A 72,089-nucleotide genomic window follows, 5' to 3' on the forward strand; every position below is an offset into this window, starting at 1 on the left:
ATTTTCTAGAGTGAAAATTGTGCATAAAATCTTCTTGAATGATATTATAAAACACTGAATAATTGGAAATACATTTTTACTAAAACTCCTCCTATAGAAGAAAAATCTTTCTCCCCTAAGTTAATGTCAATATACTACACATTAAAAACCCAAAGTATATTTGTTTTTAAATGAGGAGTAGAAAAAAAAGCAGAACTTACTGCAGAAGAACAAACGTCATTAAAACGGTCACAGATAATAAGAGTGGGAACATGGAAAAGCAGCCAGTTTTCTTTCCAACTACAGCTCAAATGCATTCTAAAACCACTGAACTGAAAACATTTGGCATCCGTAGGAAGAGTGAAGTAGACAGAGCAGTGGGGTGCAAACAAATTCAAGTTAAGTCTGTCCGATCATACCCCCAAAAAACTAATTCTAGTTTGTTTCATTGCCAAACAATTTTGCGTGATGGAGTGACAAGGTTTTGTTGTGACGCATACAACTTATAGCAAGAGCTCACAGTATCCCAAGAAAAGAGCAGCTAAGACTAAGTAGTATTGATGACTCTGAGAAATGCAAAAGAAAATATTAAACTCTGTCCTTGTCCTGCACTTCCTCAAGAGTGACAGATTCTCAAGCTACGTGGCAGAAGCTCAGTGGATGAAAATAAAACTTCAGAAATCATTTTGCTCTCTGATCGAGTAATTTTCAGCTATGACTGCTTTGTTTAAAGAAAAATCAAATACAAACATCCAGCAAATTGAAGTGCAATATTACTGATTGACTTTGGATTAATGTCCAAACTAATTTCGATTTTCTAATTTTTTACATGTGTTATAAACCACTCAGGCTAAGTTCTTTTCAATTCCTTTTAGCAAAACAGAGCCAAACTCTGAAATGTCTGAGTTTCCTTTGGCATGCAAAGTTCATTATTTTTATAACAAACGTATTTTGAATGACAGTTTTTAACCCCCAATTTCTGAAATAAGAATGTGTTCTACTCAGCCAAGATAATAATGCTGCAAACTTGTTAATTCAGCAGTAAAGCTTCAGGAAACATTAATAACCTACTGACTGAAAAACCTGTTAGTTTTGCTTGTGGAATCGGCTCTCACAGCTTCTAGTTATTACGCTCTCAAGAGCCTGAGCAAGGCACTCCTATGTGATCATGATTCATCTTCATCAGTGTGAACAGTGTGACAAGATAAAAAATACAAGCTTGAAAAGGAAGCTGAATTTTCAGTGAAAAGTTTATCCTTGTTAAGCCTGCATTGGCATAATTTCAGATAAAGAACAGAACAATTTGTTTCTTTGCATACATAATTTAAGAACTGGCCTCTGTTGTAGCAGCCAGAGTGAATGCAAATGGCTCTGGCTGCAGATTTAAAGTTCTCTGACATCAATAACAGACTCTTACAAAACACAGATCTCACTTCCATGCAACTCTTAGGAGTTCAACTCTGCAAATCAGGCATTGCCTGTTTGTTTCAAACAGTGGTTTTGAAGTTCTTGGTCTAGATGCCAATATCACAAGATCCTTACTTACATGAAACTAAAATGGCACTAAATACGAAGGGTCACTGAGAGTTTACTTTTTGGTTTTTGTATTTTTTTGAAAAACAAAAACACATCTACATAATTTCAATAAATCTATAGTTTATTTTTATTTTCAATTTTTCCAAATAGTTGTTCATTTATTTATTAATCAATTTATTTATTTTTGGGTTTGTTTTGCTTTTGTTTTGTTTGAGACAGTGTCTCTCTGTGTAGCCTTGGCTGTTGTGGAACTCACACTGTAGACCAGGCAAGCCTTAAACTCACAGAGATCTCCTTGCCTCTGTCTCCCAAGTGCTGAGATTAGGGGTATAGATGACACTAGCTTCCTCAACACCTCACATTGGCAAAGACAGAACAAGAAGTTGGGGTGAACAAATCCTATGTGAACAAGTCCACAAAATATAGTTGTGCGTATTTTTAATGCAAAAGCAAATGTCATCCCCTTGGATTTATAAATATGCCTTTATACATCCATCATTCTGATAGAGAACAGTTCTCAGGTAATAAACTTACTATGGTAAGCCACATGTTAAATGAGAACAAAATTAGTCCTACCATTTTCCTCACCTCCACCACATTGGAGATGCTCTTCATATGTTGAGCAGTGCCTACCTGCAGTAAACACCGCTTCCCTGGTTCCTGTCAACTATTGTTCGGGGCTCAAAAGCTCACATATTTTTTAACACTTCAGATTTTTTTTTTTTACTTAGAGGGGTCATTCTATAACACCTTTCTGTTTGGGGCTGTTTTCAGTTACCTAACTGAGTGACAAGAATAAGTTTTGTGTGTTCTGCACACAACTTCGTTGACTGTGTATACACGTGTGTACATGTATCAAAAGCTTCTCCTACATCTTTGTTTTTAGTTTATTCAGAGTATATTTTCACAAACTAATCACTTCAACTTTAATGAGTTAAAAGTCAAATGTGTGCCCTTTTGCTTATGGCTAGTTCTTATTGAAAAAACCCTCTTTTCCAAGATAATAAATGTTTTCTGTCTTCCCTAAAATCAAGTTAAAGCATTTTACTTTGTCCTTCCATACTTTATGATTTTGAAGACAGGTTTCTTTTCTACATTATTATAATAATTTCCTAAGTATTTCGACAGAGCAATGGCAAAATCACATGGCAAGCCCTCACAGAAACGCATGGTCTTTGTACAGCTGACCACATACACTTAAGTAAGCTTTGTAAACGTCAAAAACTCCTAAATGCATTCTTCTTGTCTGAACCACTACAAGGTAACAACTGAGAATATTTATAACAATGCAGTCAAGCGCATCTGGTTTGGGATGCAACTCTGCAATCAGATATTAATTCACCTCGCACGAATCATCTGTTGTGCTTTGGCTATGGCTTGAGTGAGTGTCCTCACAGGCTCACATGCGACAACACATGGTCCTCGGGGTGGTAGTATCTGGGCAATAGAACCCTTATAATATGTGCTGAGTGGAAAGTAGTGAGGTTCTAGGGCACCAACTTCATATGTAATTAATACTAGTTTGTAACATCAATCAGTCCTGCCAAGGGTACATCAGTATTGAGACTGCCCCATACTCTTGGCTTTTCTACAAGTCTCCAGTTCCTTTTCTCCCTCTCCATGTGGTGATACTGTCAGGGAATATTATTATTGGGATATTGATGCCATGATGTTTAAGTTTTCTTGCCACAAGCATTGTGATTATAAAAAATGCCTTTTGATTGGCCATTATTCAGTGTTAGGTATTCTATTATAACAACACAAAAATGTGCTAATATGCTTCCTGAATATCTGAACTCAATTCTCCTTTCTAAATATTTGAAATAATGACAATAATTTCCTAGTATCATAATGAGAATTACATGAGTTTAATATATGTAATGTAATATATATATAATATAATATATAATATATTTTTTTTACAAATACATGTATTTGTAGTGTAATAAATCGGTAAAAAGAATAGAAATAAAAAAGAAATAAAAGAGTAAAATAGTAATAGGATTTACCTGCACAAATATTATAAGTACAATTATGATCAATCTTTGCACTACACTGTAAATATACTTTGTAATATACTATAAAATCATCACCAGTCGATCTAAGCTAATTCACTTTTCCAAGGTCACATTTGAAACTGAAGAGTGAGAACTGAAGCTTGGGCTTGCTTGACACCAAAATCTTTGCTCTATCCCCAGTGGACAACAGTTTGAGAAGACAGGATGGGGACTTGGGAGCCATGTGACTCCCTCTGTTAACGGTGAGAGAACACCATTAACAGAGAAAGCACACTCCAGTCTTTAAATCCCCAGGCCCTCATTCTTGCCACTGGCTGGGCTTCAAGGGTACCCATCCATTCAGTGAGAACAGTAGCCAACTCCAGCAGGAGGCCTCACCAGTGACTCTTCACCCAATTTACTTGAGTTGTGGCAGCAAGACATAGCTGAAAGTAGCACACGGGGCAGAAACATCGCTCGGCATCTGAGTAGGAAGTTTTTACTTATGCTGGAAATGAAGAAAGCCTGAACCATTGCGCCCCCGCCCCCGCGCGCGCACACACACGCAGTCTCTCTCTCTCTCTCTCTCTCTCTCTCTCTCTCTCTCTCTCTCTCTCTCTCTCTCTCTCTCTCTCTCTCTCTCTCTCTCTCTCTCTCAGCAGCTGGATGATAAGGGTCAAGCACTTAAGTTCCATGAATCACTCTCCATAAGCAAAATGTGAATCTGGCAAGAAAGTCTCTAGAAAAGGTGTCCGGGGTAGCAGAGAAAGAAAACAATTCACAAGTGATTTTGGAGGCATGTATGCAGAAGAAGATGGAGAAAAACTAAAATATTAAAAATATGTTAGTCATGCTTATGCAAAAGAGAGCATTTTGATGGATAATTATTGTATGTTTCATTAAAGGGAGTAAAACAGACAAAAAGAATAAAAGGTTAGGTTGTTGTGTCTGTTCCCTAGCCACACTCTCTGGGTAAAGTGACCATGAAGTTTTCATCTCCTTAGTGGCTGTATTGCTGCATCCTAATAGAATGGTGCCCAGTGTTGTGTGCCATCAAAGCTTCCCAATTCACTCTGTTCTGAGTCAACATAACCTCACACTGGTTGCCTTTGTCATGTCAGGAATGGAAACTGGAACACTCATACATCGTCTCCTTCAGGTTATTTTTCTCCATCCCTCCTTACATGTAATATTCATCGCAACAATATCATCCATAGAATAAATATTTTCTGGGATGACTGAGCCTGCAGACCGCAGCTGTGGTTTTCATGATCACATTATGCAGTGGACTCATCTCCAAGGCTACTGCATGATCTATGGCAGATTGCCGCCCTCCTTACATCTCACTGTCCCTGGTTGCCACTAAGGAGTTAATAATGCTTATCACAAATCTCCTGCAGGCAAGGTTAAAAGGCTCACTAGAAAAGACTGTAAATTAGATGGTTGCCCAAAGTATGCACTAGGGATGTAGAGCTTTGTGTTAGTCTCAAATAACACTATAACCTAATTCAGGCTGCTGACACCTCTGAACCATAGAACATACAAGCCAGGTCCTGAATCATGTCCACATGTGTAATTTTCATGAGATTTCTCTGCATAGAAATATCTGCATTAAAGCCAGCTCAATTAAGAGCAGAAAGAATAGTTAAGTTTTTTCTATATTTGGTGAAATTATGAATTGTAATCATAAAAATCAAATGATTTGTTTGAAAACCAGGGTTCACGGTAGTGATTTGAACAAAGTTCCACTAATCTGACATTCTAGCTCTTTGTATATGCCCCTAAACAGAGTTCCATTAATCTGTCATTCTAGCTCTTTGTATATGTCCCTACTCAAAGGAGTCACATTCTACACAGGAGGAAGCCCAAGGAGAGGAAGGGGTGTGGTTACAGGAAGAACGTCACAGTTACTTTCTCATTGCCTTGATGAAAGCCTCTAAAGAGAGAAATGATGTTTAGTCTTATAGTCCCAGAAAGAGAGATGGAGTTCACCATTGTAGGGAAGTCCACCATTTCAGGAGGTAGGGAGGCCACGGTAGCAGGAACAGGCAGCTGGCTAATTACTCATCCACACTCAGACAGCAGAAATCAAGAAGTGTAGCTGGGCTATAAAGCCTCATACATTCTTACCAAACAATGATACCCACTGAGGGCTAAGTATGGGAGATGTTTCACATTCAACTCATAACAAATAAAGTGTACTCAGTTATTAAAGGTTGCCTTGTGTATTAGTCAGAGGTTTCTTGAAAATTAAAACCAACAGCATGTGCTCAAGAGAGAGAAAGGAGGGAAGTGGGGAGAAAAGAGAGATAGGGATTAAGGAGTTTTCTTTCAAAGAAAGGCCATTACAAAGGCTCCAAGTTCAAAATTTGGAACATGGACCATTAGGGAAAGATGACATTGTGGTTCCTGTACCATAACCATCTGCTGGAGAGTTACTCATGCTAAGGGAGGTGAGTCTTTCTCTATTATGACCTTGACTGAGGGAAGGAATTCCCAGCCTATATTGAAGGTGAGGGATGGGGGCATGGCAGACTGCTGTAATCACAGTCTACCAATTTAAATGGCAATCACATCCACAAAACACTCTCACAGACACATCAGGAGTCATGTTTCAGCGTCAATTTTAGCACCACAGCTCAGTCACGTGGGTATATAGAGTTAACCATTATACTTTTTATTTATGTATCCGTACTTCTGTTTCATCCCTTGGTTTGAGAAAGTAAGGGTACAAGCATATCAAACTGCCTTTGCATGCTTACGGTCTTGTTTGCTCCTGAACCCCAAATACGTGCTCATTTAATGTGTACCAAACTGAAATACTTGGGGCCTTCCTTAACTTTATTTCCCTAGGCTATGATACAGTATGAATTTAAGAATGTGCCCAGAGAAATGTGTCACTTAGTGAAAGCTATTTGTCACAGACTGAAGAGCATCTTCCAAAATTCACATGGTTCAATGGAATTGCAGTTAAAGAGATGTACTCTAAAGAGGGAATTAAAATGAAATGAAAGCACATCTGTACTAGCTCAACTCATTTCACTGAAACAAGATACTCTTTCCTCAAGTTTTCAAGCCTAAGACATGAGTTACCTGGGCCAATATTAGAAAACTAAATAACTAAACAAGGTTGATGCATGCAATTCTGCCACCTGTCTGAACCTGTGAAATTCTAGGTAAGGTTTTCTTCGTCCCAAAATAATGAATGAAATCGGTGTCCTGTGTGTGGTATTTCAGAATGTAAAGAGCACTCCGAGTAAATCAGCCATTCACATCTCAGTCTGAATTTGTTTTTTCCTACTTCCACAAATCACTGAGATTGACCAATCTGAAAATGAAAGGAAGAAAACAAATTATGTAAAAGCAAATGAATTCAGGAAGCTGTAGAGAAGAATTTACTGAGATACAGGCATTTCTTCTAAAATATGTGTAGGTCTGGCCTTACTATCTTATACATCCTGGAGAAATATCAGGGGTAACAGTCTTCAAAGAAATGAATATTCCTGACCATTATGCTTTTTACTTTTGAAATGAAACCAGTAGAAACCAGTGCCCTCCATGTTACTATTTTTCTGAGCATTATCCTTCCCCTAAAATTAAGCTTGTCCTGGTCAGTCTCTTTGATGTCTATAATGTTCTTTAAAATGTGGGACTAGTGAGATGATTCAGTTTTGCTCTTGAAGAGGACCCATGTTCCATTCCCAGCAACCACATCAGGAGCCTCACAATTGTCTAGGACCTCAGCTCCAAGGAATATGATGCCCTCTTCCTGTCCTGAAGAAACACGAACTCAATGCACATACCTTTCCACATATATGCACACATAATTATATTAAAACTTATATATATATATATGTATATATATATATATTCCTATTTTCCTCAACCACCTTAACCATCTTCTAAATTCTAGCCATCCCTGAAAATACAAATGAAAAGTACAAAAGACCCTTTTCAAAGTCTTCCTTAATGAATCCTAGTGAAAAATCCTCATCCTCTTTAACCTCTCTGTCCCTCACATTTACACGACTCTTGAAATATATACTGAAAGTTAATTGTCTTTCTGAGTATTAGCCTTAATCCACTGATTAAATTGGGTCTTTTACATCAGGGAAAATTTTAACTGTGGACAACATAAAACACTGACTGCACGTCACAGTAAATCTCCAAAAATCACTGCACAGCTTGATGAGTTGGGCTTTAAGTCATTAAGTAAGAGTCCAGTTCACTTCAGAGCATCTGTGCTTGTTCTTTAAGACTAAACTTCATGCTTATAATAATGTTCCGTATGTGACTACATGTCTCATGGAGTATTCCATAAGTATGTTTGTGAGGAAACAAAGTACCGGAAGAAGTCTAGCAGATATGGAACTGCCTTTGCTTTTAAAGATTCAATTTATTTTCATTCTGTGTGTGTGAATGTCTGCTGTCTTAGTCAATGTTCTATTTCTGTGGTGAGACACCATGACCATGGCAACTCTTACAAAGGAGAACATTAAATTGGAGCTGGCTTACGGGTTTAATCCATTATCATCATGGTGGGAAGCATGGCAGCACACAGGCAGACATGGTGCTGGACAAGTTGCTATATCTGCATCAGCAGACATCAGAAAGAGAGGGAAATACTGGCCCTGACTTGAACATTAGAAACTTCAAAGTCCACCCCTAGTGACACTTCCTCTAACAAGGCCACACCTATTCCTACAAAGCCACACCTATCCCTACAAGGCCACACCTCCTATTGTGATTCTCCCTATGAGCCTATAGGACCCATTTTCATTCAAACCACCACATTTGCCTTAATGTATACATCTGCAGCATTCGCTTGACTGGTACCTACAGAGGCCAGAAGATGAAATCAGACACCCTAGAACTGGAGTTACAGAAGGTAACCGCAGTGTGGGTACTGGGAACTGAACCTGGGTCCTCTGTAGGAGCAGCAAGGGCTCTTAACCATCTCTCCAGCCCCTGAAACTTCCTTTTCATCTACACACATTTCTACCCCTGCAAGAGATAAGTATGAATAGGCAGGGCTCTCTGAGGACAAGCCAATCACTTATTCATAAAAATTCCTTATTTCTATTAGTGCTGCTTGCCTAGAGGTGTTCTTGAAATAAAGCTACTGAGCAGTGGGGTAGGAATGTTGGGCAATAGACAGAGTTCATTAGGAGGATTAAGCATCCGTCTGTGAAGATGGTTCGCTGGGCACTGATTACCAAGTTGTCTCAGCTAAGGAATACAAGACACTTAGACAGGACAAGTTACATAAATTGGGTTAATTGCTTACAGATAGGCAACAACAGGCAATAGAAGCCTAGAATTTACCACAGGACTACAGGAATGAAAGAATGTTCCCAGGCTACAGAAATGAAGATGAAATCTGGAATGCATGAGTCCTGCTTCTGCCACAGTAAAAAATACTCCAAGTATTCCACCCTCATTTACCACCTGAGGTGTTTGACTCAATGGGAGAGAAAACTATGACAAACTTTATTCCTAGTAAGGGAATATGAAAGGAGTATTATCTTGACAAGCTCCTCTCTATCTCCAGATTCTGCATTCTCAGCTCATTCTATAGTCTCTCTTGAGAAGTACAAGAAAAAAAATGGAGTGGATAAGGGTTAGTTCATTACAAAGATACCCTGAAATCTGTCATGTTCTGTCGTCCTAGAACCCATAGTTAAGGCTCTCAGACATTAATGAGAAGTGATAGAAAACCATTATGAATGCGACTCAACCTTCCATAACTCACCCCCAATCTATCTTTCTAGTCAAAAAAAATATGCTATAATGAATAGTTTAAAAGGGGTATTTTCAATCCATGTGGAAGGCAGCATCTAAAATAATCACATTAAAGTGATCCCTGTCTCTGCTGTTGCATGCTGTGCGAGAGTTAGATCTATTGACTTGTTCTAATAAATAGAACACAGCAAAACTAAGGTATATAAAAAATGTGACTTTTTCTGGTCTGTATTCTGTCTCTGGTCCTTTTTGTTCCCTTGTTTTGATGAAGCAAGCTGTCATGTATAGGCCTCCCTGTAACAAGGCAAGAACCTGGACCACTGTGAGGAGCATAAAGCTTTAGAGCCACAGGCTAAGAGGAACTGGGCATTCCAGATATCACAAGAGAACTTGAAAGCAGGTTCTCCTACCCCACATCCATTGGAGACTTACAATGAATGTAGCCCTGGCTGCCACCTTGGTCACAGGCTCTGGGATAGCTGGAACCAAGAGAGCTATACAAAGTAGTACCCAGATTTCTATTCCACAGAAACATAGATAATGTATGTTTGATATTTAACTAAGTCATAGGATAATATTTTTATGCAAATAACTTAATATAATCAAAATATTGGGAAAGGGAGCTGGAGAGATGACTTAGCAGTTAAGAGCAATTATTGCTCTTGCAGAAGATCCAGGTTCAATAGCACAGTGGTTTGTAACTATCTGGTTCCTGGGGATCTAACCCCTCTTCTGACTTCCATGGGCACCAGGCCCACATGTGGTGTATATACACATGGAGAGAGACAAAATATTCATATAAAATAAAGATAAATTTTTGAAATGTTGGGAAAGGATTTTATGAGGAGTTCTTTTGTGCATTTATCACAGATTATAAAAATATTAATAAGGAACTAGAAATGAATATTAGCAAAGACAAGAAATAGTAAGAAAATAATAATTATAAAATATAGTACACAGTAGGATTTTCAGTCTAATTCAAACTCTAAATATCCTTAACCGTGGATGGTCAAGGGATACTGTCTATAATGTTTCCTAACCTGAATTTTCCCTGACTTAAAATTACAATATAAGTTCATTCTACATTTGCTCTCTAAGCTAACAGACCCTGCCTTATAAAAATTTAAAAATGCAGCTCTTTCAAATTGTGAAGCTGATTCTGTTCAGTGCTTCTTTTTTTCTCTGCTTTGGGTTCCTTTGTCACACTGCAGGGCCAACTTCTAACTGCCATTCCAGCAGAGTGGCTTTTGTATGTCACTTCCTCTTCTTTTTCCATAGCTGTGTCAGATTTCAAGCCAACGGAAAAGAACCAGCATGCAATTCTTTTAAATACAGCAAAGCAAAAGTCCATTCACATGTATTCACATTTCAGTAAGGCAGTTTCTACATTCAACGCATTTGTTTAAAAACAAAGATTTAGACTCCTGATTCCATTGCTTGTTAATAAAGAAACAAAGCACAGAAAAGAGCACAAGCTACTATGACAGAAACTTGAACACATTTTAGCAGCTGTAACTGATACATCTTTTCCATCATTTTTAAGACTGTTTGTCAATCTTCAGAACCAACTTCACTGGATCGGAATCACCTAGGAGACATACACTGGGCATGACTTTGAGGGAGTTTGCCAAGACATATAAGTGAGGAAGACAGATCCACACTAAATGTGGGTGGCAGAAGCAGTGGTCTATGGCCCCAGGTTGGAAGAACAGGGTTGAAAGTCAAATCGAGTACAGACCTCACTGGTCTCAACTTCTGGACTGTAGTACAGTGTTCTTGTCTCACACACTCCCTGCCATGGCAGACTATGTTCCCCAAACCATGAACCAATAGTAACCCTTCCTGAAGTTGCCTTTGTTGGGTATTTTGTCACAGCAGTGAGAAAAAATAAAGAAGTTGGGAGTATGGTTCAATGGGCAGAGGTGTGCCAAAAGACCTAAGTCAGAGTCAGGAGTTCAAGGCCAACCTGAGTTACATGAGACCCTCTCTAAAGGGGAAAAAATTAGAAAGTAAGTGAATATAAAACTAAATTACTACAATAAAATGCTTGATACCAATATTTTGATACCAAAGAAAATGATATATATTTATGCAAAAAGTAGTAACAGGCTAATGCAAAAAAAAAAAAAAATCCTTGAGAAAATAACCCTTTAACACACAATTCCTACTTCCTTCTTTTTTGTGTGAATGGTGCATATCTGTTTTCCTGCATTTCCTCTCTAAATACATTAGTCACAGGATACATGGCCTGTGGCTTAGCTTTAACATATTGTTTATTTATGCATTTTAATACATACTTAGCCTAAGAGGTTCTGTATATCCAATTCCCAATCAGCGCTCTGAAAAAGTGTGTTTGAAGCTTTATGATATAGATGCATGTATAATCATCACAAGATTCTGATGGAATCCATTCATATACCTGGGTGTGTCACATGGGGTGGGGTAAAGCACAAAGCTGCTATAACCACTTCATCCCTGGAGAAACTGGCATCCCATGATAATACCCCCCTGTCTAGATATGAGCCTGACTGTCTGAGCAGCTTCAGTTGCAAGTATATAAACTCCTCTGCAAATATATAAACTCCTTTGCAAATATATAAACTCCTCTGCAAATATATAAACGGACTCATGTACATTTTTGAACTCACAAAATAACTTCACATCGAGGTTATTTTGCAAATGTTTATTGAGTTAGACTATGAAGATAAATACTTAGTTTCCTCATCAAGCTCTGGTTAAATTCACATGTTATCAATAAAATAATGAATGTTGTAAATATCTTGATATAATTTTAGTTCATGTGATTTAGTTGGTGCTTCACAAATATATTGCAGAGGGGTCTCTAGAAGTCTGAATAATGGACAACTTGTAACAAGCCTTAACCAATGTGATAAACAGCAAATCAGATTAACAGGCTAGTGATGAAGCACAAGGTAAAAATGAAAAATAATGTGGGAATGATATCTTTGGAAAGTTTTATCGCCATTGTCATTAATCCAAAAAAAGAGAGAATATAATCTTAACATAATGAGGTAAAGCAGACAAGGCCCCATCCTCAGCTGAGGGGTTATAAGAAGTCAATGGCTGTGGAGAAGAGAAGAGCAGTTTTTTGTTTTTTTTTTCCCTAAGAAGTGCCCAGGTAGACTTCCCAAGCTGAAGTGGTCAGCGCTAAACCCAAGTACACACAAGCTACAACAAATGGACTCAGTAAAGTGTGCAAACATACCATACACATATATGTGACCATAACAAGTACAGTGAAGTGGATGGACTCTAGTCTGAGAGGAACATAGGGAGCATGGAAAGAGTTGAGAGTGAGATAGGGAGAGTGAAAATGATGTAAATAAACTGTATTCATGCGTGAAATTCTCAATAATAATTAAAAATTTATTGAAAAAATAATCTAACTGTAGTTTGTAATTTGCCACAAAGTTATCTTTATGTCATATGGGTTATAAAAACTATGAAGAATAAATATCCATTATTCAAGTCTAATGTGAATTACTTATAAAAAACCCAATACTTTTTCCATGCCAATGAAAAAGCTGAACGGATTTGCTTAAACTATTGTAAGAAGAGTCTAGATGCTAGCATAAAGTGATGAAATCTGTTTATTCTGCCAATCTGATTGACTGTCTGTTCACTAGTATGCATTATGCTCAGTACTGGTAGTGAGTCCCTATTTGATAGTGAGGAACACTAAGTAAACCACACAGAAGGAATTAACAATGGTACCAGTTACTGAAGGGGCAAGGCAGAACCCCCAGACTTGAAATCAAAGCTGGAATCTGGAAAGGGGGTTACCAGGCAGATAAAAATCTGGTGAAGGCTAAATCCTGTGTGCTAATATTAAAATAAGAGAGGACACATAAAGGATAAGTTTAAAGCAGGAATTAACTGTGAGCTTTTTAAGGTATTTGGTGATTATTCCCAGGTTGGTAGGAGTCTATTGAAGAGCCATAATGATTGAAGTGGTGCGGCCAAACTTACATTCTAGAAATATTACTATTGGCAGGGTTGACAGGGTTCCAGCAGCTACTATCCAGGGGCTGAATGTTGCTCTGTAAAGATGTTTTAATAAAATCTTGCACAAATGCAAAAAAAAAATTACCGTGACTATAACAAAGAAAAGAGAGAAGTTATTGAAAGATAGCAGAAACCATCCTGTTTGAAAAGGTAGAAAGTATGTTATAGTAGGCAGGTGAGCTTTATTCTGTCTATTTAACATAACCTGGTCTCAGTATGTAAGCTCTGTAGGATGAACTTGTGACTCTGCTCAATAAATCTACTGAATAATCTCTCACTTATCAATTAGGGAGAGCATACAACTAACACATATCATAGTTCTCATTATATTTTGTATGCAAACGATACAGCCTATTTGTTTATTCTCTGAATAATATAGCCATCTATCCAGCACAAAAGGGCCTCTCTTTTATAGTAAGTACTATGTTAAGGAAGTGCCAGAGATTCTCCAGTGGTGAACATGGTTTTTGTTTGATAAAGTTTAGAGTATACTCAAGAATATAGAAGACAAGTAAAAAAAAAAAACTATTTGATGCAGATACAATATACAGACATTGTAGATCTTGAGAAGCTAAAATTCATTACAGACTCTCTACTAAGAAAATTCCTACTCTAAATACATTGAAGTTTTGTATATAATTTCACAAGATGTCAAAACTTCCAACCCCTCATCCACAGACCAAATGTCACCACAGAGTAAGGAACCCTTGGTTTACCGAGGCTTGGTAACTGATTCTTATGGTGCCCATCTTCAGGATAGCAGCACAAGTGTTTTGGGTGATATAAGCTCTTCCTATATGTATAAATTTTTGTTGTTTAAAAGCACCCTTGCTAGAGCCCAGCTACCTTTAGTGCAATATTAAATTCTAAGGCCTAATCACTGCTCACTAACCTTTACCAAAATGTGCCACATAAATGTTTATGTGAACACCTGTTTACAAGAGAAGTTCAAATAGCCCCAAGTTTCTTTTCCTTCCCCTTGCTCCTAAAATGGGTCACATATTCAAAGATTTAATTGTAAAGTAAGATGTAAAAATAAATATAATAGCTAATATGAAATGTCAGCTGGTGATATAGTATTTCATGGATAATGTCTAGATTCATTTACAGCTAAACTCAGACCTTTTGACCCTTGCCAGTTGAATGTCCTTTATCAAGAACAGAGGAGGTAGAGCATAAGCTTTGTGAGTTCAGTGTGCCATGCTGCAGCACACAGAAGAGTGCCAGAGCAGTTTCATCTACATGGCCAGACCTCACCGAAAAAAAACAACACACATGCAAAACCAAGACTCCACTTTTACACTACCTGGTGCTGCCAATATTGAGTCTGCTCATGTTAAAAAAACAAAAACAAAAAAACAGCTAAGATTCATTTTGCATTTAAACATGAAGGAATCACTAAGATAAGCAAATGCTTCTTTTGGAAGAAAGCTGGCTGTGGGAGTCCAGCTCCGACCTGTCGAAGGGTTCTTGAGGGGAGGAGAGATGAATGAGGAAGTATTAGAAATAGAGATGGAGACAGACAGAAAGACAGAGACACAGGATAGCTTCGGGGGTCCCTGAGTCAATACCCAGCTGTCTCGATATTTATTCTAATGGGCTTTTTATACACTTCCAAGGGGAGCAGCAAAAGACCTCCCCCTTTCAAGATCAAAGCACACTGTCCCTCTCTGTCCCTGGTCTATGGGCAGGCTTCTGGGAATCCGGCGCCTGTGGTGTAATGCCTTGCACAGCCTTGGTGCAGTGGGAAGGGGCTTGGACCTGCCTAGGCTCAGTGTACTGGGCTCTGCTGATTCTTCATGGCAGACCTTGATTTGGGGGATGTGGGGATGTGGGGTGGCTTGGGAGATAGGACTGGGGGATGAGAAGAGGGAGGAGGGGGGATCTGTGGATGGTATGTGGAGTGAGTAGAAAATTTCTTAATAAAGAAAAATGAAAAAAAAAACGATCAAAGCACAGAGTACAGCCAACTGTAGACCCTTCAAAACACCTGGTAGCCACGCCTTTGGCCAAATCATCACATTATGCAGCCCTTCTGAGTAAAGCAAGCTCAGATTCTCTGACCTTAAGTAAGGTCTTACTAGGGAGCCTCTATGGGCTTCCTCAGCTGGCTAAGGGCTATTTACCTTACAGAATTAGAAATTAAGACTCAGAATCATAGAAGAGGAACTCAAATATTCATGGAAAACCACAGAGACAATGTTGCCCCACTCTATTCATCAGGCTCTACATTTGTTACCCCCTTTTCTGCTTATTTTGACAGAAAAATTAAGACATTAAGACACACTTCATTTGTTGACATGGCATTCAATCTTCCATTTATCATATATTTACTCTTCTACTTAATCAGTGGCAATAAGGAATATTTTCTAATTCACTTGAATAGTGTATTTTCAGGAAATCGGAAGGAGATCTGCCTGAAGCACAGAGCTAAATGATTGGTATTAAGGCTTGAGGTCAGAGATGCAGGCAGGAGCCAGCCTAAAGTACACATCAGTATAGAGTATAGCAGAGGTTTTCATATAAATATGACACCTTTTATTTAAAATTTTTGACATTATAATTATATAATTTCCTCCAACCCCTTTTTCTCTGTCAATTTCATCTCTTTTTTTCTTCGTTTTTTCCATATAAATATACACACATATGTGGATATATATGTATATATGTACATATATATTCCTAAATATTTAAATACAACATGCTCAGTCTGTGTAATATTATGTATAATTATAATATTATGTATATGTTTTCAGGGCTGACCACTTGGTATTGCCATACTCTTCCATGGGTTTTAAATAAAGAAGTAGCATATAGTAAATTATATTTAGCAATCAATCCTTTTAAATTTGAACCTTCTGTTCAGGTTAAATTACTTTACCAGCTCTACCAAAACATAAACGTTTCCCTAGCTCTTTACTTCTTTCAGTTTGAAAACCTTGTCTTTTGTAATTGCTACATTGAAGAGAGTTTGACACAAACCTTTCTCCATACTTCAGTGATAAAGTTTGACTCAAAGTAGTTTTCTTCTGCATTGAACTGAATATTACCTTAATATGTAAACAAATCAGAACCTTAGCATACCTTTGTAACCAAGCAACCATATCTCAGCAATCATAGCAGGCAAAGTTCAGCCAATTAAAAGCAACCAGATGATTAACCTATGATTATGTACTACACAAGCCAACCACAGCCTACACGCTTCTTCATGCCATTTCCTTCCCTCTGGCTATAAATATAACTTGTTCATGGTAAGGCTAGGTATTCTGAAGCATCTTTTATCTGCAATGCTGCCCCCTTCTAGAAACTTTCATATTGCTGAGGTGAACTTCAATCAAACTGGTGTCAGCCTTTCTTTAATATAATAGCTAACTATTTAATTATACAAAATCAATAATTTAAAATAATATTTGAAAACCAGAAAAATGTATTTGGAAGTACATTGAAATCAGAAAATGTTAAGTCAGTACAGACTTCTAGCTGTCCTGTGTAGTTGTGAATATGCTGAATACATCTTACATAGCTGACTCTAGATGCTGTTGAATTGTGCCTATCTCTTCATGCTGGCTATAGAACCACAATCTTTTATCATCCATGTACTGCCACCCTTTTGTATATTTTTGGGGTGGTTACAGTATTGCCTGTAGTTTCCCAAGTCCTCCTTCGTGTTTCTTATCACTCAAGATAGCCCGCTCAAAAAAGTTATTGAAGAATTTTTCTATGCCAGACACTGTGAAGGAATATCAAGAAGAAATAGAGGAAAGAAACAAAACATCACAAAATACGGTTGGAAAAGGAATAAATAAGCAAGAAGAAAATAAAGAAACTGAACATAATATTTACCGTGAAGCTACCATCGCCAGCCATTTGATAAGGCAAACATGCCTGTATTCAACACCAAGCATGTGTAGCCGCTTTTGATGGCGAACATTCCCATATGATTTCTAGGCTCCAAGCCATGTGCTCAGCACCGTGCATATATTACCATATGCAATCCTTATGGCAGCTTTACAAAGCAAATGGATGGTTGCTATCATTGTCCCGTGTTTATATATATATATATATATATATATATATATATATATATATATATATATATATATATATGGAATCTGGCTCCAAATGTTGGACACCTTACCCAAATCTTCTCAAACCTAAATGAGAGTAAGACTCATCTGGAGAACTTGGTAAAAATTCTGTCACATTTTGACATCCTTGATGGGTAATTTGGAGGGCTTGGGAGGACCACCTTTAAGCTACTATCACCGTTATGTATAAATCATCACCACCCCACAAATTTATGATTCTGATACAGATAGTTCTTCAGTTCCTTGTTAAACTTTGTGATATGGTACACTGTGCTCTTTGGAATACCCCTCCACGCTCATGAAATTTCATGAGTGCATATGCACTTGAAGACACTGATGAAATTAAGAATAAACAGATTCTAATTCAGCAGGTCTGAGTTGAACCCATAGCTTGCTCATTTCTACTAAACTCAGAAATGTTGCTGAGATGATATGAATCATCATTTAAGTGGCTAGGACCTGTTATGCTACCAAAATTCTTTCCCATAAATAGTTTACCACAGGAGGAAGAGATTGAGATATATACCAGTCACCATAATATTCATAGTAAAGCCTTACTGTGGAGATTGTCTCATTATGAATGTTGCCAGTACTATCAAGATCAAAGGGACACGGAAATAAATTAATGTTCCCTGAATATGTCAACAGAGCACAATTATGTTAGATATTAGATGGTCTAGAGATAAAAAGACGTGGTCATCCCTATATGCAAACAGTTTTGGAACAGAGGCGCATACTAGCAACCTGGGAGCAGGTTCCAAGATTTGTTCTTAGTCTACATTCAAGTTTTTGTGTGTGTGTGAAAAAAATGATTATTTAGAATTAGCCAGCTGGACTCAATTTAAATGATCCTAAGTTTTTGGCAACATCTGAGGCATTGTAATCAGGAGCCAGTCAAACATGTGCCTCTTTTTCTCCATCATGCCTGGTCAGGGAGGCTTGCTTACTTCTTCTAGGAGTCACCTTATGAGAGTATTCACTTTTGAACCAGCAGCTTCTTGATGGACAGGAGGTGGGGAATGGGCAGATCTTTTGCATCTTGTACCTTTCAGCACTGCCCTTTTGGCTTTCAAAGCCTTCACTTCAACTCGGTCTTTGAAGAGGCAAGGACTTCCTTCTTCACCTTTGGCGCTATCTCCACGTACAACTTGTCTGCATAAAGCCCTTTCACTGTAAATTATGAAACCATGCTATACCATATCATACGAGCTTACTTCCTTGGCTAGTTGGTTGGGATCAATTTCGCAATTAAACCATTGGCTGGCAGACAAGTATTTTTCTTAAAAGCATAGGGTCTGTGTGTCATAGATACAGAGCACTGATAAATAATTTTACTAGTGAATGCTAGAATAAATAATTGTATTCATTAATGTTGTTATACAAGAGTTGTGGCTGTTGTTTCCATGGTTACAATGTCTTCTTTTCCTCGAAGGTCATGATGATTAAACATAAAGGTTCATGAGGCCAATTTTTGGGGTTTAAGTTTGAGTTTCTTCACTCCTTAGTGCCTCAACCTCTCCATACTAAATTTGGTCTCTGGGAATGATGCTATTACTATTTATAAGATGATAAGAAGATTAAATGGTATAGAACACACAAATCTACTATGGTACTAAATGTTTTCTATCTCCTGTATCCACATCTGTGTCCAATCCTAGCCACTTAACTATGAACTTAACCCAACAGCATGCTTCTAGGTCAACAAAAATATTGACACATCCTTGGTTAGGTTGTGAAACATTGCAACTTCTCTCCTGCAGCAATGTGTTGTGTTAAAGAACCTGGTGGGGTAAGGTGTTGAGAGTAAGCCTGGGCAACAGCCAACAAGGTCCTCCAACCAAGAGAACTCAGATTTTAATAGTGAACGTGCAAATGAATCATTTTTCATCCCATCCTTGAGACTATGGTCTTGAGCTGAGATCAATCTTAGCTCTCTGTGAAACCATGAAGTGGAAGATACAACTAAGCTATGTGTCTAGGTTTCTTAAATACAGAGACGGTGATTTAATAAATATGGGTGCTTTAAGATGCAAAGTTTGGCTCTAATTTGTTAGTAATCAACAGATAACAAGACACATTGTTTTTTGTTCTGTTCCTTAAAAACAAAAGAACTGCAACTGATGGATGCAGATGCAAAGAATACACTGTTGTCTGAGAAAAAATACGTGAGTTTTTTTTCCATAAAGAAGATCCTTTTATTGAGAAAAAAAATTAGCCATTTTAGGTAAAGGAAATAATGATAAAAACTACAAAAGTTTTCATTTATTTTTTTCATTAAGTGATTATTCAGGAAATGACATCCATCCTTCAATGGCAAGAATGTGGGGAAGAAGATTAGAAACTACAATGGAAGATCTGTTCAACGGAGGAGCTACACAGCTGTGAGTCAGGCTATGGAGACTGTACATTGTCATGACTATGAGAAACCAAACTAAATAGATGTTACTAAGAGAAAAGATTGAAGGGGAGATTGAGAGACAATAATTCTATGGTAGAATTGGAAGGGTTTTCTTTCTTTTCTATTTTTTCCCTCTTTTATTTATTTATTTTTTTACACACTGCATAAGCAATGGAATAGGAGAATTTAATTATAACTAGGAATGTCTAGTTTGTTTCCTGGATATGCAAATTGAAATCAGTCCTAGAAGTATGACAGAACACCGACTCTGAATCCAGCTAAGTAGTCCTATACAGAAAGCATGTCAATGCACGTTTTGTAACAGCCAACACATCGGAAACTGTGTGAAGTCATTACAGTGAACTAAATGCTATAAATATGGGATGAATAATGAAATGGAAACTTGAAAGATGATAATTTTTGAAACATCATGCATACAACTCACCAGTTTGGGGGAAATATATGTGTATATACATATATGCATGTAGCAACAATTTAGAAAGGGAAGCTGTGAACGAGAGGGAGCAAGGCGTTTTTGGAGGGGTTTTGAAAAGCAGAAATGAGGGGGAAAATTATGAAATTATGTTATTATCTTGAAAAATAAAAGAAAATGGGGAAAGAGTGAGAGGATAAATGAAAGGACTGAGGTTGAGATTCACACACACAATCAATAGTTGTTGTGTTTTTCTTACTCTAAAAGAAATCATGTTTTTAGAAATCAGTTGTCCCTGTGTGAGCATAATTTTTCAGGGCACTATATTGACTGGAAAAAATACATTTGAGTTGTCACTCTTAAAATATATTCTTAAATTTTAAAGGATTTCATTTGACATGTACAAGTTTCTTAAGGAATCCTATAGATCTGTACATGGTAAAAGAATAAACATTAACGTGTTCATTGGATTCTATACCACAGGCAGAACTACTGAACACTGAGAGAAATTTAAATGAAGACATCAATTCAGATTTCTGTACTTTAAGAATGAACAAGGGCTGTGACAGACACCACGTTACTTTATCTTTTCCAAAAGTCTGAACATAAGGCAGAGGAAAGCTACTTTATGAACAAATGTAAGAAGGGGTAGTTTTACGTTATTAAAATTAATTATGTGCAATTTTGTGTTATAAGACAGTCAATTACGGCTCACATCTGAGGAGAAGGAATCAATACAGAGAAAATGGAAAATATTACAGAAAGGAAGGAATCAATAGTGATGCAAAGCCACAGAAGAGATGGTATGGAAGGAAAGATCATTTTTTAGACAGAAATAATAGAAGTCAAAATTGGTAAAGGTGTACTTTGGTGTGGTGGAGTCAGAGAGAAATGGGAACCAGTCCATTTTGTTTCAATCAAGACAAGAAGGTCATCCTTTAAGAGTAAAGAGTCAAGGATGAACTGAAACCCTTAAAGAAAACTGAAATGGTTTTTTTTCTGTCCAGAGCAGAAAAGAAAATGGCATGGGATAAAGCTGTCAAACAAAAGTTTGTGATAGCAAATAAAGGAGGAGATTTCTCTACGAGGGTTAAATGCAAAAGTTTAACTGAAACTTGTTGGTTGAAGTTGAATACATATAAAATGGCAGAAATATGAGAATGTCAACAAGTCTTAAAAGTAACATTTGCTTTTTTTCTCTCAAGGCCTTGAAATGCAAAGTATGTAGATCATTGATGAAATGATGGCTTTAATGGTTAAAAAAAAGAGTTTTTTTTATATTAGGTGATTCTTGATTTATTTCTTTCAGTTAATGAAATGTCCTGATCAATATTAAATTATTTTTTATTTATTTTTTTTTCCATTTTACTTATCAACCATAGTTTCCCCTCCCTCTGCTTCTCCTGCTCCCTCTCCACCACCACCCCAACCCTACCCCACCATCCACTCCTCAGAGAGAGTAAGGCCTCCCTTAGGGAGTCAACAAAGGCTGTCATACCAAGTTGGGGCAGGACCAAGCCCTTCCCCCCTGCATCAAGGCTGATCAAGGTATCTCACCATAGGGAATGGGCTCCAAAAAGTCAGTTCATGCACTAAGGATAAACCCTGGTCTCACTGTCAGGGGCCCCACAAACAGATCAAGCCACACAAATGTCACTCATATTCAGAGGGCCTAGTTTGGTCCCATGCAGGTTCCCTCCAGAGTCCCTGAGCTCCCACTAGCTTGGGTGTGTTGCCCCTGTGGTTTTCTCCATCTATTGATCTTGACACACACACACACACACACACACACACACACACACACACACACCCTTGCTCACATAATCCCTCCTCTCTCCCTTTAACTGGACGCCAGGAGCTCAGCCCAGTGCTTGGCTGTGGATCTCTGCATCTGCTTCCATTAGTTACTGGATGAAGGCTCTATGATGACAGTTAGGGTAGTCAACAATCTGACCAGGATAGGCCAGTTCAGGCATCCTCAACACTATTGCTAGGAGTCTTAACTGGGATCATTCTTGTGGACTCCTGGGATTTTTCTTGGCACCAGGTTTCTCCTTAACCCCATCATGGTTCCGTCTATCAAGATATCTCTTTCCTTGTTCTCCCTCTCTGTCCCTCCCCCAGCTCGGGCATCCTGATCTCTTATTTCCCATCCCTCATCCTCTCCCCTTTCTCTCCCCCTCCCAGTTTACCCAGGAGATTTTATCTATTCCCCTTGCTAAGGCAATGCATTAGTGTATTTCTTAGAGTCCTCCTTGTTACATAGCTTCTCTGGGGTTGTGGATTGTAGCCTGGTCATCCTTTGCTTTATATCTACTATCCACTTATGAGTGAGTGTATACCATTTTATCTTTCTGAGTCTGAGTTACCTCATTCAGAATGATTTTTTTCCTAGTTCCATCCATTTGCCTGCAAATTTCATGATGTCATTGTTTTTTACCAGTGAGTAATATTCCATTGTGTATATGTACCACATTTTCTTTATCCATTCTTTGGCTGAGGGGCTTCTAGGTTGTTTCCATTTTCTGGCTATGACAAATAATGCTGCTATGAACATAGTTGAGAAAGTGTCCTTGTGGAATGATTGAGCATCCTTTGAATATATGCCTGAGAGTTGTATTGCTAGATCTTAAGATAGATTGATTCCTGGTTTTCTGAGACACCGCCATAATTTCCAGAGTGGCTGTACAAGTTCACACTCCCACCAGCAATGGAGGGGTGTTCCTCTTACTCCACATCTTCTCCAACATAAACTGTCATCAGTGTTTTTGATCTTAGCCATTCTGACAGGTGTAAGATCATATCTCAGAGTCATTTTGATTTGCATTTCCCCGATGGCTAAGGATGTTGAGCAATTCTTTAAATGTCTTTCTTTGGCCATTTGAGATTGTTCTGTTCAGAATTCTCTGCTTAAATCTGTAGCTCATTTTTTAATTGGATTATTTGGTACTTTGATGTCTAGTTTCTTGAGTTCTTTATATATTTTAGAGATCATCCCTCTGTCAGATGTGGGGTTGGTGAAGATCTTTTTCCATTCTGTAGGCTGCCATTTTGTCTTCTTGACCATGCCCTTTGCTTTTTAGAATCTTCTCAGTTTCAGGAGGTCCCTTTTATTAATTGTTGCCTTCAGTGTCTGTGCTACTGGTATTTTTAGGAAGTGGTTTCCTTTGCCAATGCATTCATCTTACTTCTATCTTGTTGTGGTGGTCTGAATGAGAATGGCTCCCATAGGCTCATGTATTTGCATGTTTATCCCCAGTTGGTCAACTGTTTAGGAAGGATTAGGAGGTGTGGCCTTGTTGGAAGAGATGTGTCACTGGGGCCGGGTTTTGAGGTTTCAAAAGCCCACATCAGGCACAGTTCTTCACTCTCTGCCCTGTCTGAGGATCTGGATGTAAAGTTCTCAGCTACTTCCCAGCACTATGCCTGTCTGCTTGAGTACCATATGATCCCCACTAGATTGATAAAGGACTGTCTGAAGTTATAAGCCAACCTCCAATTAAATGTTTTCTTCTACATGTTGCCTTCATCATGGTGTGTCTTCACAGCAATAGAGTAATACCTAAGACAATGGTAAAATTTATAATCAGAGATTCATTAATTTTTGAGAAATATTACAATTAAAAAAATATGTGGGAAAATACATTTATCTTCAAAGAGATATATTGTCTCTTTGAATCCCTTTGTATTATCAGCAGGCACATAGCAGGATCTTTCTAAATCTATTTTTACAGTTAATTCTGTCATCTATGTTTTCATTCTGATAAATGGGGACCTAGAAGTAATAAACATGTATAGGCTGGAAAGGAAATAGTTGCCATTCTCTTGATTTAAAACAGCATACAGGTGTCTCTATTACAGCAGCTTCAGATTTGTGATCATGTAGTTACAGCATTAGAGCAAAGAACATTCATTTCTCACAACACTCAGAAATAACCTCAACAAAGCCAGACCATGGATGTAATTGCTAGGAAAACATCTAAATATTACTTCACTATACTAGAAGGAATGATGAATGTAAAAACCCTATTTACCATAATTACAAACCAGCCTCTATTCATTAAAACTGTTCCTTGTTTATATGTTTTCAGGAATGATCATTGACTATGGGATAACTAATTGGTGTACTCTTCCCTAGAGAAGACTATTTCTCCCAATCTCAACATTCCTCGGTTGCCTGTAGTTCTTTGTGTAGAATTGAGGCCTCATGGGCTTTCCTTGGCCCACTTTATTGTTGTCCTTGTTCAGCTCATATTTAGGTAGTCATGCTGGTGAGACGTTACGGGTGTAGTTTCTGATGGACTGAGTAGGTGGTATTTCTGGATTTAGGAATATGTGTGTATATACACAGATGTATCAGCAAAACAACAATTAATGAAAAAAGAGGCTATGGCTTTGAAAGAGAGCAAGGAGCATATGGGAGGGTGTGAAGGGAAAATGATGCAATTATATTATAATCCAAAAAAATCAAAAATTATTTTTAAAAAATTGAGAAAGTCAAAGACAAACTAAATTAAAGACAAACTCATTTCTTGTTTTCTGGCCTTAGGGTCATTCTATTTCAGAGGTTACCCCCCTTGGATTGATTCTGCAGGAATAATAAGCCAAATTCTGCCTGGACAATTCAGTACTTTGAAAAGCTTCCATTTAGCCCATCTTCTAGCGGTACTCAACCTTCCTAGTGCTGCAACTCTTTAATCCAGTTCCTCGTGTTGCGGTGACCCCTAACCATAAAAGTATTCCATTGCTGCTTCATAACTGTCATTTTACTACTGTTACGAATTGTAAATATCTCATATACAAGATATCTCATGTGCAACCCCTGTGGAGGTCAGGACCCACAAGTTGAGAACCACTGCCTTGATCCAATCCAAACTTCAAACACCTTCTTGTTTGGTTTGTAGGGGTGAACAGTCCCTTGGCCTTGCCTTTATCTCCCATTTGGACTATCAGTTCATGTTCAGATTCGACCCCTTGATGTGATTTAGATCAGCTTTGTTATTATCTAGAGCTCTTCAATCGGTCTGCTGTGGTCTGTCCTGCCCTCACCACAGGCAGGACACAATGCTTCTGATGATCACTTGGATTCTGAGCTGCATGGGAGCAAACGCAGCAGCGAGTACGGTACAAGTGAGGGGCTCATTTAACCAATCCGTCTGCTTCAGACGAAGGACCAGGAACTTCAGTGTCCGCTTGACAGAGGGAAAATGGATAAAAGGAATTCCCAAGGGGCCACGTGTCAGAGTCCCTGCAAGATCAGAACACCTGGGGTGGAGAGATTGCTCAGTGGGCAAAGTGTTTGCCATTCAAGCATAAGGATCCGAGTTTGCATCCCCACAACCCACATAAAGCTTGGCCCAGTAGCACCTGTCTGCCATCCCAGATATATGATGGCAGGACCAGAGACAGAGACGGGCGTGAACCTGGTTTGCACAGTTGTGAACAAGAGACTCTGTCTAAGTCAGATGGGAGGCAAAGGATATTACCTAATGTTACCTCTGACATCTCCATGCGTGCCTGAACTAATCTACATGAATGTAGACACACACACACACACACACACACACACACACTGTACACAAAGATAAATAAAATAGTAATGAGTTTTTTTAGAGAGTTATAGATGGGAGCAGCTTGACAGTCCCTTCCAGTTCCAAAGAACAGAAAAGCAACTTTGTAGTTCGTAAACCTTGACTGATTTTAGATATTCATGCCCGAAATTACCAGCTAAGGTCACCGTTGAATACTATGAGCTTCTACAGGAAAAGTGTCTGGGTTAAATTTTTCCAAATAATGCAATTCAAAGTGGAATGTTGGCATCAACGATGCTTAAAAGTAAAGTCAGCCACGCGTCCGTGTCTCACCAACTGATAGATGCTTTTCTTCAAAACAAATGGATCTCTCCTCATGAGTCTGGCAGGAATTGCTTGGCTAGAAACCTGTACTTAAGAATGTAGTTAGTGAAAAAGCCAAGTAGTGTATCTTCCTTGAAGAATGTCATCTCCAGCTGGAGCCTGGAAATGAGGGTTCTTCATCTACAGTTCTTCCTAAAGAGCACAACAATCAGGCGAAATGTCATCCTCATTAATCATTCTCTCATATGCAGGACTCAATTGTAAAAATTGTATGAAGTCGAAATTTCCTGTGTAGGTGAGGGGGAACTGCAGTGTTCAGGCACCTCTCAGACCTGAATGATAATGACAGCAGGACTCTGTCCTCATGTGCCTCAGCAAGGTAGGATGTTGCAGCTTCCTCCATCCCTCCTCTTCCTTATACACACTATACAGAAGGATGAAAACAAGAAAAATTCAATGGCCTGTAAGAGGATAGTTCAGAAAATAAAGAGCAATCAAGACATGTTCTGTCTTACCAAATGAGGTTTATTTTCGCATTTACCAGAAGCACCTCAGGTGCTATCTATGAATCTAAAATTCCTCATGAATTATAATTGTTATAATCCCCTCACTCTGAAATAGAAAAAGATTCTCATGGAACACAGAAGAATTATATACAGCTTAGGACTGGACATTCAATCCAGAGCCATATTTTTAGGATTACAGGTTTTATTTAAAATGGTACAAGATCATTTTTTTTAGGCAGAAACAGAACTATTATTCATAAATTAATAACAGACAATTTTGACTGAAAAGCAGGTAAATATTTTATTTGTAAAGGTGATTGTGCTCTGGAATGCCCAGATGACTGGTTGACACTATTTCTAGGTATGTCTGGATTCAGAATTGATTGCTATCTGAATAAACAAATTAGAGACTACAGTCTGTCTGTGATTTTCTATGTACAAACCTGGAATTTAGAATTCATGCTGAAATTCTAATCTCAAAAGAAATGGAGTTTGGAGCTGCAGCCTTTGGGGAGATGACTAGGTTACATCGTGAGTGGGATGCTGCCCTCAAAGAATGAGCTCAAAGGAACTCAGTCAGTCTCCTCTTCCATCTGAGGTGAGAAGGTACCATGCAAGAGAGCAAGAAGTTCAACTTCACCAAACACCAAATCTATTTGTCGGGCTTCCTAGCTTCCAGGACTGTGAGAAAGGGGAGAGTCTATGACTATGTGAAGAATTTCTGTTGTTTTCTTCCTGATTTAAGGTACTGCAATAGAAGCCTGGACAGACTTAGCTGAGGAAAGAAGACTCACTCTTGCCAGCCTGAATACATTGAATTTCAGAACAAATTCGGATATGGAACACAAGTGAGTTTCCCCTCTCAGCCTTCTCCTCCCGTTATTTTTTACCCACACTATACACACCTTGAGCTGGGAGATCTAGCATTTGCCCTTAAACATCAGAACTTGTAGTGTTTTGGCTTTCTGACTCTAGGACTAATCAAAGCAGCCCCCTCCTCTATCTATTCTCTGGCCTTTGAAATAAATGATACCATTACCTTTCCCACTTCCCCACTTTGCAGATAACAGATTGTGAGACTTCTCAGCTTCCATACTTTGGCAAGCCAATATCCATATACAGGTATGTATCTCTCTGATACATACCTGTATACCCTGATGGATTTTGTTTTTCTGAGACCCATGACTGGTATAATAAGAACCAGCATTTATTCATTGCAAAGCAAATTTCAATCCACACAAGTAATGGAACGCCTTCAAAACTGAGCATAACTCTTTGTGATTTCAAGAACACACACCACGACAGTGACCACCACCATCTAAAACAGACCTTATAGCAGTGTAATCAAGGAAAATCAGTAAGAGATTCAATAAAATACATTTTCACTTTGCCAACTTTTTCCTTAAAATGCTAGATAGTATTTAAGCCTGAGGACAACATGCTTTCTCACTACTTCAAAATCCTATACTATAAGATGAATGCAGCCTGATAGACAGGCAAGCACATGGTATGATTATGTTCTAAACTTTAAGAAAAAAGGTGATAGGTCATATGTAGCCTAGGACCATGTCTTGCCAAGGCTTTATTTACACCAGGCCTCCAAAGTACACAAAATGTCCACCATGCAGTATGTACTCCCAAAAAGACATCTGCACACACACAAACACATCTAGCCAAACAAGAAAGCATTGTTAAGTGCAGTGTTACTAAATAGAACATAACTTAAGAACTGAAAGTAACATCAGAAATACCTAAATACCAACTTGTGAACAAAGACACAGTGGACACTGGTTACATACATGGGGGGTTAGATTTTTTTTTATTTTATGAGTATAAGTGTTTTGCCTACATGTACATATGTGTGATATGTCTGTACATGGTGCTTGCAGAAGTCAAAAGAGAGTTGGATCCCCTGGAACTGAAATTGAGGATGGTTGATAAATGCCATATGAGGTGCTGGGAACCAAACCCAGGTGCCTTTGCAAGAGCAACAGATAGTTATGACTGCTGTATTTCCTCTCTATCCCACATAATTTATCTTTTTTTTTAAAAAAAAAAAAAGGAGAAATTAAATTTTTTTAAGTAAACAATAAAACAGAAAACTCAAATAAATGCGTCCCTCTCTAGACGTATTTATTGAAACAAGAGACACTCTGATGGGATTTTATTATCACTTGTGGTATGACAGGAAGGAATGACTTCACATGCCTCTGTTAGTTTTATTCACCAACCACAATTTACCATCAACTGAATTACTTACAGATACAGCTTTTACAAGAAAAATTAGCTTGAGTTCATGTCAATTCGCTGTGAGTAAAATTGTCGGGCACTACAGACTGGTAAGCAAGTTCTTTATCTGAGACAGCAAAAGCAGGCTCAAATATGTATCTATTAAAATGTGCTCTTTGTTGAATGTCTTCTTTGATTTTCAGATACATTTTTCATTCTCTTGACTGTCTGTTTACAGTGTTGGTTACTTTGATTACTGCTGCGACCCAAGCCTCACAAGAAGCAATGTAAGGATGTATGTGCTCTGCCTCCCAATTCAAGGGCACAATCATTCATGAAGGACAAAGCAAGGTACCAGGAGAGACTCACATGGTGGAAGAAGGAACATGAGGATACTTATATCTCAGAAGATCAGGAAGCAGGCAGAGGACCACAAGTGCACACTCTAGCTTCGAGCCTCAAGATCTACTCCAAAGTAACCCACTTCTACCAGGTAGGTTCTACCTCCCTAAGATTTCCCAGCTTCCCAACGCCACACTGCAAGCTGGCAACAAGCACTTAAACACATGAGTCCATGGAAAAATTACCAGATCCTAAACCTACCATTCTGCCCTTGGTCCCTTAGGCTCGTTGTCATCTCATAATATAAAACTTAATCCAAGTTCAAACGTCCTCACAGGCTTACAGTTCCAACCCTCTTCAAAGTTCAAAGTCACTCCTGGGATCAAGACCATTTCTGAACATCTGTGAGCCCCCGGACCACGAAAAACAAGTTACCCGTGCAACATACAATGGCACACAGGATCAACAACTCTATTCCAAAAGGAAGACATGAGGACATAGTCAAGAAGAAAGCTCGTACCAAAGCAAGAAACACAGTAGAGGAAATGCCAAACCACGCAGCTCCACATCCTGCATCCGGGGCTTGTGATGGACCAAACCTCACAGGTCCATGTCCTGCATCCGGGGCTTGTGATGGAATCAGCTCTGCTCCAGTTGGCGAGTGTATACCTGCCCCTCCAGTTCCACCGAGTGTGTGGTCCCTCTCTTCGGCCAATCCCACTTGGTGCCTGCAGCTTTCCTTGGTGCGTGCCCAACATTTCTAGCTCTTCTGGTATCCTGGGGTCTCCGTTGCTGCTTGGGGATCCTTTGACGCTTCATGCAATGGCCTCTTGTTGCCTCTGCACAGAATCTAACTCTGCAAAACATTGGCCTGAACAGCTCTTCTGGCATTTTGGAGCAAGCCTCCATGGCACTGTGGCTTTGTTTTGTTTTTTGCATGCCTGCAAGTCTAGCGTCTTGTGGGCAATGCCAGGTTCTGCTGCCAGCTTCAGATGGAGGCAGCAATACCCTCTTCACAGCAACTGGGATGGCCTCTGTGTATCACTGCCCCCGAGCAAGAGAAAACAATTGTCTTAATGGCCCTGCCTAAGCAGGATGCCCTGTGGCTCTCCGTGTTCACACACTCACTTTCCAAATAAAAGTTGTCCAATGAGGTTGCATTGATATGCCTGGAGTTCTCAGTGGAAGATGCCTTGCCTCTAAACACCTTCCATCTTGTGCCAGTGCGAAGTCCCTGTTTGCATATCAGTGATGCGATGCTAATCCTTTCCAATTGGTCTTGATCTTGACTACTCCTCAGAAGCTTTCCCACACCTTTTCTCACTAAATTTCACATTTTTCCCCATCTTTCTTCAAATTCCCACCATAAAGCTCACTAAGCACAGTAAGCAATAACCATTTCACAACTCGCATGTCTTCAAATTCCCTTAGCCAGACAATTTAGTCCATGACTTTTTAATTCAGCCCCATGAAAATTATCGGGGCACAGAATGCATGCTGACATGAACGACCTGTAACCCAACTTAATACACAGTCATTGTTTCCCTCTTAAATCTCACCAACCAGGCCTCCTCTGTCCACATATTTCCCAACATTCTGGTCTTCAACGCTCTCACCGATATTACCCACTAAGCTCTATTTATATCGTTCTAGGGCTTTGCTAGCTCTCAAAGCTTCTCCATTCCTCCCCAAGCCACTCACAAAGTCCTAAGAACCACCTAGTTAGGTTTCTCAGAGCAGCGACAACTAAAATCACATCTTGTTAGCAGTTTTCTGAGTCAGCTACTTTTCTCAACATTGTGAACCAAGTGCCTGATAAGAATCAACTTCTGCCTTTCATCTCTGCCGCCAAAGCAGTTTCCTCATCACCTATCGCCAGGCCTTTCCACCCTTAGCTATGCAATGTGGGGGCCCCCAAAACAGCTTGACCACACAGCTGCCATGACAGGCTTAGAGGCCCAGACACAGCTTCTGGCAGGCAATACCTGGACCCAGCAAAAGCCATAAGCTGACTCCACCCAGTGGGGTCTGCATCTAAGAGGAAAAACCTGACATTCCAAACATTCTCTATACCCTTACACAAATGACAGACAACCAGAGTCCTGAACCTTGGAAATCCCCTCATTCCAACCTCTGCTATGATTAAAAAAAACAACAACAACAAAAAAAAAAAAAACACCGTGCCTGGGCTTGGGGCTCTCTGCTCTCAGTGCTGCATCAGACAGAGCACCTAAGCTCTGAGCTTGAAAATAAAGGCTCTTTGCTTTTACAAATGGGATGTGGCCGGGCGGTGGTGGCGCACACCTTTAATCCCAGCACTCGGGAGGCAGAGGCAGGTGGATCTCTGTGAGTTCGAGGCCAGCCTGGGCTACCGAGTGAGATCCAGGAAAAGGCGCAAAGCTACACAGAGAAACCCTCTCTCGAAAAAAAAAAAAAAAAAAAATGGGATGTGGTCTCTGTGGCAGTCTTTTGGGGATCCCTGTGATCTGGGCATAACAGCAACATGTGCACCCCTTAAAAGGGCTCTCCAGACACAGCTTACTCCCTTGCCTGGGTCCTCTCTTGCCTCTCTTCTTCTCTTGTTTCTTTCCTATCTCTCTGTCTGTCTGCCTGCCTGCCTTTCTCATGTACCCATGAGACATGGCCATTCACTCTTTCACTCTCCCCCTTCCCCAATAAACTTCCTGCACTACAAAAAAAAAAAATAATAACTTAAGGGAGGTGGGATTTATCTGGGTTCATGGTTGTTTGAGAGTCCAGTCCATAATGGCATGGAAGGTGTATCATAATAAGAGGGTTGAGGCTGAGGAAGCAAGATTATGAGGCTGCTTAATTACATTTCAGATTGTGAAAGAGAAAGGACCAGAAGCAGGGCCATACTATAAACCTCAAGGCCTTCCATCCCTTCTCCCCTACTCAGGAAGCCATTTCCTCTAGCTACCATCCCACCTTCCAAATGTTGTGGTCTTCCAAAACAGCATCAGCACTTGGGACCAAACATATGACCCTGTAAGGAACATTTATACCTAAGCCCTAGAAGTTTCCCTGTTGGCTCTCTGAAGAGGGTCTACATATAAAGTAGACTATTACTCAGCTATTTATACCTCAATGGGAAAGTTCATATTGAAGGAATTTTAATGGCACAGAATAAAGCTCTCTTGCCCCAGAATAAAGCTTCTCATTGCATTATAGTTATGCAGTGAGAAGATTGAGAGAAAGTCTAAGGAGTGGATGCTGAAGGTAAAATCAATCAAAGTTCATTGTGGTCAATAGTCAATCAACAGATAAATATCAAATGTTGGCCCCTCCTCTAAATATTGGCCATTCCTCTATACTTAAGTTTCTTCTTTAAAAGAGTCCTTCTTGGGATGCTCATAAGCCAATGAGACATAGAAGAGCTAATTAAATAACTAAATAAAAGAAAATAAGAAGCATAGAAATATGACTATATCAAGATATAGAATATACATATTTAGAATATGTGTAAACATTTACAAGCTTGTTTTTTTTTCTTGAAAAAGAAGTAATTGAGGTAAAAGTCCCCTACAGTCCCATTGCCTCTTCGTGTTTGCATAAGCACTTGGCATTTTCTAAATCATTATTCAAGCAAGTTCATTACTATTTAAACATTATGATAACACAAAATTCTAAAGCAAAGAGACATGGTTCTGGTGACCATTTCACATTTACCTTTCAAGAGAAAAATGACTTAACAGTAATAAAATTCAATCAGAATCTTTATATAATAAATGAAGTGACAATTCAATACAGCATTTAAAGGCTTTGAATGATTGAATCATTTTTGAAAGACCTTCTTTTTAAGGAAAAAAAACCCGCATTTGTGAAAGAACACATTTTTCTAATCAATGTGGCCAAACAGCAAGGATGACAGGACAATGGAATCTAATTCTGTGCCTTCACTCAGGTGTCACATTATCACTGTGGATTAGAATAATGTATTCAGGACAACTCATCTCAGAAAGCTGCCATATAGTTCCATTCTTCTGCACTAGAAAAATCACTACCTAGCCAGACATGGCAGCACAGGTCTGTGTCCTAACAACTGGGAGGCATAAACAGATGAATCAGGAATTTGAGGTCATTCCCAGCTACCTAGTTAAGTTGGAGGCCAGCCTCAGTTACATGGGACATAGTTCAAAATTACAAATGAAGAAGAAAAAGACAAAGAAAAACGTGTTCTGATTTTGTGTCAATGCCTTTGCTTGAAAAACCTGAAAGCTAGCATGGTGTGCACTTTCAAAGGTTCAACTCAAGCAAAGGTAGTATAAATTTCTAATATTGATTGCTATAAAAAATTCAAAGTTGTTAGTTGGTTAGTTTCTCTCATATAAATGGCTATGTCTAGATAGCGTTTTAAATTTTATTTATTTAGTGACAGTTTTCTTGATTTTTTTTGTTTGTTTTTTTCAAAACAGGGTTTCTCTGTGTAGTTTCTCTGGATCTTGCTCTGTAGACAGGCTGGGCTTGAACTTACAGAGATCCACCTGGCTCTGCCTCCTGAGTGCTGGGATTAAAGGCATGTGCCACCATTTTGTCATTTGTTTTATGGCAAGAGAGAATATGAACTTTGTCTCAATTAAACATATCTATCAGAAAACTTCTTAGGGGTCAACAGCTTTTGGTTTAACCACAAAAATATTTAATCAGAGACATCTTCCCCTTTCCTGTGATTAATAGATTGCCTTCTTTTTCATTAACTGTGCTTCTGCTAAACACTGACTCCAATTTGTGGTCTTCAAATCTTAGGTGTAGAATTATATTTCTATAGTGGTGAACATAAACCTCCTCCTGCTAGGGAGTCTCAATCCTCATTTAGATGAAGCTGCCATCTTGGTGTTTGGGTCTTTGAACCAAATTTCCCAGTTCCTTCATAAAAATCCTGGTATAGAAATAAAAGGATCCATAGTTCTAGAATCTACAGGTCACTTTGGCCCTGGCTTTTCATAAATCAAAGTCTGCAGTGAAAAGGAACCAACACTGCAAAGAAACAGAAAAGGTGGAGACCATCCTAGACGTTGATACATAAATGCTGCTTGAAATGTGCTGTGGTCTTCCTTGGCCTCCTCCTCCGCTGTTCTTTTTAACGTTTATCCTGCATAAAAATATAGAAAGTAAATACAAGTGTATCCAAGCATGTACCAGATCACACACATCAAAATTAGAAAAACTGAACTTTGTAAGAGATAAATGCACAGACACATACATTCGGATGTTTTTCAGGAATATTGATTATCATTGGAGTCATTTTTGCCAGGGAAACATCACACACAAATACATCACGCAGCAAAAGTAAGAGAGAGCTGTTGTTAATTATCCCAGAATTTATTCTTGCCTAATTTTACCTAAATCAAGAAATTTTTTTCTCATTCTTATAAAAATAAATATTCTTTCATCACAGTAAAGTGGGATGAAAAATATATTTGAAAGAAAACTTTCTCTTACTGATGTTAAGCATGATTGACATTTTCTAGTCTTTTATTTCAGGTGTCAGGATAGGGTGAAATGGGTGGAATCTATAGCCCAGGCTGTCCTGGAATTCACAGTGTAGAACAGGTTGAGCTCAAACTCATGGCAATCCTCCTGTTTCAGACTTCCAAATGCTAACTACATCCATTATGCCATGTCATTTTACATTGGGACTCTAAATTGTCCTTTTTCATTATAAACAGAACATAATTAAAGTCACAACCTTTCAAATTATCTGTATATTAGCAATGTCTAAACCTAAGAGAAAATGGTTGTTAAAACAGATAATAGAAATTTACTCCCACAAACCTAAATAAAACTGAAAAATCCAGTTACATGCAAAATCTCATTACCAAGAAGTAACTTCAACTCTGGGGAGACAGAGGCAGGAGAATTCCTGAGACTTGCTAGTCCCCCAGTCTAACCAAATTACAAGCGCCAAGTTTGGTAAGAGAATCTGTCTCAAAAAGGAAGGTGAAGAGTGACTAATGAAGTCTGTACATACACACACACACACACACACACACACACACACACAACACAACACACACATACCAGTACACACCACACCATACACACAGCACAGTACATACACACAATACAGTACACACACATGCACAGCATACCACATGGATATACACACACTCACACATAACACAGTACATACACACAATACAGTATACACACACACATGCACACCATACCACACACATACACACACACACACACTCACACATAACACAGTACATACACACAATACAGTACACACACATATGCACAGCACACACACACACACACACACACACACACACACACACACACACACACAGCAGAGACAGAGAGAGAAACTTTAGTATAATTAACAGGAGCATTTTCTTCTCCTCTCTCTCATCCCTCTCATGTACACTGTGATGTCAGGTCTCTGTGTTCCTTTCTCTTGGTATCCAATCCCCACAAATACTGAGCATGCTGCAAGCAGTGTGCACTCACTTCTGATCGTTCTGGCCACCTAATTTATTGCTGATGTCAGGTCTTCGTCAGTAACAAACAGGGTGTTCTGTGTACAAATCCAGCAGGGACCACAGTCTCCACTTTTCATCTGAAAGTGTTTAAGAGCGCCAGGCAGTGATAGCACATTCCTTTAATCCCAGCACTTGGGGGGCAGAGGCAGGCGGATCTTTGTGAGTTCGAGGCCAGCCTGGGCTACAGAGCGAGATCCAGGAAAGGCTTACAGCTACACAAAGAAACCCTGTCTCAAAAAAAAAAAAAGTGTTTAAGAGTAAAATTCAGTTCTAATTCATAACTTTTCTTAAAACAATTCCTTTCTAATTTGTAGAAAACTATGGTAAAATAAATAAAATTGGGCTCTGATGGCTGTTTGAGTTGAGTTCATGACAATCATGGGAACTTGAAGGTCGTTATAGAATAACTACCTGGTAAAATAGAGCTGTGTTGAATTCTGATTTTTACCTACAATTTAGCCTCCAGTTCACAAAGTGAGTGACAGATAAGAAGAATGACAATTTCAATCTCGAATTACTGTAGACGGCATTTTATTAACAGCTGAACAGCATGTTGGGTAATTTAAGGTTTGTCTCTAAGAAGCCTGAGAGCCTTGTAAGGTTAATATCAATCTTTGGCTTTAGCCAAACTGTGACAAGTAGCATTTTAACCCAAATTACAAACCCTCTGAATTGAGAAATGCATGCCTCCTAACCTTTTTCTTTCTTTCTTTCTTCCTTTCTTCCTTTCTTTCTTTCTTTCTTTCTTTTTCTTTCTTTCTTTCTTTCTTTCTTTCTTTCTTTCTTTCTTTCTTTCTCTCTCTCTTTCTTTCTTTCTTTCTTTTTTTCTTTCTTTCTTTCTATAACTACGTCATTCTCCCAATTCAATTCTGAACTAGGTGAAACTAGCAATCTATCCTAAAGCAACACTGCTGCTAGCCTCCTGTGTGAAACTGTCCTTCGAATTTGATGCTCTGTATTAATTTGATGCTCAGAACAGCAGCAGAGGACAGGTCTACTCTGCAGTCCTTCTCTTACCCAGTGCTGGCTTCTTGGAAAGCAATTCCATTTAATCCTCTCGTCTGTTTCTCCTCTTTAATCCACACTTGGCTCTATGTGTTATTTCTTTGTCCGCTGGGTCCTCAGCACTGTCAAACTACTGCTCCGGGCCTCTTGGCATCATATTTCAACTGGGTTCTGTTTTTCTCCTTGGGGGTTATTGACTAATATCGGAAATTATTTTTGATTATCATAATTAAGGAAGATCTAATAGCATCTAGCACACAGAGGCGCGGGATGCTGCCAAAAAATCCTACAATACACCACAAAGAATCATTGACTACAATGTCCATAGTGTCACACCAAGAAAAGCTGAAAAAAAATACAGGACTGAGTATTTTGAGCTACTTTCAGTAACCTTTAGAAGAATCCTAAGTTGTATGCCTTCCAGCCTCAAAGATGGCTCTTGATGGATAAAAGTGCTTGCCACCAAGCCTGGCTACCTGAGATCCATCTCTCTGGCTACCTTCCACATCTGAAAGGAGAAAAAGGACTCCTGCAAATTGTCCCCTGTTCTCCACACATGTGCTGTGCATGCAAGTGTGCCTGTGTGTACACACACACACACACACACACACACACACACACACACACACACACAAATAAATGAACATCATTTTCAGAGACCTGTGCTTTCCTAAACTCACAATGCACAAGCTGGCTGCAATTGAAACGCCATCCTTTGTTTGGGGTTGGATGTATAATGAATGGGTGGGTTGCTGCTTATTATTTCATGCTTATGAAAAGCTCTGACTGACAATTGTCTTTCATTATTCTATTTAATGAGGACTAATCTATTAATAATAAGTGCAAAGGAGCTGCAGGTCTTTCTTCCTCCAAAATATAGTGTGAATGGGAGAGCAGACAAAGAGAGCAACTGCAGTGATCAGTCCTGAGCAAGCTGAGCATCACTGATACAGGATTTGTTTGTCACAAAGAATACTTAATCTTATATAAATAATAATCTTCTATTCTAAAAGAAAAGATAATTTCCAAGTGAGCTTTTCTATTTTTTTCAATCCCACAGGAAGCCTTCAATAGCTTGGAGTATTATCTTGTGACCTGTCAGTTTCGTTTTTATTTTAATTGCTTATTGGCCTCCATGCTCAGTTCTTTCCCACTGTGTAGATCTTTACAGACTTTCAGACGCAAAGGCATTTTCTCCGTTTTAAATTAAGAAAGTCATTTCTTGACACAGCCACGCTGCTTCCGTACTTTCCACGGGAGTGTTCCAGTGGAATGCCTTTTGTGCTGTGTTTTGATTAGCGGTCTCCTCTACCCTCCTATGGTGTGAGGCCAGAAATAGATCTACAAGAACCGCTGTGACCCGGGTCAACAAAAGTGTCTCTCTGGCTCTGGTGGAGGGTTACTTCCTTTTGACCCATCTGGATCCATCGGGCAGGAGACGAGTGGTGGGGGAGAGATGGGAAGCTGGTGACCCAGTTTTAACAAACTCATCCGGCAGCGGCAGCGGGGCTCTCTTCTCACAGAACTGAGGGCTGCCCTGCTTCCTCGAAACCTATCCCCCGCCCCGTTCCTGCTAAGATTTTGCTTTGCCTCCATTTTCTGTGCACTGTATTCTATAAAGCTCTGTGCTATACAGTTTATGTATATGTATATGCACCAGTGTGCATTTTCTTCCTGCTCTCTATTTTGCTGTAAATTTCTGCTACCTCTTTGCTGTGCAGATAACCGCATCATCCTCCAAAGATGATTCTAGAAATTTTGTGTACAGAAAAGTGCCTAAATCTAGTGGTTACGAAACAAATAATAAAAGTATCCTTTTGAGGGCCCCGGGGGGGATGACTCAGTGGTGAAGAGCACTGACTGCTCTTCCACAGGACCCATTTCAAGTCCCAGCATCCACACAGTGGCTCACAATCGTCTGTAACTTCAGCTCTTAGGGATCTGACACCTTGTAGCCTCTGAAGGCACTAGGCACACATGTGGTGTGCAGCACAGATGTACATGCAGCCAGGACAATCATATATATACAATGAGGTGAAATTAAAAGAATTTTAAAGGAGCCTTTTCAGTAGATGATAAAAATGAAGTCACAGCTAATGTGAGATTTATAAATCTTTCAAGATCCTGGGAATAAATCTGCATTGAATCATTTGATAAACTAGCTAAATGTAATGTGTCAGGACCCATGTAAGGTGCTAGTGAAATAAACATGATCTTCTCTGTGGAGGATCATTAACTGGTAGAGAACACAGACAGCAAAACAAATGGTCACTAACAGAATGTGCCACCTGATGGATAAGGATAAGCAGGACCTAGAAAGGTACAGAGCATCACAGAAATAGACAGGACCAGTGGTCAGTCCTACAGAAGAAGGGAGGAGGAGAATAGAGGCTAAGTTACATCGGAACTGGGCCTTTAATGGAGGGTATTTCACATAATCCAATGTCCCAAAACTTCCGTATTTAAATTCTTGGTCTTCACCGTGACAACACTGACAGATGGTGGAAATTTAGGAAAAGGGACGTATAGCATGATAGAAGCGAATGTTGTGAGACATTCCCATTTGCTCCAACACAAGTCTCTGTCATTATGTGCTCCATCACTCTTATCAAAAGCCAGACCAACAGACACCACCTCTGCTCAATCCTGAGCTTTGAACCTACCCCCAGAACGGAGAGCTAGCTAAACATGTTTTTTTTTTTTATAAGTTAGCTGCCTTGATTATTTTATTATAGTAATACAGAGCTGGACAAATACTTAAGGAAAAGAGTATTTCAGTCAAGGAGAAGACAGAATTCCATCTGTTTTGTGTTTTTTTTTTTTTTCAAAACAAGAACACCTTAGGTTTGGGGGGTTTTGTTTGTTTGTTTGATTGTTTGTTTTTTCAGAGAAAACATTCTTTCTTTGGCAAACAAAAACAAAAGACTGTATGTAATACCTTTATTTAAATTTTTCTGTGTGTTACTATTCTGTCAACATCTGCAAAGATACATTGGCCCCTAAGAAGTACCTGAAGAGACCTACACACACACAGCAGGGACCCCCTCCTACCCTGGATTAGGCACAAACCACACCCAAACACCTGTTTTCACAGACAGATCCTTTATTAAATGGGGGAGAAAAGTAAAAAGTGGCTGATTTCTAACTCAGGCAGAAAACAGCAGCAAGTGACCTTGCAGGTGTGATTTGTAAGAGGACATAAGAGGAGGAGAGGAGGTCTGTGACAATAGAACGGGCTAGGATGTGGAGGGAGGTTTTGATTGGGCATGCTAATTAGGTGAGTCAAAAGGGGATTTTGATTGCCACACTTCAATACCTTAATAGTGGGACCTTGGTAGTCAACCTCAGGGGGGGCGGGGAAATGGCCAAATAAGGGAAGAGACCTTGGTGGTTGGCTTTAGGAATGTAACCTAAGGGTTTTTAGCAAGGCAGAGGGAATAGGGGGGAAGGGCAAAGCCTGCCAGGGCCATGTTTGCCATGCTTGAGCTGGCTAGAATCGCTGGCTAGTATCTACAAAGATGACTGCTCTCTAGTCCACCTTTTTTGTTGTTGTTGTTTTTAAAGATTTATTTATTTATAATGTATTTTTTTAAGTAAATTTATTTTACAACATCATTTAGTTCAACATAATAGCCACAGATTCCCCTGTTCTCCCACTCTCGCCCCCCTCCCCCTCCCCCCACCCCACCGCCCATTCCCACCTCCTCCAGATCAAGGTCTCCCCCGAGGACCGAGGACCGGGATCGACCTGGTAGACTCAGTCCAGGCAGGTCCAGTCGCCCCCTCCCAGACCGAGCCAAGGGTCCCTGCATAGGTCCCAGGATTCAAACAGCCAACTCATGCAACTAGCCCAGGACCCGGCAACAACACACAGCTGCCTCCCAAACAGATCAAGCCAAATGACTGTCTCACCCGTTCAGGGGGCCTGATCCAGTTGGGGGCCCCTCAGCCTTTGGTTCATAGATCCTGTGCTTCCATTCGTTTGGTTATTTGTCCCTGTGCTTTATCCAACCTTGGCTTCAACAATTCTCGCTCATATAAACCCTCTTCTTTCTCACTAGTTAGACTCCCAGTGCTCCACCAGGGGCCCAGCCTTGGATGTCTGCATCCAGATTCCTCAGACCTTACTTGGATGGGGTTTATGGCACAACTAACAGGGTGTCTGGCCATCCCATCACCAGAGTAGATCAGTTCCTGATCTTCTCCGACCATTGCCAGCAGTCTTTTGTGGGGGTATCTTTGTGGATCTCCGTGGGCCTCCCTAGCTCTCTGCTTCCTCCCCTTCTCATGTGGTCTTCATTTACCATGGTCTCCTATTCCTTGTTCTCCCTCTCTTTTCTTGATCCAGCTAGGATCTCCCACTCTCTTTCCCTCGACCGTTGCCCTTCATTGTTCCCACTCATGACCAGGCTGTTCATATAGATCTCATCCATTTCTCCGTGTCTTTTTTGGGGTCTCGTTTTCCAGGTATAGTGTTCTGCCCTGCATGTGTGCCTGCAGACCAGAAGAGGGTGCCAGATCTCATTACAGACGGTAGTGAGCCACCATGTGGTTGTTGGGAATTGAACTCAGGACCTCTGGAGGAACAGCCAGTGCTCTTAACCGCTGAGCCATCTCTCCTCCAACCCCTAGTCCATCTTTTCTGGGTGTTCTATATGTTCTTTCAGTTTTCTCAATTGTTCATTTTTTCTCACCCCCTGCTTGACTACCAATCCTCAGTTTCTCAGAGATACCTTTTGCCACTTTTAACCAAGTAGCCGCTATCTCAATAAAACATGATTGAGAATTTGACTCCTTAATGTTTTTTTACCATTTATCAGAGAAAATCCATTTATTTTGGGAGACAACTTTGTGGTTGTCTATTAATTTTATTTCACTTTCTAACTAAATATTTTGCCCCTGCCTAAAAATGTGACTTAGAAAACTCTAATAGAATAAAATATATACATTCTAGCTAAGGCAAATATTCATTCATAAAATTAGGCTTTCTGTGAATACTAATATATCTATAATTTTCTTAATTTGTGTTTTACTTATCATCTTGGTTAGATTTTTTTTTTTGTCACCTTGACACAAGCTTGGGTCACATGGTAGAAGTGAAACTCAATTGAGAAAATGCTTCTATCAAACTGGCCTGTAGGCTAGTATATGGGGCATTTTCTTTTTATTAATTATTGAAGTAGGAGGATTCAGCCCACTATGGGTTGGCCTAGCTCTAGAAAAATGATCTTAGGTAGTAGGAAAATGTGAGCCCAGCAAGCCATGAAGAGCAAGACAGTAAGCTGCATTCGTCCATGATGATTTCTGGTTCAGTTCCTGCTTCTAGATGCCTGCCTTGAGCTCCTGCCCTGGCTTCTTTTTATAGTGGACTATAAAGTTGCTTTAGAACATAATGTTTATCAACAATATATACATATAATATATATATATATACATATATATATACTAAAATACTTGTCACACCTAAAAAAAGACATTGCCTAATTCAAGACCACAAAGATTAATATCTATAATTTTTCCTCAAAATGTATATCCTTAACTCATAAATTTAGGCCTTTGATCTCAGATAGTGCAAGGTAGGGGTCCACAGTCAAGGCTATAAAGATTTATACTTTGATATAATTGAAACAGATACTTAAATTATGTTTATATACTCATATTTATGATACATTCCACCTCAAGGATCTACAAATGACTCATTCATAAAGCTTCTTACTAACAACCACGACAACCTGAGTTCAATCCCGAGGACCCACACAGGACAAAGAGAGGACTGACTCCCACAAATTATCTTCTGGCCTGCACATGTGCATGATGGTGTGTGCACACACACCTATACAGACTTAGACACACACACATACACACACACAACATAAATAAATAAATAAATAAATAAATAAATAAATAAAACTTAAAACTTAAGTCTGGGTTTAGTATATGGTCTTTTGGTCTTATGAGGAATAGTTGTAGCCTAAATTTTGATGATGAATGAGACATTTATTCCAAGTGATGGGAGGAACTCCACTGGAGTGTTGGAGTATTGTGGCTTATCAGCCCATCTCATCTGAAACAAGGAAAACAATTTTGGAGTCACAAAAAGCTTGCACAGCTCATAAAGAGCTCACAAAAGCACCAGTGAGAATAATTGCAAATAGGAGAGATGACAAGGAGAAACCATCAAAGGGACAGAAGCACGACTGGGTATTGGGATGGCCATTGTCAACGAAGCATATGATCAGCATCAAAGACACTGATGTTTGAACAACCAAAAATGTCAAAAACTTGTAACAAAGCACTTCACACATCAGCAAAATTTAGGCAATTCTCACAGATAATACCAGACTGAACCAAGAGAATAATCTCAGTCTAGATGGATGGAAACTTGACCTCAAGAAATCTACTAGATACTGTTGAAGTTCTGTTTCTAGTTTTAAGATTAAGCAAATAAGCCGGGCGTTGGTGGCGCACGCCTTTAATCCCAGCACTCGGGAGGCAGAGCCAGGCGGATCTCTGTGAGTTCGAGGCCAGCCTGGGCTACCAAGTGAGCTCCAGGAAAGGCGCAAAGCTACACAGAGAAACCCTGTCTCGAAAAACAAAAACAAAACAAAACAAAAAAAAAAAAAAAAAAAGATTAAGCAAATAAGCAGCAATATAGAAGATATTCATCTCTAAAGAGAGGAAAATGTGCCCTTAAATGTATGTAAATGATCTGAAGAATAAAGATAAAATTTAATAATTTTATTTCAGTTGAAAAATGAGGAAAAGCAGGGGCACAAACGGTTGCAGGCCAGCAGTCAGGACTCCTACAGGCAGACTGGACTACCACCATCCAACAGTGGACCCTGTAACCTACAATCCCCAATCCACTCCCCAAACCCACCCATCATCTGAGACTGCAGCTGCTCCCTGAGACAGAGATAGCTTTCCCAGCTCCAATTAGACCAAGAGCTCCAGTTGGAACAAGAGTAGCTCTCTGAGACACAGACACCATTTGTACCAATTGGAGGAAGAGATGGGTAGATGCCAGTGCAAGAATATATTCAACAACATAAAGAGCAACATTGCACCACCATAACCTAGTGGTTCTACATCAGTAAAACCTGAACATCCCAACATAGAAGATGCAGAAGAAAATAACCTTAAAATGACTTTTAAAAGATGATAGAGGCCTTTAAAGAGGAAATGAAAAATTCTCTGAAAGAAATTGAGGAAAAGACAAACAAAAAATTGGAAGAAATCAATAAATCCCTTAAAAAAAAAAAACCAAGAAAAGGCAATTAAACAGGTGAAGGAAACAGGTCAAGACCTAAAACTTGAAATAGAAACAATGAAGAAGACACAAAACTAGGGAATGATAGAAATAGAAAATCAGAGTAAATGAACAGGAAACACGGATACAAGCACCACCAACAGAATACAAGAGATGGAAGAGAGACTCTCTGGAGTGGAAGATATAATAAAGGAAATAGATTAGCCAGTCAAAGAAAATACTAAAGCCAAAAAAGTCATAACACAAAATGTCCAAGAAATTTGGGACACCACTAAAGGCCAAACATAAGAATAATAGAAATAGAAGAAGGAGGAGGAGGAGGAGGAGACCAACTCAAAGGCATAGAAAATATATTCAACAAAATCATAGAAGAAAACTTTCCCAACCTAAACAAAAAAAAAAAATGCCTACGAAGACACAAGAAGGTTACAGAATATCAAGTAGACTAGACCCCAAAAAAAGCCCCTTGCCACATAATAATCAAACCACTAAATATACAGAATAAAGAAAAAATTTTAAAAGCTACAAAGGAAAAAGGCCAAGTAACTTATAAAGGCAGACCCATCAGAATAATTCCTGGCTTTTCAGTGGAGACTGTGAAAGCCAGAAGGTCCTAGACAGATGTTATGCAGACACTAAGAGACCAAAGATGCCAGCCCAGACTACTATACCCAGCAAAATTTTAATCACCATAGACTGAGTGAACAAGGCATTCCATGACAAAACCAGATTTAAACAATACCTATCCACAAATCCAGCCTTACAAAAAGCAGTAGAAGGAAAACTCCAACCCAAAAAAGTTAGATGCACCCAAGAAAACACAGGCAATAAATAACCCCACATGAACAAATTCCAAGGAAGGGAAACACACAACACTACCACCAAAATATAACAGGAATTAACAAGCACTTAATATCAATGGACTCAATTCAACTATAAAAAGATACAGGCTAACAGAATGAATATGAAAACAGAATCTATCCTTCTGCTGCATACAAGAAACACACCTCAACTTCAAAGACAGAAACTACCTCAGAGTAAAGGGCTGGACAAAGTCTTTCCAATCAAATAGACTTAAGAAGTAAGTTGGTGTAGCTACCCTAATATCTAACAAAATAGAATTCAAACTAAAATTAATCAAAAGAGATTGAGAAGGACATTATATAATTATCACAGGAAAAATCCAGCAAGCCGAAGTCTCAATTCTAAGCATTTATGCCCCCAAATACATGGACACCCACATATGTAAAAGAAACATTACTAAAGTTTAAATTTCATATTAAACCCCACATACTAATAGTGGGAGACTTCAACTCCCCATTCTCACCAATGGACAGGTCTTCCAGACAGAAACTTAACACAGAAATAAGAGAATTAACAGATGTTATGATACAAATGGACTTAATAGACATCTACAGAACGTTCCACCCAAACACAAAAGAATATACCTTCTTCTCAGCACCCCATGGAACCTTCTCTAAAACTGAACATATACTTAAACACAAAGCAAATCTCAACAGATACAAAAAAAAAAATCTGAATAATCTTCTGTATTTTATTGGACCACCATGCCTTAAGTTAGAATTCAACAACACAAATTACAGAAAGCCTACAAACTCATGAAAACTGAACAGTGTTCAACTGAAGCACCACTGGGTCAAGGAATAAATAAAGAAAGAAATTAAAGACTTCCTAGAGATCAATGAAAATGAATGTATTACATACCCAAACTTATGGGACACTAAAAAAGCAGTGCTAAGAGGAAAGTTCGTAGCTCTAAATGCCCACATAAAAAAGTTGGATAAATCTCACACTAGTAACTTAACAGCACACCTGAAGGCTCTAGAAGAAAAAGAACCAAATTCACGCAGGAGTAGTAGACACCAGGAAATAATCAAATTGAGTGCTGAAACCAATAAAATAGAAACAAAGAGAATGGTACAAAGAATCAATGAAACAAAGAGTTGGCTCTTTGAGAAAATCAACAAGATAGACAAACCCTATCCAAACTAACTAAAAGGCAGAGAGAGAATAGCAAAATTAACAAAATGAGAAACAAAATTGAGACCTAACAACTGACAATGAGTAAATCTAGAGAATCATCAGGTCATACTTCAAAAATTTGTAATCCACAAAATTGGAAAATCTAAAAGAAATGGACAAATTTCTGGATAGGTACCATATATCCAAATTAAATCAAGACCAGATACACAATTTAAATAGACCCATGACCCTGTGGAAATAGAAACATTCACTAAAAGTCTCCCAAACAAAAAAAGCTGAGGGCCAGATGGTTTCAGTGTAGATTTCTACCAGAATTTCAAAGAAGAGCTAATACCAGTACTCCTCAAATTGTTCCACATAATAGAAACTCTTTCTATGGGGCTACAGTTACCCTGATACCCAAACCACACAAAGATACAACAAAGAAAGAGAATTACAGACCAATCTCCCTCATGAATATTGTGCAAAAATACTCAATAAAATTCTGGCAAACCAAATTCAAGAACATATCAACAAAATCATCCATCATGATCAAGTATGCTTCTTTGTAGAAATGCAGGGATGGTTCAACATATGAAAATCTGTCAAAGTAATCCATCATATAAACAAACTGAAGAAAAAAAAACACATGACCATCTCATTAGATGCTAAAAAAGCCTTTGAAACAATCCAACACCCTTTCATGATAAAGGTTCTGGAGAAATCAGGAATACAAGGGACATTCCTAAACATAATAGAGGCAATTTACAGCAAGCCAACAACCAACATCAAATTAAGTGGAGAAAAATTCAAAATGATTCCACTAAAATCCAGAACAAGACAAGGCTGTCTACTCTCACCATATGTATTCAAAATAGTACTAGAAGTTCTAGCCAGATCAATAAGACAACAAAAGGAGATCAAGGGGATACAAATTGGAAAGGAAGAAGTCAAACTTTTGCTATTTGCAGATGATTTGATAATATACATGGATGACCCCAAAAATTCTACCAGGGAACTCCTACAGCTGACAAAATCATTCAGTAAGGTGGAGGATACAAGATTAACTAAAAAAAAAAATCAGTAGCCCTCCTATATACAAATGATAAATGGGCTGTGAAATAAATCAGATAATATCACCCTTTATAATAGCCACAAATAATATAAAATATCTTGGGGTAACTCCAACTAAGCAAGTGAAAAGACCTTTCATGACAAGCATTGTAAGTCCTTGAAGAAAGAAAGTGAAGAAGATATCAGAAAATGGAAAAATCTCCTATGCTCATGCATAGGTGGAACCAACATAATAAAAATGGCAATCTTAACAAAAGCAATCTACAGATTCAATGCAATACCCATCAAAATCCCAATATAATTCTTCACAGACCTTGAAAGAGCAATATTCAACTTTACATGGAAAAACAGAAAACCTAGGATATCTAAAATGATCCTTTACAATAAAGCAACTTCCGGAGGCATCACCATCCATGACTTCAAGGTCTACTATAGATCTATAGTAGTAAAAACAGCTTAGTATTGACATAAAAACCAAATGTGGACCAATGGAATCAAATTGAAGTCCCTGACATTAACCCACACACCTTTGAACACCTAATTTTTGACAAAGAAGCCAAAAATGTGCAATGGAAAAAAGAAAGCATCTTCAACAAATGACTTAACTGGCAGAAGATTGAAAATAGATCCATATCTATAACCATGTACAAAACTCAAATCCAAGTGGATCAAAGCCCTCAACATAAATCCAGCTTCACTGAACCTGATAGAGGAGAAAGTAAGAAGTAGTCTTGAATGCACTAGCAGAGGAGACCACTTCCTAAATATAACACCAGTAGCACAGACACTGAGCAACAATTAATAAATGGGACCTCCTAAAACTGAGAAGATTCTACAAGGCAAAGGACACAGTCAATAAGACAAAATGGCAGCCTACAGAATGGGAAAAGATCTTCACCAACCCCACATCTGACAGAGGGATATATATAGAATATATATTTGTAATCAAAATATATAAAGTACTCAAGAAACTAGACATCAAAGTACCAAATAATCCAATTAAAAACTGAGCTACAGGTGTAAACAGAATTCTCAACAGAAGAAACTCAAATGGCCAAAGAAAGACATTTAAGGAACTGCTCAATATACTTAGCCATCAGGGAAATGACTCTGAGATACCATCTTACACCTGTCAGAATGGCTAAGATCAAAAACACTAATGACAGCTTATGTTGGAGAGGATGTGGAGTAAGAGGAACACTCCTCCACTGTTGGTGGGAATGCAAACTTGTACAGCCACTCCGGAAATCAGTATGGCAGTGTCTCACAAAACCAGGAATCTATCTACCTTAAGATCCAGCAATACAACTCTTGGGCATATACCCAAAGGATGCTCAATCATACCACAAGGACACTTTCTCAACTATGTTCATAGCAGCATTATTTGTCATAGCCAGAACATGGCAACAACCTAGATGCCCCTCCGCTGAAGAATGGATAAAGAAAATGTGGTACATTTACACAATGGAGTATTCCTACTCAGTGGTAAAAAAACAATGACATCATGAAATTTGCAGGCAAATGGATGGATCTAGAAAAAATCATTCTGAATGAGGTAACTCAGATGCAAAAAGACAAATATAGTATGTACTCACTCTTAAGTGCATAGTAGTTTGTAAAGCAAAGGATAGTCAGACTACAACCCATAGCTCCAGAGAAGCTAGGAAACAAGAAGAACCCTAAGAGGGATGGACAGATCACCTTGTGAAGGAGAAACAGAGGAGATCCCCATGAGTAAACTGGAGAAGGGGGGGACAATAGATAGTAGGGGATGGGGAATTAGAACATGTGGGAATGGGATGGTCAAGATGAGGGAAGGATGGAGTGGGAGAACAATGAAAGAGATATCTTGCTAGAGGGAGGGAGACAATTATGGGGTAAGGGGGGAACCTGGAAATTCCCAGAAACCCACAAGGACGACCCTAGATTAGATTACTGGCAAAAGTGGAGAGGGTGCCTGAATTGGCCTACCCTGGTAATCAAATTGTTGAATACTCAACTGTCATCATAGAGCCTTTATCCAGTAACTGATGGAAGCAGATGCAGAGATCCACAGCCATGCACCAGGCCGAGCTCTAGGAGTCCAGTCAAAGAGAGAGAAGAGGGATTACATGAGCAAGGGGGTCAAGATCATGATGGGGAAACCTACAGAGACAACTGAACCAAGCTCAAAGGAACTCACGAACTTTAGACTGACAGCTGTGGAACCTGCATGGGACTAGACCCTCTGCATATGGGAGACAGTTGTGTAGCTGGGTCTGTTTGAGGGGCCCCTGTCAATGTGATTAGGATCCATCCCTGATGCATGAGCCGGCTTTCTGAATCCCATTTCCTATGGTCGCACACCTTGCTCACCCCTGATTAAAGCAGGGAGGTGCTTAGTCCTGCCTCAACTGAATGTACCAGGATTAGCTGTCTTCCCGTGGGAGAACTTACCCTATTGGAGTACAGGATTCGGGAGGAGTGGGTGGAGGGATGAGAGGGGGATCTGTGATTGGTATGTAAAATGAATAAAAAAGAAAAGAAAACAAGGAAAAGCAATGCTCATTTGTATTTAACTATTAATATGACTACAAGTAAATCTTTGCATTCAGTCTATAATTGGATAATTCTATGTCATGTGGCAAGGTCTTCCCAAAGAGCAAAATTGGAGAACTTGACAATAATGGTTGCATTCCTCATTTAACTTTCAAGAATCTTCTAATACAGTACATGCAGAAATAGGTTATGCAAAACCTGGAAATAGGTTAATGGAATATATTACCAAGTTCTGAGCAAACTGACCCTCATTTAATGGGCAGATAAAGAACATCTTTTTAAATGCCATAGACTAAGGAAGGGAAATTGAAAGGTGAAACTTTTAGAACTGTTTCTCCTAATCTCAGAAATAGCATCTCTTCAGCCACATTGAATTTGAACAAGGATATATGGATGAACACTGACAAAAAATGCTATAAAGAAGCTCCTGTGTGACAAGATTTTTCCTGGGGAGATGCAACATACATCTTCTCACCCCACATAAGGAGCCTACAAGAGACTAAAGTACAGATATCACCAAAGAACAACCTGGTCAACCATGAGTTTCATTAGGCTTACTTACAGGTGTATGGGTGAAGGGTGACTTACAGGAGCAGAAATGACCCAAAGACAGCTGTATAACATCAAATCCCACCCCAGCATGGGTGACAGCTGGCAAAGCTGGGAACCTGGAGCACACTGCATAGCTGTAGGCAGCTCAACAGGTTGAAGGCTGTTCTTTCTAAGAGACTCCATTGGCCTAAACCTCTTCCAGGCATCTCTGCTGTTTTCTGCATCTTTAGGCTGCTGATCTTGTCTCAAAAAGTTATTGCAGCTTAGCTTTTCTGAGAATTTTCTTTGCAGCTTAGCTTGTAGCAGGAATCTTAGAAGTTCTTATTAAAAAAATCAAACCCGAGGCCAGTTATTGGGGTCAATGTTGGTAGATCAGAGAGACAGAACAAGCCACAGCTAACCTCACCTGGCCAACTTCTCAGCTGGTCTTGTTTCCTCAGACTGGAAGCTTCTGTGTCCTCATCCCAAATGGCTCTCAGCTGAACTGCTGCTTGAAAGCCAGGTAAAAGCTTAACCAGCCAAATGCTTAACCAGGCCAAATGCTTCCAGTTTCTGGTCCTCACGCCTTATATACCTTTCTGCTTTCTACCAACACTCCCTGGGATTAAAGGCTTGCTTTCTGGGATTAAAGGCGTGATGAGTCACCATGCCTGTCTGTATCCATAAACACATGGATTTCTGCCTCTGAAATGCTAGGATTAAAGGTGTGTGCTACCACTGCCTATCCTTTATGTTTAATATTGTGGCTGCTCTGTCTCTGACCCCAGGTAAGTTTATTAGCATGCACAATATTTGCGGGAATACAATACCACATTAGCTTGTCTTAGAGTGACTCTCAACAGTCTTTATTGCTTACTCTGAAAGGGATAGGCCTAGTGAATCTGGTTGGTTTCAGGGACTTCCTGGAGCTATTTTGAGTTGTTTACCTCTGTACATAAAGAGCTTCCCTTCAGAATGCAGTTTCGGTCTCAAAGGAAACTGTTATGTAACAAATGTTGAAATTATACATAAGGCCATTCAAATGTGACTTCATATATTACTCAGCCATTCAAATGTGGATTTATATATTGCTAAAAATGAATGGTGTTATAACCATTTTTGGCTTTAATAATACAAGAAGTAACTGTTTCTTTTAAAAGAGCATCATGCTGTGCAGAAAATATCTACATTTATCTGTGTGGTTTATGCTAAAATTAAATCAACACAAGTATGTTGTTGATGTGTATCAATATGTTTCAAGAAAATTTATAAACAAATTAGGCTCCATGGTTTTTGTGCTTTTTTTGTTTTGTTTGTTTTTGTTTTTGTAAATGAAAAAGAATAACATGAAGTTGGGTGGGTAGGGAGATGGAGGAATCATCTGGGAGGAGCTTGAGAAAGAGAAAGAATATGATTAATGTTAGGATCCTGGAGAAGTCCCACAAAATATCACCATCCATGTATGCAATCAACAAGAGTGATTTTTATTCCAGCATGCTGGAGCCATCCATTCCACACAAAGGCAAACTGGCAACCACCCCTGGAGGAGCTAGCAAGCTTCTTTAAAGCACAGCCAAGAGGAGATCTTAGGGCAGTTATGTCATTTTAGGTATGATTGGCTTAAGCAAGTGGCCATCATATTAGTATGTTCTAATTAGCTAGGGGCTGGCAAGGGCTGGTCAGGGCCACAGTTTTCCATTTTGGGTCAGGCCTGGACAAGTCCCAGGCTTTGTCCTTATTTGGTTATTACCTTGAGCTTGCTGACTGTGGCTCAGGCTTGGCCTGGCCTGATACTACATGTACCAGGCCTCCTCATCCTTACTGTCAGAGTGTTGGATGTGGGAGCCTATTTTTAGGTTTCCTAGTGGCTTTACCCAGCAGGTCTGCATAGAGAGGATGATTGGACTATGGGCCTGAGTCCAGGTGTCTGAGATGGTCTACACTTGGCTATGCTGAGGAAAGGTCTTTTGTTTCACTCCTTGGTGTTTCTTTAAATACCCTAGGGAAGAAACAGTTGAGGCCAATGGATTGGGATCCAGGCCCTCTCCAGGATATTCTATATTTTCTATCTGTTTCTCTCTCCTCTACCCTTCTAACTAATATTTCCTGCTGCTCCTGCTCAAGAGTACTCTGGGGAAATGTGGGGGTGAGGGATGGTCCCCCACAGTTGGAGATTGAGTGTTCTTTGTGGTTCTTAAAAAAACTGCTTGTTCAGTCTCAGGAAACTGAAATTGAGGTCTGATCTCTGAGAGAAAACTGAGCAGCCTGTTATGGTGTCTGCTCAGTCCTCTCAATCAAAATATCTCATATGAAATTCTCAACACACACACACACACACACACACACACACACACACACACACACACACACATTAAAGAAAGGCCATGACCACATAACTTTGATAACCTGAAATTTCTAACTCATCCAAAAGAAGAGTTTTAGAAATTCAAGCTCATTGTTCAATATATCAAATTGTATTTGCTGGAATAAGTTTGTGATTCCTGGGGAAACAGAATTAGAAAATGAATTGCATGTACAAATCTTTACATAATAGTGACAGACATTTAAAAGAAAAATTCATGATGAATTAACTGCAGCCAAAGAAATATTCCGATTAAATCTCCTACTTCTGTGACAGTCAGTGACATCAATAATCAAAATACACAGAGCTTAGACCTTGACTAAATTAACTGTGTCACTGACACATACACCAAGATTTTCAAACCAACAGCAAAGGAAGTGAAATGGACGGCATCTTCTGAGTAATAATAATTGTTATTAAAAGCAGAAGAGGACATTGTGCTGTCAATGAAAGCATTTTAAAGTGTTATTTAACCTTAATATCATTCATTCAAATAGCTATTACAAAAGTGAGAGGACTTTAAATGATTTTTGGTAAACAGTTTTGCTGTGGGATATTCTGTATGTTAAATGTGTTGCTCTGATTGGTTAATAAATAAAACACTGATTGGCCAGTGGCCAGGCAGGAAGTATAGGCAGGACAAGGAGAGAGGAGAATTCTGGGAAGTAGAAGGCTAAGGGAGAGAGACAGTGCCAGCCACTGCCATGACAAGCGAGATGTAAGGTACCAGTAAGCCACAAGGCATGTGGCAACTTATAGACTAATAAAAATGAGTTAATTTAACATAAAAGAACTAGATAACAAGAAACCTGCCACAGCCGTACAGTTTGTAAGCAATATAAGTCACTGTGTGTTTACTCAGTTGGGTCTAAGCAGCTGCGGGACTGGTGAGAGAAATTTGTCCTGACTGGAGAAAACTCGAGCTACACAGTTTAGCTATATTGAGGGTATCAGCATTCTTCATGGATTAATTTAGGTCATCATAGAGTTTGAGAGTAGCTAAGGAAATGGCAGAGCAGAAAATGTGTTTACAATTTAAGCTATAATGCCAGAACCTACATAGAGCTGGTTGCATTAGCATGAGAAACCTAGTATTCCTGTGGGGCAAGGGGAGGCAGAGATAGGAGAATCCCCTGAAGCTTTAGGGCCAGCCAGTCTTACAGGTAGGTGGCAGGCATGTAGGAGCAGGGACTCTCTTACATAAAGGGAAGTAAGATAGATGGCCATATGAGGTTGTCTTCTGAACTCCTCATATAAAATGTAGGGTAAAAGGTCTGATCCCATGTGGTAGTTCAAATGTAAATGGCGACCATAAGCTCAAAACAGCCTAGTATAGACTTTGTCATGTGGTTATTAGTGTTCATGCTTATAAAGATTTATAATAAAAAGGAGAAAGCTAAACAAGAAAAATTACAAAATGTTCAATTTGAGGAGAAAAAGAGCACCAAGAGGTGGAAAGGAACTGAGTCCTATCTTCAAGGAGATAAACAGATTAAGAAATGGGATAAAGGGAGTGGTGACGTCAGGGCCAGATTCTACCCAGCTAAGTTTCCAACTTGTGAAAAGGGATTAAAGAAAAGCTTATAACACATAGTGGCACATACCTTTTATCCAGGCTTGGGAAGGCAGAGGCTGCCCAATCTCTGAGTTTGAGGCCAGCCTGGTCTATAGAAAAAGTTCCAGAACAGCCAAGATTAGGCACTGAAGGAATCATTGAAAGCAGAAAGCTGGTGAAGGTGTAATTGAACAAGGGGTCCATGTTCCAGTTCCAGTAAGCAGCAGAAATTAGCAGCTTTGGCCATGTGGTTCTGGCTTCTAGGGTCAGAACAGGAGCAGCTGAGGCTAGCCACTGAGGCCAGGCATGTGTCAGGGGTATCCCCGAGTGGAAATCTAGAAAGGCCATTGTGTGAAGCTGTGAAGGTGAAGCCTGGATTGGCTTGGAGACCCCAAGATGTTGGAGATTCCAAAGTCTTGGAATACCTGTTAAGGAAAGCTGCTAACATGAAATAGAACCAACCCAACTAAAAGATGTATTTTGCAGTCAATAAAGATAAAAAGAGTTGGAGATCTAAAGAGGATCATGACATGAAACATGGAGATACAAAGTTTGGAGTTTGCCCAGCTGGTTGTCAGTTTTACTTTTGTCCAGTATTTTCTCACTGTGCTCCCTTCCCTACATTTTGGAATGGTAATATATATCCTTTGCCATTATATGTTGGGAGTATGGGATCTGTTTTATTTTGATTTGAAGGGGATTACAGTTAAGAGACTGCATGACTATCAGAAGAGACTTTGCACTTTGGACTTTACAGCATTGTTGAGACCATGATAGACTATGGGGGCTTTTGAAGTTAGAGTAAATGCATTTTACATTACAATATTGTTAAAATTTCATGGGACCAGGAAGTGGAACGTAGTGGTTTGAGTATAATTAGTCCTCATAAGCTCATTCGGCATGGCACTTTTAGGAGTTGTGGCTTGGTTGGAATAGTTATGGCTTTGTTGGAGAAAGTGTGCCACTGTGAGGGTGGGCTTCGAGTTCTCCTATGATCAAGCTACACACAGTGAGACAGACCACTGTTGCCTGTGGAGCAAGATGTAGGACTCTTGGTTCCTTCTCCAGTACCATGTCTACCTGCACATTGCCATGTCCCACCATGATGATAATAGAGTAACTGTAAGCCCCTGAACTGTAAGCCACCCAATTAAATGTTTTTCTTTATAAGAGTTGCCATGGCCATAGTATCTCTTCACAGCAATAGAAACCCTAACTAAGACAGCCTACTTCAAGGTTTGCAAACTGCCCAAAATTTACCAATCCCTGAGCATGAAAACTCATCAATCCCTGAGTAAAACAAACAAACAAACAAACAAACAAACAAACAAACAAACAAAAACACCAATCCTTGAGCTTGGCTTGAAATCTCACCAATCCCCACCCTGGAAATCTCCACCCTCTAACATTCTGCCCCTCCCCCCCAAATAAAACCTATATAAGCCTATCTCCTGCATGGCTCCCTTCTACTCTCCTCTGAGCAGAAGAGGCCAACCTCTTGTATCTCTCCCAATAAATCTCTTGTGTGAAGTTTGTTATATGGTATAACTTTGTAGTATTCCTTGGCTTCCAGCTGCCAGAATACCTTTCCCATCAGAGCTGTAACACTTGCATTGGGGAAACATTCTCCCTCAGAGCTGCACAGAGCTGTAACACTTCAGTTTGGGAAGCCTTTGCCCTCAGAGCTGTAACATTTACACAGATCTGGGCACATATGTGCCTACACAATGAAAGAGGGGGAGGAGAAAGAGAGAGAGAGAGAGAGAGAGAGAGAGAGAGAGAGAGAGAGAGAGAGAGAGAGAGAGAGAGAAGAGAGATTTATTTTCAAGATTGGGAATCACTGCATTGGGTAACACTGCATAGTAAAAATTATTTTCTCTCTGAAATAATACAGTAGAAATTCTCAGCTCTAGATAACTCACAGAGAGTGGGGAGAGATGGGGGGAAAAAAGAGAAAGAGAGAGGGAGAGAAAGTTTCTGTCTGTCTGTGTATGTGTGTCTGTCCATTTCTGTTTAGAAAAATCTGTAAAAATCCAAAGAAGGTGAATTCACTTCTCTTGCATAGTTTCCCATTTATAATATAAAAACAAAGACTGAGTAATTTCTAATGAATCACCAACTCAGTGACAAAATAAATCCTGGTTTCTAGGTGTTCAAAATCTCCTATGGGAGTTTGAAGGAAGAGCTATTTTTTATTGTAATAAAATAATAAGGAAAAGCAAATTTTTATAAAAATAAATTGAAATGTATATTTAAGGCCAGATCTCGATGGTTATAATGTCCACTCTGCATTGTATGATGCTATAGACTATGGGACTTCAAAGTGGGAAAGTCAAAATTTCTATCCTTCAAGAATCTCCGTTCTAAAGGCTGAAATATAAATTTTGATAAATAATATAAGCAAAACTATAGCAAGCTTTTAGGAGTCAGAATGATTCTAATTTAAATTGAGGCTTTTTCAACAAGGCAATAATGGTTTGACCCCTAAGATGTACTTGAAAGATAATGATGAAGTTTAAAATCAGAGATATTTAGGAAATCCAAGTGCTAATACATGGTCTGCCTAGGGATGCATATAGTATAACTTGTATGTTTGGGATGAACTAACAAAGTCTGAGACTAAAGGCATAAGGTAGGTCAGCAACTTGGATATTTATCAAAGGAGAGAACTGATAAGGAAGTATACGACAGGCAATCTAAACTTTTCATAATTTTATAGAAATGAAGATTGAAGAGAGCCATTTGTAAAATAGACAAGTGTAGCTGGACTGCATTAGCATGGAATAATGAGTGGTTTTTTTTTCTTAAGGTTGAGATGAGAGAACAGTCATTTCTTTATAATCATTCAAAAAATATTTTGACAAGACAGTAGGGAAGATAAGGCAGGAGGATAATCAGTTCTAGGCTAACCTGTTGTACATAGGAAGACAATGTCAAAATAAGTGTGTGTGTGTGTGTGTGTGTGTGTGTGTGTGTGTGTGTGTGTGTTAATTGATCTAGAAATATGTAAAATATAAGAAATGTGAGTCTAAAGGAAAATGAGCAGCATTAATTGGAAAGGATGGTGTGGACTGAGTGTCATCGAAGGGCAAGGGAAAAAGATGTCAGAAGCATAGTCCAAAGTCAGAAGCTTCCCCTGAAACATGGATGGGAGTACTAGAAAGAAATGACTGAAAAACTCACAATAAAATGATCAATCTTGGTAGAAAAGAAACCATACAGCCAAATGAGGATTAAAGTTCTTAAGAGGAAAAATTTAGAGGAATTTGTAATTTATGTGTATTCATAAATGACAGGGTATAATAATTGAAAAGGGGTAAATCATAAACCAATGGAAATAATCAGACACTGGCAGATTTGCATACACATATACAAGCACAACCCCACTTACATATGTAACATAAAATTCAAGGTATATACTATATTGCATAAACCATCTCAGGTATATATTTTTCTTTCTTGTTTCAAAAGGATTCATTCATTCACTCACTCACTATTTCAAAGCTGTTTCTGATCATCATATAGTTTAGAATTAATATTCTCATCAGGGATAATTTGTTGAACATGAACAATAGAAACAGTATCACATGAGGTCTCAAGACAATTGTGCTAACATGAGTCTTTTTGTTAATATGATTTTGAAGAGTTTCCTGTTCTGATCCTTTTTTCAACTCAATGGTGAGAAAGAGTAGGCAGGTGTGTGTATTGATGGAGATCTTGTTAAGAAAATTTTTGCTAAGTCCCTTGTCCTTGCTGAGACCTAGTCAGGATGGATGTTGTGAATGTATATTGTTACTCAATATAGAAATTTTCCATTTATTTTCCTATTTTTTTCCTGTGTTGCAGTTTAGAAGCACTTTTCAAAGTGTCTCAATGTTGTATAAATACAATTGATTTTCCCCAGTCCAGATTGCTGCCTTCCTGTAACTAAAAGCCTTTATTCTGATATGTGTATCTCCTGAGTACTTTATTATTTAAGTCTATTCTGAAATTTATTTTCTGTGTAGATGTTCACAGCTTATGGATGTGAAAGGTAACAACTTTTTTCTCATCCCTATTTTTTCAGTGAAAACTTTTAGTTAATTTGTTTTAGTTAACTCTTTACATCACATGATATAAAGTATTAAAAGCAAAAATCAGTTTGGAGGACTCTTAATTGAGGGTAATAAATATTCATATGGCCAAGTCACACCCCTACAAAATGTTATGAAAGTAACCACAGCAAAATTAAATCCATAGTGAGTAGATATTTCACACGCTTTCTAGTCAGATGAACTGAGAATTAGGAAATTACGACAAGTAGCGGTGGTGCACACTTTTAATCCCAGCACTTGAAGGCAGGGCCAGGTGGATCTATGAGTTCAAGGCCAACTTAGTCAACAGAGTGAGCTCCAGGAAAGGCAGGGATATACAGAGAACCCCTGTTTCAAAGAAGAAAAAAAAGTTCTGAAAATGAACAAAATAATAAAAAAACATAAAATTGATCCGTTTGGTTATTTCTGTCAACTCAGCTTTGGTACAAGAACCTAACTGGCTCATCATTTTTGATAAAGATTATACTTTTAATCACCATAAGTCAAATATTTTTAGTAATTGAAAACTCATGTTTATACTGAAATCATCATATAATATTCATAATTAATATTAAATCAATGCAAAAAGTTCCAGACCCCTAATTTTTTACTGGGAGAGGGAAGGAATGTGTGGAGAGGGCAATAAAAAGGGAGAATCTATGAGAACAGGTAACAAATGTTTGCTCTGAGCCTACCTGAGGTACACAGCTTTGAGTATGACAAAACAAAAGATAATTTCTTATTCCTTTTATTTTCCTCCATTTGGCTTTATTTCACTGAAAAACTTGAAGGAAAAAAAAAACTAAGGAAATATTTCTTTAGAAAACGTCTAAATAATTTATCACCTCTCCTCATAGCACCATCAACTCTCAATATAAGGCCTTTGTGTCCTAAAGGAAATTTTACATGTTAAAAGAACCACCACTAATTAAATCACCACGTGTGTTTCAGTGTAGAAGAAAGAGAGTGAACCAGAAAGAAGAAGTGAATTTCCTGGGGTGGTTCCCTCCTCACAGAGCAGTTTCCACCAGGGTGTGAGCAAATACATCATCATCCTTTTGTTAACTGAGGATAAATCCTTGGTTGCCTTCCTGGCTAGTCTTCCGGCCCTTTTCTTCTGTCTGGAGGGCTGGGTTTGTTTTTCCTGACAGCGCTGGGGTTTTCTAAGCGACCACAGTGGTGCCAGCCCACACTGTGAACCGTCAGTGAAGAAGAAACAATCTGGCTGCTTTAACACTTTGCAAATAGCAACTTGTTTCTGCTGCTTGATTTCTTGCCCCTGGATATCCCACAGTGTGATAATCAATACAGCAAGAAAAAAGACAGGCTTCCTCTTCATCTTCCCCTTGTGTAAATTTAACTCAGATATTTCCAATTCAAAGGAAGTCTTTTTAAAAAATGTGTTGGGGTTTTATTTCACACCGTGAGAAATCCATTATCTTCTTCAAAATTTCCCACCAAATCCTCATAAACTCCCCTCCTTAAAATGGATGCAGACTGTAACAGCAACTGCAAAGGCTTGTCCTCCCTCACCTCATCCCTTCTTTCATCCACCCCATCTTTTGTTCTAGTGGAACCAAATTGAAAAAGTCTTTTTTCTAAATATTTTTATTTTATAATTAATTTAATTTTACATATCAGCCACGGATTTCCCTGTCCTCCCTCCTCCCACCCCCAGCCCTACCCCCAATCCATCCCCCATTCCCACCTCCTCCAAGGCAAGGTCTCCCCTGGGGAGTCAGCCCAACCTGGTAGATTCAGTTGAGGCAGGTCCAGTCCCCTCCTCCCTATACCAAGGCTGAGCAAAATGTCTCTGCATAGGCCCTAGGTTCTAAAAAGCCAGCCTATGTACCAAGGACAGGTCCCGGTCCCACTGCCTGGGGGGCTCCTAAATAGTTCAAGCTAATCAACTGTCTCACTTATCCAGAGAACCTGGTCCAGTTCCATGGGGACTCCTCAGCTATTGGTTCACAGTTCATGTGTTTCCTCTAGTTTGGCTATTTGTCCCTGTGTTTTTTCCAATCATGGTCTCAATATCTCTTGCTCATATAATCCTTCGTCTCTCTTACTGATTGGACTCCTGGAGCTCCACCTGGGGCTTGACCATGGACCTCTGCATGTGCTTCCATCAGTCACTGGATGAGATTTCTATCATTACAGGGTATTCGGCCATCCGATCACCAGAGTAGGTCAGCTCAGGCTTTCTCTCTACCGTTGCCAGTAGTCTACAGTGGAGGTATCCTTTTGGATTTCTGGGGACCTCTCTAGCACTCTGTTTCTTCCTATTCCCATGGGGTCCTCACCTATCATGGTATCTCCTTCCTTGTTCTCCCACTCTGTTCCCGATCCAGCTCAATCAAACAATGTATATTGCAGATTTTAGGATCCAACATCTTCTTTCATGGCTTGGATATAATGAACATATTTATTTGAAAAATACTGAAACATACCTTTCTATGTTGTACATGTTCGGTAAAGTTGCCTCTAGAGTAGACACTACAGCATTTTCTAACAGCCAGTAGATCTTTTCTAAATGTTTTGGTTAGGAGTCTCAATATCTGATGTGCAAGTCAGCCACCTGTGATCCGATTTCAATAGACATTATTGTTCAGTGTCTAGGTGCGTTTCTAACAGCTTGCAGGTAGAGTACATTTTAGTTTGGGATTTCCTATTGTAAAAAGACAGCATGACAATGGCAACTCTTATAAAGGAAAGCATTTAATTGGTGCTGGCTTACAGGTTCAGAGGTTTAGTTCATTCTGGTCATGGACGGGAAGCATGGCGACTCACAGGCAGACAGGGTGCTGGAGAAGTAGCTGAGACTTCTACACCCAGATCATCAGGCAACAAGAAAAGAGAGAGAGAGAGACTGGACCTGGCTTGACTTTCTGAAACCTCAAAACCTATCCTCAGTGATGTACTTCCTCTGACGAGTCCACACCTACTGCAACAAGAACATAGTTCCTAATAGTGCCACTCCCTATGAGCCTAGGGGAGCCATTTTCATTCAAACTACCACAGCAGCTTTAGCTTATGTATAACAGAAGAGTTAGAACAGGCACCTCTGTGAAACACTCCTAACTGCTTTGCTATGAAACACACTATCAAAGGGTCAATTACTCCAGACTCTGGACAGTGTCTTTGCCCTGGGTTTCTCTTCCGTCAACAGCACAAAGCAGCACCTTGACAGTTACTTCGTAAAGACCCAGGAAGAATGATGCAAAGGACTTCACCAAACAGAAGTACCTGTCTTTTGTACTCTGTTTTCTGAGGCTGGATACACAGTAACAGCTATTGAATTATTGTAATACAATAAGCTCTAGTTCTTAAGCTGGCTTAATGGATAACTTCTAAGAAAGAATCTCAATGGGATTCACTTGCAAGATTTCCCAAAAGTTATAAAATTCAGTTTACTTGAACCATGTGATTTTTTTTTTTTTTTGGAGTGGGGGAATATCTTGTATGTGAAAAAAGTGTGCTTTGCCAACTCAACTAATAAAACTATATACACACATGCATACATATGCATATACAAACATACATACTTTAAAAAAATATCTATAAAAAAGTTTAGAACCTCAAAACTTAACAGAAATCTAAGGTGACTAAAATATACCATTTCAAGTTGCACCTCCTTCTTGAATATTCTCTGGCTTCACCATTCAAACCCTATCAACCTTTCCCCAGGATCTCTATGGTTTTATTTGCTTGATTTAAAATCGGTATCTACTTTACCCATTTTTAAAATAAAGGTAATCTCTCCTTTGTAGTAACTATATTACAAAATGGGAACTGGAACCCTCTCTGAAATTGCAAATAAAGTAAAAATATTTTGTAAGATCCTATTGCTGATGATATCATGCATTTTTTGAGACAGGGACACAGGGAAATCAAGCTAGATCTGCACTGGTAGCCTCTTTTCCTCAGGCTAGCATTCACAGTGCTTGAAGATCAATGGTTCTAACCAGGTGTAGACTCGGTAGGCTATAACACCAACCTGACCGATTGCCCAATATGCCCATTGAGGCAATAGTGGCCTGACTCTTCTGGAGTGACCAACCTCTATATTTGGATTCGAAACCCATTCCTTGGGAAGGAATACACACCAAGTACTGTAAACGCTGTCAAAAACCCAGCAGCTGGAGAAGTCACAGGCTCCAGAGGAAAATTTACTACTCATGTTTTGCTTAAAGAGGAATGTAGCAAAAATGCCTTCACATAATTTTCAGTTAAACCTATAGAATAGTAATTCTGTCAGCCTGGGTCAGAGAAGCTTCTTTTGTGCAGGTGATGATGCTTAACATAGAGACTCATAACTTGCCAAAGTGCTGAGACTGATTCTTGAGTACTCAACCTCAAACAGGACAACTATCCTACTCACTTGAAAGGCCTAGGGAACATCACAGAAACAAGGAGCAGAAAGATTTTAAGAGCCAGAAGACAGAAGGAAGAACTGTAAAACATTGAAAGAGATGGCATGACCATGTTAATAATGAACACACAACCAGTGTAGCTATATGTACAACACACACACACACACACACACACACACACACACACACACACACACACACACACTTTCACATGCACTCACACTGGCACATAGGAGGGGAACTTTGAGAAAAGGAATGGAATTAGAAGGACAGGGAAGAAAGAAAGGAAGGGAAGTTAGGGATGAATATAGTCATAGAACATTGTATTCATATGTGTGCTTAAAAATACTTTAAAAAAAAAAGATAATCATTTTTGGCAAACAGAAAAACATGCATGTGACCATGAAATAGGATGTATGCCTAGACAAATATTAATAAACACCTCTCTGGTGAAAGTTGAATTATAAGTGTTGTGTATAAGTTATAGTCTGTCTTACCTTTGCATCAGTCTTTACTGCCATGAAGAGAGATGTGGGAGACAAGGGAATATGATCTGTTGATCTGTAAAATATTTGGACAGTGGTGACATATGCCTTTAATCCCAGCACTTGGGAGGCAGAGGCAGGCAGATTTCTGTGAGTTCAAGGCCAGCCTGTCCTACAGAGTGAGTTCTAGGACAATCAGGGGTACACAGAGAAATCCTTTCTTGAAAAACCAATGAGTGAAAAAAAAAATAATCTGTCAAATCTGTAAGACAGTGGAAAGATTCACGATTGGTAGGATCTGAAAATTTATAATTATATAAACTGAAGGTTTCAGCACCAGATGTATAAACTGAGGACATGACCAGTCCAAGGTATGGTTGAGGGAAGGTTGTTATTGTAGATAAGAGGGAGAATACAGCCAGAGGCATCTGGAAGAGTCTAAAGCTAGGAGAGAAGGCAGTGCACTGAACATTGTCAGGAGATTTGTCTGGGCCACAAAAGGAGAGGGGTGGGTTGGAGAGAGCTAGAGAGGAAGACAGAGTGTAGACAAAGAAGACCAAGAGAGAGGGGGTCAAGAGAGGAAGACAAAAAAGAGTGTGCCAAGAAAGCACATGGCTGAAATAGTAGGGTTATATGGGAACGAGAAGCTGGGAGAAGGGAAGCCCAGGAGCTGGAGAAGTTTAGGGAAGAGGGAGGGTGGGGTGAGAAGAGCTGGGAAAAGCCACTGGTAGCTGTGATACTGAGTGAGCTTGGAGGTCAGCATGCTCTTCGGTTTGCTCATAAGCTCCAAAGAGAGCTATTGGTCCTGAGCTTCTTTGGGGTCTGACAATAGTCATTATCCTCTACAACTGAACTGGCTAGGGTATTGTACTTGCCATGAATTTAAGACTGCAAGAGGTATGCTTAAACCAAATAAGCTCACAAAGTCATCTTTTTCTTAGCAATAATAGGAGGATTAAAATATTTAAAAGAGGTAAGATAGAAAGTAATATTTAATGAGGAATGTTCATCTTGTTCATCTGAAGAGGTGAAAGATACGATTTGAGAAAAAAGATCGGAAAATCTTGAAACATACCGGCTATGATAATAATTCTGTTCTCCAGGGAACATGTACAATGAAGTGCTAGAAACTACTTTAGGAAAAGAGAAGACTGTGGCCAAAGGATTTTTTTTTTTCTAAATTGAAATTACTTTTAAAATATATAACAAAGCCGGGCGTTGGTGGCGCACGTCTTTAATCCCAGCACTCAGGAGGCAGAGGCAGGCGGATCTCTGTGAGTTTGAGGCCAGCCTGGGCTACCAAGTGAGCTCCAGGAAAGGCGCAAAGCTACACAGAGAAACCCTGTCTCGAAAAACCAATAAATAAATAAATAAATAAATAAATAAATAAATAAATAAATAAATAAAATATATAACAAAAACAAAAGAAAATTCATTCAAGATCCTGAATTGGTCTTGATACAGCATTAAATTGCAAACTGGTATTCAATCAGATCTTCCCTCCTAAAGTATATGAATGTTTTTAAAACTCTAATAATTTTAGTCTATTTTTATATGACAAAAAAAATGGACCTACTAAATTGGCTTACAACAATTAGGGGTGGGGTCACCCACCAATGGCTGTCTGCACCGTAGATAGGCTGAAAAAACAGGTGGCTTCTCAGTCTATACATCTCCTGTAGTTTCTATAGTCCCCATCTGGCACTAAAGGTCTGGAAGACTCACGTGGAATGTTTGGTCTTCAGTACACTTTGGAAGGCAGAAGCTGGATCTGAATCAACAGAGGACAAAAACACTCACCAGGAAAACAGGAACCAGAGTGCCAATCAACACTGCTTTTACTGCTATTTGCTTGGATGTCTTTCCATTTGGGCTACCCATCAGAAGATGCAATCTACTCTAGGGGAGGGATTTTTCCCCTTAGTTAATCTTTCTATGAATGCCTCACAAATCTGCCAGAAATGTGTCTCCTAGTTGGTTCTAGATCTCACCAAATTGACAACCAAGATTAACCATCACAAGTTCATCCCTTCTCATCTCAAGATACAACCACTTCTTCTTATAACATTTCTGAATTGCACTATTCCTCCCCCAAAATAAATGTCAAAGTCCCTTAGGAATTCTTAGTCTTTTAATAGCACATAATTTAAATATGATAGTGTAAATTTAGCAACCATTCACTATTTCCTTTTTAACATAATATTTTTATTGATTATTTTGGAATTTCACATAATGCACCCCAATCACCCTTACTTCCCAATCCCTCCAGGTCTGCCCTCTGCCCTTGTGGCCTCCCCCACCAAAAAAAAAGATAAAAACAAAAACAAAGCAAACAAAAAATAACAAGTCTATTTTGTGTTGTCCACATAGTCCCTGGAACATGGTCAAACCTGGGGTAGCCAGCCCCTGAAAGAAAAGTGAGTCTTTCCCCACCCCACCTCCAATTCCATCTATTGTGGAGAGCTACATGTCAGCACCCTTATCATAATTTTTAAGAGTTCTCTTTGATGGCTTCCTGTCTAAGTTGTTACTTTTTAGGGGGTTAAGGGTTGTCACAGAAGCCTTCTATGTCTCTCTTTCTGAACTGTGTATCTGAAGTCATCAATATCACTGCAGAAGAAGCTGTCTTGTCCTTTATAGTCAGGAGGAGCACAGATAATGGACATCCACATGTTATCAGGTGACAGCAAGAACCACAGACCTCTACCTGGCCTCCTGTGTAATGCACATGCCACAAACCAAAGCAGCACAGATCACAGGCATCAACATGGCTGTTGTTGTTTGTTTTCTACTATTTTGGGAGGTCTGCCACCCAGCTCCCAAATAAATCACACATGGAGGCTCATTCTTACTTACAAACGCTCAGCCTTAACTTAACTTGTTTCTAGCCAGCTTTTCTTATCTTTAAATTAATCCATCTACCTTTTGTCTTTGGAATTTTCCCATTCTCTTACTTCTCTAAATCTTACTCTTACTCCCTGGCTTGCCATATACCTGGGTGGCTGACCCTGGAGTCCTCCTCCTTCTCTGGCTACTTCTTCTTCCCTCCCAGATTTTTCCTTTTATATATTCTCTCTGCCTGCCAGCCCTGCCTATCCTTTCTCCTGCCTTGCTATTGGCCGTTCAACTCTTTATTAGACCATCAGGTGTTTTAGACAGGCACAGTAGCACAGCTTCATAGAGTTAAACAGATGTAACATAACCAAAAGTAACACACCTTAAAATACTATTCTACAACACATGGCCTTTGGTGGTAACACAGACCACAGACATTCACATGGCCAGCCTAAGGTGGTAACACAAGTCACCATGGTCATTAACAAGGCCCCTGGCTGTAGTAGGCCACCAATACAAACATGGCAGCATTGACAACAGACGTCAACAAGTCTTTAGGTGGCAGTACAAGCCATGAACATCTAAATGGCCTCCAGAGGTAATTCAGGCCTTGGATATTGACATTGTTCAGTCTCTTTCCACATCAAATACATTGTTCTTTCCTTCCATCCTTCCCACCCCTCCATCACAAGTTCATTCATCACAGTGGCATTGGAAACCGCAGCATGTCACTCAGTATATTTTTGCCCACACAGTTCTACATGCAAAGGCTCATTGCCATGAGTCAATGGTCTGGTTCAAAGCCTCTGTTTCTGGAGTACTATAAATACCTGACCATCACTGAGACTTCTTCAATTACAGCCATGCTCCAGCTTTTCATCTTTGGTGGCAATGCCATTCTCCCAGATCAGGATCTGCAGCACCAGCTCCTCCTCATGGCCCAGCAGCTCATGGATGGAGTAGGTGTTAGATCTGAAGACACAAAAATGCTCGATCTGGGCTGGGCAGTAGGCTCTTCTGAGAAGCTGACCCACTGGAACATTATAAAAGAAATAGGAGGGCAGGAAAACACAAATATCTGCTTAATCTGTATGCAAATATACATACACATATCCCTAACAAAATGGGCAGAAACATGCAATTATAATATTTTTTTCTATAGTTGGTCATAGGGCCATAGTCACCACCCATAAGTACCTTCTACTGTTTGTTTCAGTTTTCTACGCCCCTCGGCAAGCATCTTAACTGGTCTTGGTTCCTTTCTATGGACTTGTCATCCCCACGTTTATTCTTGAAATGTCTGAGTTATTCCTCATCCTGACAGAACTGAGTTGTTGCAGTTTTGTATTGATTTTTGTCTTCATCCGGATTTGTATTGCTGTGATAAACACCATGACCAAAAAGCAACTTGAGGAGGGAAGAGTTTGCTTCATCTTACAACTCTCAGGTCATACTCCAGCACTGAGGAAAGTCAGGACAAGAACTGAGAGAGGAACCTGGAGGCAAGAGCTGATGCAGGGGAACACTGCTTACTGGCTTGTTTCTCATGGCTTCTTCAGCCTTCTTTCTTACATAACTCAGGACCACCTGCCCAGGGTTGGTACTACCATTGTAATGGGCTGGATCTTCCCACATTAATAGTAATGATTATTAAAAAGATAACCACCAGACTTGCCTAAAAGACAATTTTATTGACATATTTTCTCAGTTGATAGTATCTCTTCCCAAATGACTCTAGCTTGTGACATAAATCTAACCAACAAAGACCTTAATGACAGGACATGGGAATACCAACTGACACCCTAATGTATCTTCTGCACTCCAGACATTCTCTTCCTTACTTTCCTTAATCTTGGACTATCCTTTATAACAAAAATATATTTAACAGTTGCAATAGTATGGATATGGTGTTTGTTGGCATTCTGGCTCACCCCTTAGGGACTCACCCAGCATCCTGATGTCATCTTACTTAAAGCCCCCTTTAAGAGGAAAAAATTCTTCCCCCTTTCTTCCTTCCTCCCTCCCTCACCATGAGGTACTGCACACCTCCTCTTTCTCTTTCCCTCCCTTTCTCTCTCTCTCTCTCTCTCTCTCTCTCTCTCTCTCTCTCTCTCTCTCTCTCTCTCTCTCTCTCACTCTCCTTCCCTCCATTCCCTCTCCCCTCTCCCTTTAATAATAAAACTTTCCACATGGACACCCTCTCTGCATGGTGTGAGTAACTTTCCACTATGCCACACTGCCACCCACCCTGTCTGCATGGCATCCGTGGGACACCTTGGCTCAAGCCGCCAAGGCCTCTTGCCCACCATTTCACAACAGTGTTTCATTCAAGAGCTCCTTTGTGAAACACTTGGTTCACAGCATAGCATTGGGAGAGGATAGATTGACGGGAGGCAGAACCTGGTGGAAGTTCCTCACTCAGATGAGAATGTGATCTCAGAGGGCATGTGGACCCCCGAACTCTGGATTCTTATTTCAGAGATGTGTGTGCCAAACTCCTCCTGGGATTATGACTGCTTGCAGCCTTGAAGTTTTCACTAGAAGAGAGCTGATGTGGTGAGCCTGTGAACATGCAGAACTATGAGCACTTCTAATATGAAGTTAGCTTGCCTCGAATACTCTGTTATAGTCACACCAATAAAAACAGATAGATAGAGCACTCCTAGAAAATAATTAGTCCTAGCTTCCATATACATTGAACTTCAGTGAAACTAGAGGATATAATGAGATTATTGATGTAGTACTAGTTTAAATGAATGTGGGATAACAGCAGTCTCCTCAAAACTGAGTTTGAGAAAGTCAATCTGAACAGAACAGTGCTTTCTCCTACAAAACATGAAATCGAGAGAGACGTGTATAACTAAGAATAAAGGAGTAACTATCTGACATCCTGAATACTACAGACCATTGCATACATGAGAAAAACAAGCAGCTTCCTTCTCAACATTAGAAACCCTGGTCTAGGGAGCCCAAGAGAAGCAGTAATCTCACATAGAGAGTAAGATTGATTTCCTTTTCGTTCAATACAACAGGCTAGTTTTCCTAGACACACGGGTGGTATAGAACACCTAAGACCAGCACAGAGCCTGTGAATGTAAAAACAGAGGAAAAATGCACCAAATGAGTTGGCAGAAAAAGAAAGGAAACTCTCAGAGGCCAAAACTGCCAGCGAAGTACAAACCCATAAAGCCCCAAAGCACTAAAACCAACATTCTCCAGAGTTTTATTTTAACGGCCCATGAGCCTGACTTAGTAGAGAGAAAGGAGGAAAGAGGAATGGGGGAAGAGCGGAGGAAAGAAAGAGAGGCCTGTTTCTTGCAAGTTGCAAAACTAGAACAGATACTCCCAAATAACGTTGGACACTTGAAAGGCTTCCACTCTGTGGAAGAAAAAGACAGCTTGGCCTGTCCAACACTATTTCCTCTTCCTGAGCACTGGAAGAGGCTATGCTTTTGCCTCCCCTGTGTAGTCTGTGAGGGGCTGTGAGGTGGTACTCTGGCCAGCAGACTGTGGGTGGAAATGCTGTATTCCATTTCCTGTCATGGCCCTTTGTAGGTAATGGGTTCCAGATAGCCCTGGGAAGGCTTTAGGACAGTCCTCTCCACCTCAGACTTGGCATGAGGAGATAGGCTTTCTTTCCTAAGCCACTAACAAGATTCGGGGTTTATTTTTTTTTAACTGAATTTAGTCTATCTTGTTCATTATAATAAATGGATCAAGAAAAAAAAGCAAAGTGTCCCACAAAGAGAAAGAACAGAAGCACCTGCCCTCACGCTGGTGGGAACACTGTTGATAGACATGGTGCAAAACAATAGTCCATACAGAAAAATGACAGGGGACCTTTACAGAGTTAGAGTTCCTCAAGTGCCTTGCAGAATCAAATTCAAATTCTCCCCGAGGGAACAAACATTAAATCTGGGCTCACATGCTCTAAAAGATAAGATTGCAGGGATTATGGTCTGATGAATAAAAGCCGCAAAACGGGAAAATAAACCACGGAAAGCAATGGAGAAATGAAAGCAACTGAACCACGTGGAATCGGGAGGCTCCAAACCTAAAGGTTTCCACAGTGAGAACATGAAAGCAGCATTTATCAAATGGCTCTTACGGTTATTTGAAGAAAATATTGAATTGAAAACATATTTCAGCATTAAAAGCATTAAATTTCCCACTCAAATTTAGAAACACACACACATAAGCAAAACTATCACAGTTGAGTCCCGAAACTCCGAACTAGACACAAGTTGGACTCACTAGAGAGGAACAATAAAGGGAAAGGCATGACGTCATGACCTAGAACCCAGAATGGGAAGACATGAAGGCTGTAGGAAGAAAATGGAGGCCGTCCAAAGGTAAGGTGAATGTAAACCATTAGGGAGGTGTTTGGAATTTTCATTTTACAAGATGAAACTGACCAAAGACAAATTCTGGAACTCATAAGACCGTAGAAATTTAATTTTTTAAAATTAGATTTAACAGTAGAAAAAAAAGAGTAAGCAGAGAACTGGTGTGTTTAAAGGGGGGGGAAACATAGGAAAGTTCAGACAAATGAACCAAATATTAGAGGAGGTAATGAGAATTTTAAACTGTGGTTACTGTGGGGTTTTGTTTGCTCACAGTACTGAGGAATGGAACCCAGGGCCCTGCAGATGGTAGGCAGGTACTCTACCACTGAATGTCCCTAGACATAAAGCACAAAGTGATACAAACCTAAAAAACAAAAACAAACAAAGAAAGAAAAAACCATTTAAGTGGCCAACTAGAAAGAGCATGACAGAAAAACAAGGGTAGATGACTAAAGAATTTTCCAGAAATGATAAGATGATCTCGATGAAGAGATCCAAATGTATCTGAAACAGAATTAGAAATAAATAAATAAACAAGCAAATTAATAAATGAAACTGCACCATCCTACAATAAGATCATCCCAGGGAAACTGAAGAACACGAAATACAAAAGGAAGATAATTAAAAACCCAACACAGAGACCACAATGACTACAAAGAACTGACATTTAACTAACCATGAATTTCTTAACAATGGAAGAAGAGAGAGAATTAGATTAAAGTCTTCAAAGCCCAGACAGGAAAAACAATTTTCAGTATATACCCACTTAGACCATATTTTAAGAACTGGGATAAATTAAAGACATTTCGTGCAAACATTTACTGAAAGTTCTATGACCAACAAATGTTCATTAAAGGAACTTCTTAAAAAATGTACTTTGAGAAAATTGATCTAAGAAGAAAAGCTAAGATGTAAAAAGTACTGAGTGCAGAAAATGGTAAACAAATGAATAAATCATTGAAATATTGACTGTCGAACAATATGTGAGTGTGTTCGGACTTAAAGGCTAATGGCAAAAAAGTTCTTGATTTAGAATAAATTTAAGATAATAGACTTTTTTTTACTGCAAAAGTGGACAAAACCAGATAAATTATATATGCCATATTTTTAAGGGATCAGAAAACTTCAGAGCAACAAACTAAAATTCCAGAAAGAAGAAAAATGCTTTCATGTGAGGAAGAGGGCTTATCTTTCTTTCCTCCCGAGGCATGGCTGCCTTTGCGTGCTTGCAGGGAGACTTGGGCTTGACTAATAGAGAGCCAGGGGCTGGGGGCTGGGAAAGAATGCAACCAAGAAAGGTTCTGTGTGCCTCAGGGATTGCTGGAGACAAACCGCACCTATGAAGGTCTGCAAATACTCTACAGCTTTTCCTAGAGGACAAGGGTGGAGCAGGTCCCTGGACCGGAGGCTGGGGGGTGGGGCCGCAGCTTTGGGAAGGCAAGGTAAGATAACCAGAAATCTTAGGGAAGTGTCCTGGTGCCAAACACGCCACTAGTTTTATCTTCATGGAAGTTACTCTATTTTAAAGTCATAGATCGTAGATTTTCTGTTGTTGTTGTTTTTAAAAAAGTCAAGCTGCAATGTTCAAAGCACTTTGTTTGCTACACGAGAAGACAGAGCTCCACTAAGCTCAGAGGCAAATGCCTCTGCATGGAGAAGGGACATTGCCAGTCCTAAAAGGGCGAGGAGAGGTAAACAACGTGTCCAAGGAGGAAACCTCCTGTATGCCTGAATGGACTGAGAGAATCCCCTCCTCTCCCTCCTCCCCAATTGCCAGCACAGGAAGACAAAAGCCTCCCCCGTCACTGTCTGACCGGGTAGCTTGCATGAAATGTCTAGCATACTTTTAGAAATAACTAAAAATGCAGGTGAGGAAAAAAATGGGCATCCCTCATGAGAAAGGGAGAGATGACTCAGATACTTCAGTTAGAAAGGGTTTTAGAAACCCGTGGTTAACACGTTAAAAAAGAGGGAAAAAAATAGAGAAATGGGAGACAATAAAGGTCAGAGGGGAGAGAA

The 72,089-nt window shown here is 39.4% G+C and overlaps 1 long non-coding RNA gene across 3 annotated transcripts; it reads left to right on the forward strand.

The window, feature by feature from the left end:
• The first annotated feature begins 8,305 nt into the window (after window positions 1–8,305).
• Window positions 8,306–30,295, forward strand: LOC121823704 (uncharacterized). 3 transcript variants are annotated; one of them, XR_013045504.1, is made up of 7 exons: window positions 8,306–8,400; window positions 19,648–19,749; window positions 20,896–21,002; window positions 26,306–26,433; window positions 27,306–27,408; window positions 29,028–29,282; window positions 29,469–30,295. It is a non-coding gene; the product is annotated as an uncharacterized LOC121823704 (long non-coding RNA). The 3 variants fall into 3 exon arrangements; XR_013045505.1 differs by lacking the exon at window positions 26,306–26,433 and having other exon boundaries at window positions 29,415–30,295; XR_013045503.1 differs by lacking the exon at window positions 26,306–26,433.
• The last annotated feature ends 41,794 nt before the right edge of the window (window positions 30,296–72,089 follow it).

Source organism: Peromyscus maniculatus, chromosome 18 (assembly GCF_049852395.1).
Source record: "Peromyscus maniculatus bairdii isolate BWxNUB_F1_BW_parent chromosome 18, HU_Pman_BW_mat_3.1, whole genome shotgun sequence".
NCBI classification, from domain to species: Eukaryota; Metazoa; Chordata; class Mammalia; order Rodentia; family Cricetidae; genus Peromyscus; species Peromyscus maniculatus.